Source organism: Rutidosis leptorrhynchoides, chromosome 2 (assembly GCF_046630445.1).
Source record: "Rutidosis leptorrhynchoides isolate AG116_Rl617_1_P2 chromosome 2, CSIRO_AGI_Rlap_v1, whole genome shotgun sequence".
NCBI classification, from domain to species: domain Eukaryota; kingdom Viridiplantae; phylum Streptophyta; class Magnoliopsida; order Asterales; family Asteraceae; genus Rutidosis; species Rutidosis leptorrhynchoides.
Window position 1 is genome coordinate 473,315,482 of NC_092334.1, and position 72,089 is coordinate 473,387,570.

The following is a 72,089-nucleotide window of genomic DNA, read 5'->3' on the forward strand; positions in this document are numbered from 1 at the left end:
GGGTCCCGAGTTTACTTGGGAATGAGAAGATCAGATGAAACAAAAGTACCCACATTTGTTTCCCGAGAATGCAAAATAGGTACAACTTTAAAATTTCGGGACGAAATTTATTTAACGGGTAGGTACTGTAACGACACGGATTTTTCCGATCGTTTTATACATATGAGACTAATATTTACATAAATTAAACATTACCAATATGATAAGCAATCCAAATTGTTGAGTCTCGTGTTTTTGAAAAGAGTTTTACACAACGTTTGACCGTCCAATTTGACCGATGATATCACGAACTATATAACATACGATAATTATACGATTGTGTACATATACGTATTTATACATATTTAACATGATCTAAGGATGGTTTAACATATCATTGTGTACTAATAACAATGAGTTATAAGTATACTTTGAGACTACTAACTTAAGTTTTCAAAACGGTAACTATACGTAACGTTCTTTGACATATATACCTATAATCTATAATGCTTATACAAGTATCGTATAAATAAGTATTTAATCAATTTTAAAGGGCTTAAATACATAAAACAATATAAGTATATTCACAAAAGATAGTTATATTTGAATTCTCGTTCCGTTTCCTCAAGATTTCTACACGTATACTTAGGGTATATGTACCCGTATTATACGCAGCTTCTAGATGTATTTACTATTGATAAATACCAATTATTAGACCTCAATTATCTGCTCTTAGCAGCCATTGTTAGTCAACAACATGTGAGATCAATTAGGAAGACTTATGAGCTAAAAAAACAAACTTAAGGATTTTTTTTTTCTATATAACAAGTAAATTCGTTTTTATGATTTCACCCCATTTTTCCATTCCATTTTCTCATACTTACACTCCAAATTTTCTCTTAAAATACTCCTAACATCATACTTGATCATATCCAAGCATTTTCACCATCTTTTAGCTTCATAATCAAGGTAAAACAATGTTTAAACTTTGATTCAATTCATGTAAGTTATTTATCTCAAATCAAGATATAAACTTACTTACAACCTTTGTTTCTTTTCATGATTTCACTTCTTAATCTTCCAAGTCATCAAGAACAAGTTCATATCTTGTTTATTCAGTAACTTTATTCATCATACTTGAGGTATAACCTTTGTTCATCATCTTGTTCAATTATAACTATCTTATTAAGAATATACAAATCATAACAACAAGAACATAGTTTGAATGATTTCAAACTTGTTTGCAAACTAAATAGATCCTTCTAACTTGACTTTTAAAACACTACAAGACCTGTAATATATCATAATGATATGCTAACTTAACAAGATACAACTTGATTTTACAAAGAACACCTTAAAACTGAATCTACATCGTTGGAGTGCAACCGGGGGCTGTTTTGGGTTGGATAATTAAAAACCATCTTAAACTTTGAATTGGAAGTTTATATTCTGAAAAAATTATATTTCTTATGAATATGTTAATATACAAAAATCTCATGGTGTAACTCAAAGTGTAAGTATTTTTGTAAAAATGATAATTTAGGTGTTGTTTTTACAACGAAAATGATCACTTTCATAAGATTCGCCAAAGTTTGACCTATAACCTGTGATTTCGAATGCAAACTAAGGTATTTACAGTTCATATTCATAAATAATCACTCGATCCAAGGAAGTGGCAAGTTGAACCAACAAAAACGGAGTTGTATTGAAGAAACTACGGCTAAAACAAAATTGGGTATCCAAAGCTAGTTTAGCTACGAAATTAATTGGAGTAAAACTAAACTAATCATGTCTTTGCTAATTAATATGATATTTTATATATATTTACTTATGATTTGATTTTATATATTTCAGGACCACCCGTAAACAACACGAGAAGATTAATCATAAGACCTCATGATTGTACGCAACACGTCATTTGACAACACGGTACTTTATGTACGCAACACGTCATTTGACAACACGGTACAATGGGTCGAGATTAATTCCGATCAATACGAATATGATGGGGTCTTTATTTATTTTATTGAATAACTAATTGTGGACTACTAACATCGGACTGCTAACTACGGACTATTAGATATTGAAAGTATTATAAGTATACATGTAACGATTATTTGAAAAGAAAACATGTTGATATATTATATATGGTTAGGTTCGTGATATCTATCGGAGACCAAGTCGTGTTAAATATCTTCAAGGCAAAAGTGAGTATATTGTCCCACTTTTAAACTCTAAATATTTCGGGATGAGAATACATGCATTTTATGATTTACGTTATGGACACAAGTGATAAAAATATATATTCTACGTTGAGTTGTACCACTGGCATACTTCCCTGTAACTTGGTAACTACTATTTATATGCGGTATTGTAAATGCGAATCCTGTTGATAGATCTATCGGGCCTGACAACCCCAACCGGACTGGACGACCAGTATTCAACGGTTGCACAGTACTTCGTTTCAGTGACTACACTTGGTACGGTGTAGTGAGATTTCATAATAAAGGGAATATGCGACATTGATTAAATGTTAAGTATGGTTATCAAGTACTCAACCACTTAGAATATTTTTATTAAAACGTTTATGTGTATGAAATCTTGTGGTCTATATTTATAACGTTGCTACCATTAACCTATATCTCACCAACTTTATGTTGATGTTTTAAGCATGTTTATTCTCAGGTGATAATTAAAAGCTTCCGCTGCATTATGCCTAATTTAAGCAAGATTTGGAGTATGCATATTTGTGTCAAAAATAAAACTGCATATCGGAAGATTTGTAATGTGAAATATGTTGGAAATCGTACTGTTATTATCAAATGTAAAGTTTGTAAGACTAAGATTATCGCTAAACGATAATCATTATTATGTTGTTTAAGTCTTTGGTTATAATAAAGATTATGGTTTGTATCATAAAAACGTATGCAGATTTTTAAAAATGTCACATATAGAGGTCAATACCTCGCAATGACACCAATGAATACGTGACGTTTATATTCGATATGAATGGGACGCTTCATTGGCATTTTTTTTTTCCCTTAATCACTTTGAACAGTGGGTTAAGAAAAGTTATAGCTAACAAGGTTCTGATTTTAGGGTCAAGTCCAACACGACGTTTATCCTCAACATCCCATCTAGAAGGGGTGAGAATAACCTCTCTGCCAGGAACAGCAGGAGTGTCAGCTGTAGCTGGTGCACTACCAATAGTCTCAGTAGGCACAAATGGACCATCTGTGGCAATACCAGGCATGAGTGGATCAATAGACTCAAGGTGAAGCATGAATCTTGCCTTCCAAGTTTCATACTCATCTTCATCAAATTTGGGTGGTCTATTGGATGAGCCATTTTCAAGGTAAGCTATATTAGAATATGCAGCTATGAGAGAATTCAGATCCAAGATATTAATTATCAATACTGAAGCTCTGATACCAGTTGTTGGTCCCTTGATAACAACAGGAGTATTGTAGAGGGGGGGTGAATACAATTTCTTTCAAAATAACTTAACAGTTAAACACAGTTAGTATTCAAGCATGCAAATAAATAGAGTCACAAGTAATTTTCAACAGTTATTCTTTATTGATTGAATCACAAAGAATCACAACTATCCTTGGCGGAATGATAGTTGGTTGATACAGATTACCTAGATTATAACTAAGAGGTAAACTAACAGCTATTACACATTTTGACTCTATAAAAATAAACCCACACCACTAGTTGTTACAATAGTGGATACAACAATTTATAGTAGTCCTATTAACCGTGTAATGGTTCTGTTGTCCACTGGTACATAGGATGTCTGTACTTGTGGGGACAACTACATCAGAGAGTGTCATAACCCGTCCTTAACCATAAGAACGTGTTAGATAACGTATGATTTCATTGCGAGGTATTGACCTCTATATGCGACATTTTTAAAAAGGAAAACTGCATATATTATACATTACAAACCAAACCATTATTTTTGTTACAAGCTTTAGACAATAAAAAGATGATTATCGTTTAACGATAATCTTTGACTTACAAACTTTACAAATGATAATAACAACACGATTTCTAGCATATTTTACAACACACGTCCTCGGATATGCAGTTTTATTTTTGACACAAATATGAGTACGCATGATCCTGCTTAGATTCAACATAATGCAGCGGAAGCTTTAATTATCACCTGAGAATAAACATGTTTAAAAACGTCAACATAAAGTTGGTGAGATATAGGTTTAGTGCGCAGCAATATATATATATAGACCACAAGATTTCGTATATAAACATTTCAATAAAAATATTCTAAGTGGTTGAGCACTTGGTAACCATACTTAACATTTTCACGTCGCATATTCCCTTTAATATGAAATCTTACTACACCGTACCAAGTGTAGTCACAAAACGAAGTACTGTGCAACCGTTGAATACTGGTCGTCCAGTCCGATTGGGGTTGTCAGGCCCGATAGATCTATCAACAGGATTCGCGTTTACAATACCGCTGTAAATATTAGTTACCAAGCTACAGGGAAGTATGCCAGTGGTACAACTCAACGTAGAACATATTTTTCAGTTACTTGTGTCCATATCGTAAAACATAAAATACATGTATTCTCATCCCGAAATATTTAGAGTTTAAAAGTGGGACTATATACTCACTCTTGTCTTGATGATATATATATTTTGACTCGGTCTTCCGGTTGATATCACGAACCTATCCATATATAATATATCAATATGTTTTCATTTTAAAACAAACGTTATATATATATATACTTGTTATACTTTTAATATTTTGAATATTTCCTTAGTCCGTAGTTAGCAGTTCGTTGTTAGTAATTCAATTTTAATGGTTCATTTTTAGATGTTTAATATACCCGCAATGAAATAAATAAAACCCCCAACGAAATAAATAAAACCCCATCGTATATGTATTGGTCGAGATTAATCTTGACCCATGGTACCGGTGTTGTCAAATGACGTGTTGCGTACATAAAGTACCGGTGTTGTCAAATGACGTGTTGCGTACAATCATGGGATCTTATGATTAATCTTCTCGTGTTGTTTACGGGTGATCCTGAACCATATAAAATTGAATTATAAGTACATATATATAAAATATCATGTTATCTTAGAAATATGTGATTTATATCATTTTTTCCAATTGATCCCGTAGTTGAAATGATCTAGGATAACCAATTTTGTTTCGGTCATAGTTTCTTCGTTACAAATCCGTTTTCGTTGATTCAAATTGCCATCTTCTTGGATCGAGTTCTTCTTTAAGACTATGAACTGTAAATACCTTGGTTTGTATTCAAAATCATACGGCATAAGTGAAACATTAGTGAAACATATGAAGTTAAACATTTTTGTTACAACAAAATCATTTAATGACCATTTTTCTAAAAATACTTATACTTTGAAAAACCAAGTTTTACCTTGTTAAATTAGTATATACATAAGTTATATTACAGGTCTTGAAGTATTTTAAAAGTTAAGTTAGAAGGATCTATTTAGTTTGCAAACAAGTTTGAAAACATTCAAACTATGTTCTTGTTGTTAAACTTTTGTACCACAAAATAAGATAGCTATATATATATGAATCGAATAAGGTTATGAACATAGATTCTACCTCAAGTTCCTTGGATGAAGTTGCTGTAAAAGAGGAGTAAGAAGCTAGAATCAAAAGGGTGATAGAAGTGGATGAAAGATTGGAAGTAAGTTGGTGTTCTTGGAAGGTTTTCTTGAAGTGTTTTTGTATGGTTTTCTTATGGTGTTTTAGTATGGTTTTTGAAGCTAGATCTTTATGGAACTTTGCTGGATTGTTATGGAGTTTAGAGAGTAAGAAAGAGTGTGTGTTTTTAGTTAAGAGATTGAAGTAAAAATGAATCAAAAATGATGATACATATATACTCCTAAAAATGTGATCTTTAAGGATAACATGACAAAATTCTAGTTTGTATTTTTGTAATTAGTCTTGCAATGATTCAAAAGTAATTACCTAGCTCTAAGGGCATGAATAATGGCTGGTTAGGTGGTGATTTTGATGTGTATTTACTATTAGTAAATATGTATAGGAGCTAGGTATGATACGAGTACAAATACTCTAAATATACGTATAGAAATTTTGTGAAAAATGAAATGAGGATTCAAATATAGCTATCTTTTGTGAATACACTTATATGGTTTTATGTATTTAAGTTCTTTAAAAGTAATTAAATACATTACTTATACAATATATGTATAACATTATAAGTCTTAAGTATATATGTCAAATAACGTTACGTATTGTTATCGTTTTGAAAACTTAAGTTAGTAGTTTCAAAATACACATATAACTTGTTGTTATTAATATAAAATGAGATATTAAAACATTTATTAATCATGTTAAATATGTATATATACATTTATATACACAAACGTATAATTATCATATATTGTATAGTTCGTGATATCATCGGTCAAACTAGACGGTCAAACGTTGTATAAAACTCTTTTCGGAAATATCAGTCTCGACAATTTGGATTGCTTATCATGTTGGCAAGGTTTAATTTATGTAAATATTAATCTTATAAGTATAGTATGATCGAAAAAGTGCGGGTCGTTACATTACCTCCCCGTTAAATAAATTTCGTCCCGAAATTTTAAAATTGTACCTATTTTGCGTCATCGAGAAACAAGTGTGGATACTTTTGCTTCATCTGATCCTCTCGTTCCCAAGTAAACTCGGGACCTCTTCTAGCATTCCAACGAACCTTAACAATCGGTATATTGCTCTGTTTGAGCTGTTTAACTTCACGGTCCATGATTTCAATTGGTTCTTCGACGAATTGTAGTTTCTCGTCGACATGGATTTCTTCAAGAGGAATGGTGAGGTCTTCCTTTGCAAGACACTTCTTAAGGTTTGAGACGTGAAAGGTATTATGTACTCAGGCGAGTTGTTGCGGTAACTCGAGTCGATAAGCTACCGGTCCAATGCGTTCGATGATCTTGAACGGGCCTACGTACCTTGGGTTTAGTTTACCCCTTTTGCCGAAACGTATCACACCTTTCCAAGGTGACACCTTTAGCATAACCATGTCCCCGACCTGAAACTCTAATGGTTTCCTTCGAACATCGGCGTAGCTCTTTTGGCGACTACGGGCTGTTTTCAATCTCTCCTTGATTTGTACTATCTTCTCGGTCGTTTCGTGTATGATATCGGGACCAGTTAAATGCCGATCTCCTACTTCATTCCAACAGATAGGAGATCTACACTTCCTTCCATACAATGCTTCGAATGGTGCAGCTCCAATGCTCGCATGATAACTATTATTATACGAGAATTCTGCTAACGGTAGATATTTATCCCATCCGTTTCCAAAATCGATCACACATGCCCTGAGCATGTCTTCGAGAGTCTGAATCGTTCTTTCACTCTGCCCATCGGTCTGCGGATGATATGCGGTACTCATATCCAAACGAGTTCCTAGTGCCTCCTGTAGTGATTGCCAAAACTTTGAGGTAAATCTACTATCACGATCGGATATAATGGAAATAGGTATTCCATGCCTTGAAACTATTTCCTTTATATACAATCGTAATAGTTTCTCCATTCTATCTGTTTCCTTTATAGGCAAGAAATGTGCAGACTTGGTGAGACGATCAACAATCACCCAAATGGTGTCGTATCCCCAGGCAGTCTTTGGTAACTTCGTGATGAAATCCATGGTAATACCGTCCCATTTCCATTCTGGAATTTCTGGTTGTTGAAGTAACCCTGACGGCTTCTGGTGTTCTGCTTTAACCTTGGAACAAGTTAAACATTCCCCAACATATGTTGCAACGTCTGTCTTCAAATTAGGCCACCAATAATGCGTCTTAAGATCTTGGTACATCTTTCCAACTCCAGGATGTATCGAATATCTTGTCTTATGTGCCTCGTTCAATATCAACTTCCTTAATCCACCCAACTTCGGTACCCAAATACGATTTGCAAAATATCGAATTCCATCTTCCCGCATAACGAGTTGCTTCTCATACTTCTTCATTATTTCATTTCCTATATTTTCTTTAGTAAGTGCTTCTCGTTGAACTTCTTTGATTTGTGAGTTGAGATTCATGCGAATTTTTATGTTCATCGCTCGTACTCGAATTGGTTCTCGTTCCTTTCTGCTTAGAGCGTCGGCCACCACGTTCGCTTTCCCGGGATGATAACGAATTTCACAATCATAGTCATTTATTAACTCAACCCACCTACGTTGCCTCATGTTCAGCTGTTTTTGATCGAAAATATGTTGAAGGCTTTTATGATCAGTAAACACAGTGAATTTAACCCCATACAAGTAATGTCTCCACATCTTCAATGCAAACACGACTGCTCCCAGTTCTAGATCATGCGTCGTATAATTCCGCTCGTGAATCTTCAATTGTCGGGATGCAAATGCAATTACTTTCTTTCGTTGCATAAGAACACAACCAAAACCTTGTCGCGAAGCGTCACAATATATTTCAAAATCATCGTTCCCTTCAGGTAACGATAAAATAGGCGCCGTAGTTAACTTCTTCTTCAATAATTGAAATGCGTTCTCCTGCTCCGAGGTCCATTCGTATTTCTTCCCTTTTTGCGTTAATGCTGTCAACGGCTTAGCTATTCGGGAAAAATCTTGAATAAACCTTCTATAATAACCGGCTAAACCCAAAAATTGGCGTATCTGCGTTGGTGTCTTAGGAGTCTCCCATTTTTCAATGGCTTCAATTTTTGCTGGATCAACCTGAATTCCTTTGCTACTAACAACGTGGCCAAGAAATTGTACTTCTTTCAACCAGAAAGCACACTTAGAAAATTTAGCATAAAGTTGTTCTTTTCTCAACAACTCCAGTATCAACCTTAAATGCTCTTCATGCTCTTGCTCACTCTTGGAATAGATAAGAATATCATCAATGAAAACGATAACAAACTTATCTAAATACGGACTACAAACTCGATTCATGAGGTCCATGAATACAGCTGGCGCATTCGTCAATCCAAACGGCATAACCAAAAATTCGTAATGACCATAACGTGTCCGAAAAGCAGTTTTCGGAATGTCCTCTTCTTTAACGCGTAGTTGATGATAGCCCGATCTTAAGTCGATTTTCGAATAAACACATGATCCTTGCAATTGATCAAATAAGTCATCAATTCTCGGTAGTGGATATCGATTCTTGATAGTTAACTTATTTAATTCACGATAGTCTATACACATCCTAAAAGATCCATCTTTCTTCTTAACAAACAAAATTGGAGCTCCCCACGGTGAAGTACTCGGTCGTATGAATCCACGGTCCAGTAATTCTTTTAACTGACTTTGAAGTTCTTTTAACTCGGACGGTGCAAGTCTATATGGAGCACGAGCCACTGGTGCAGCTCCTGGTACTAAATCTATTTGAAATTCTACCGATCTAAATGGAGGTAATCCCGGCAATTCTTCCGGAAAAACTTCAGGAAAATTTCTTGCCACAGGCACGTCGTTGATGCACTTTTCTTTCTTTTCGACTTTATTAACATGTGCTAAAATAGCGTAACATCCCTTTTCCAAACACTTCTTGGCTTTCAAACAGCTAATGAGTTTTAGCTTTGAATCACCCTTCTCTCCGTAAATCATCACCGGCATTTTATCCTTACCAGGAATACGAATTGCCTTCTTGGCACAAACAACTTCCGCTCCTACTTTGGACATCCAGTCCATGCCGACTATTACATCAAAACTTCCTAATTCTACGGGTATCAAATCAATCTTAAATGTTTCTCCGGCTAAATTTATCTTACAATCACGACAAATTTTATCGGCTTTAATTAGTTTACCATTAGCTAACTCAATCATGTACTTAGCATCTAGAGGTAATGATGAACAATTCAATTTAGTGTAAAAATTTATACACACGTAACTTCTATCGGCGCCAGTATCAAATAAAATAGATGCTGATAAGTTATTAATGGTAAACGTACCCGTAACAAGCTCCGGGTCTTCTCGTGCCTCTCTAGCATTAATAACAAACGCTCTTCCACGTGCAGGTTCGCCATTCTGATTCGGGCACTGACTCTTATAGTGACCTTGTTTTCCACAACCAAAACAAGTAATGGTAGCCAAAGCAGTTCTATTTGCGTTGGTGGCAGGAGTCTTGTTGCCATTTGTAACGAGAGCCTTACAATCTTCCGCAAGATGACCTTGTCGATTACACTTGGTGCATAACACACTACAGTAACCAAAGTGATGTTTGTGGCAACGGTTGCATAAAGGATTTTGTCCTTTATAACCAAAGCTTAAACCACTACCCGCACCTTGCGTGTTTTCTTGTTTCTTAAAAGATTGTTGTTGGTTACCTCGATCATAATTTCCATTCCACTTTCTTTTGTTACCTGATACCTTCACATCAGTATTGGATACTTTCTTATCCATGATGACCTGATCCATTAGCTCGTTTGCCATGGTTATAGCTTCATGAATTGTCTTAGGTTTCGATGCTGTAACATTTGCCTTGACCTTTTTGGGCAAACCAGCTTTGTACATTTCAATCTTCCGTTCTTCGGTTGGAACCAATTCAGGACATAGCAAAACTAATTCCATGAATCGCTGGTTGTAGTTGGTGATTTCAGTACCAACCACCTTCAAACTTCGTAACTCATCTTCTAACTTAATAACCTCATTCCTTGGACAATACTCGGTGATTATCATTGCTTTGAATTCTTCCCATGGAGTATCATAAGCTACATCTCCTCCTACCGCCTTCACATAATTCTTCCACCATGTGAGTGCACTATCTTGTAAAGTGCACGATGCAAACTTGGTCATGTCTTTTTCATCACAACCGCTGATTTTGAACACCGTCTCCATCTTTTCTATCCATCGGGTTAAACCGATAGGTCCTTCCGTTCCACTGAATGATGATGGCTTGCAAGCTTGGAACGTCTTGTAGGAGCATCCTACACGAGGATTTGGATTAACTGCAGCAGCTCTTGCAGCCTCAACCCATAACATTCTGTCGTTCACTCGCTGGTTGATGAGTTCCTCGAGTTCTTGTTCCGTCATTCGATTCAATCGCGCCATTTCCTAATGAAAGAAAATAATTATTCACATGGATTATTATAGATGTAGTGTGTATTTATAGTACATTATAGCTTATTAATAATATGAACTAGGTATTATTATAAAAGCCTTTTCTTCTTATTAGCGTTTTATAATTATATCTTGGGTAGTACCTACCCGTTAATGTTCATACTTAATAGCTTAGTACAGAATCAATTACTACAATCTAAATAATACTTAACCATGGAAAATTATTGCATTTCATACTTCAATATTTTACATATGCTTATCTTACATCGAACATTAAGCAAACCACACTATTAATATTATACAAAACATTATTCGGTTCCATGGTTTGACACAGCAGCGCATCGTTTGATCTATTTTCTAGGACGTTTAGACACAAAGATTTGCTTAACGCTTATCCTAACTGTCTGCCTATATTTTGGCTGTGGGACTGAAGAACTGGATGCCGGGACAGAACGAATAGGAATAGCGGGGATAGGGGTGGTAGTGTTGAGTGGAATTGGTGCCACATCATTCTCATTAAACTCGGAATTTGGATTTTCTAATTCATTAGCCTTTCGTTTCTTTCCTAGTTCGAACTCGTCTTTTGTAATTTCCTGTATTTCTTCCTCGGGTTCACTTTCCTCCTCGGGTTCACTTTCCTCCTCGGGTTCACTTTCCTCCTCGGGTTCACTTTCCGGGTTCTCTATAGTTGGTTCATCCGGAATTTGTGAGTCTTCCCCAAGGATATCATTTTCGTCATCGGACAGGTTAATGACTGGAACGCCATCTGAAGATTCTGATTCGGAGTCGTTGATTGTGATAACAATTTTTGAGCTCGACATCTATCACACAACAACTAACCCATTAGTACTTATATAATATTTACATATAAATTTTAACCAACAGTGATAAGCAATGGTTTTTTTTTTTTTTAATTCAGACCCGGTCAAAGTCCAGACTTACTAATGTATCCTAACGGCTTCTCGGTTAGACACACTAATGCAGACCTGGTTCGCTAAGACCAACGCTCTGATACCACATGTCATAACCCGTCCTTAACCATAAGAACGTGTTAGATAACGTATGATTTCATTGCGAGGTATTGACCTCTATATGCGACATTTTTAAAAAGGAAAACTGCATATATTATACATTACAAACCAAACCATTATTTTTGTTACAAGCTTTAGACAATAAAAAGATGATTATCGTTTAACGATAATCTTTGACTTACAAACTTTACAAATGATAATAACAACACGATTTCTAGCATATTTTACAACACACGTCCTCGGATATGCAGTTTTATTTTTGACACAAATATGAGTACGCATGATCCTGCTTAGATTCAACATAATGCAGCGGAAGCTTTAATTATCACCTGAGAATAAACATGTTTAAAAACGTCAACATAAAGTTGGTGAGATATAGGTTTAGTGCGCAGCAATATATATATATAGACCACAAGATTTCGTATATAAACATTTCAATAAAAATATTCTAAGTGGTTGAGCACTTGGTAACCATACTTAACATTTTCACGTCGCATATTCCCTTTAATATGAAATCTTACTACACCGTACCAAGTGTAGTCACAAAACGAAGTACTGTGCAACCGTTGAATACTGGTCGTCCAGTCCGATTGGGGTTGTCAGGCCCGATAGATCTATCAACAGGATTCGCGTTTACAATACCGCTGTAAATATTAGTTACCAAGCTACAGGGAAGTATGCCAGTGGTACAACTCAACGTAGAACATATTTTTCAGTTACTTGTGTCCATATCGTAAAACATAAAATACATGTATTCTCATCCCGAAATATTTAGAGTTTAAAAGTGGGACTATATACTCACTCTTGTCTTGATGATATATATATTTTGACTCGGTCTTCCGGTTGATATCACGAACCTATCCATATATAATATATCAATATGTTTTCATTTTAAAACAAACGTTATATATATATATACTTGTTATACTTTTAATATTTTGAATATTTCCTTAGTCCGTAGTTAGCAGTTCGTTGTTAGTAATTCAATTTTAATGGTTCATTTTTAGATGTTTAATATACCCGCAATGAAATAAATAAAACCCCCAACGAAATAAATAAAACCCCATCGTATATGTATTGGTCGAGATTAATCTTGACCCATGGTACCGGTGTTGTCAAATGACGTGTTGCGTACATAAAGTACCGGTGTTGTCAAATGACGTGTTGCGTACAATCATGGGATCTTATGATTAATCTTCTCGTGTTGTTTACGGGTGATCCTGAACCATATAAAATTGAATTATAAGTACATATATATAAAATATCATGTTATCTTAGAAATATGTGATTTATATCATTTTTTCCAATTGATCCCGTAGTTGAAATGATCTAGGATAACCAATTTTGTTTCGGTCATAGTTTCTTCGTTACAAATCCGTTTTCGTTGATTCAAATTGCCATCTTCTTGGATCGAGTTCTTCTTTAAGACTATGAACTGTAAATACCTTGGTTTGTATTCAAAATCATACGGCATAAGTGAAACATTAGTGAAACATATGAAGTTAAACATTTTTGTTACAACAAAATCATTTAATGACCATTTTTCTAAAAATACTTATACTTTGAAAAACCAAGTTTTACCTTGTTAAATTAGTATATACATAAGTTATATTACAGGTCTTGAAGTATTTTAAAAGTTAAGTTAGAAGGATCTATTTAGTTTGCAAACAAGTTTGAAAACATTCAAACTATGTTCTTGTTGTTAAACTTTTGTACCACAAAATAAGATAGCTATATATATATGAATCGAATAAGGTTATGAACATAGATTCTACCTCAAGTTCCTTGGATGAAGTTGCTGTAAAAGAGGAGTAAGAAGCTAGAATCAAAAGGGTGATAGAAGTGGATGAAAGATTGGAAGTAAGTTGGTGTTCTTGGAAGGTTTTCTTGAAGTGTTTTTGTATGGTTTTCTTATGGTGTTTTAGTATGGTTTTTGAAGCTAGATCTTTATGGAACTTTGCTGGATTGTTATGGAGTTTAGAGAGTAAGAAAGAGTGTGTGTTTTTAGTTAAGAGATTGAAGTAAAAATGAATCAAAAATGATGATACATATATACTCCTAAAAATGTGATCTTTAAGGATAACATGACAAAATTCTAGTTTGTATTTTTGTAATTAGTCTTGCAATGATTCAAAAGTAATTACCTAGCTCTAAGGGCATGAATAATGGCTGGTTAGGTGGTGATTTTGATGTGTATTTACTATTAGTAAATACGTATAGGAGCTAGGTATGATACGAGTACAAATACTCTAAATATACGTATAGAAATTTTGTGAAAAATGAAATGAGGATTCAAATATAGCTATCTTTTGTGAATACACTTATATGGTTTTATGTATTTAAGTTCTTTAAAAGTAATTAAATACATTACTTATACAATATATGTATAACATTATAAGTCTTAAGTATATATGTCAAATAACGTTACGTATTGTTATCGTTTTGAAAACTTAAGTTAGTAGTTTCAAAATACACATATAACTTGTTGTTATTAATATAAAATGAGATATTAAAACATTTATTAATCATGTTAAATATGTATATATACATTTATATACACAAACGTATAATTATCATATATTGTATAGTTCGTGATATCATCGGTCAAACTAGACGGTCAAACGTTGTATAAAACTCTTTTCGGAAATATCAGTCTCGACAATTTGGATTGCTTATCATGTTGGCAAGGTTTAATTTATGTAAATATTAATCTTATAAGTATAGTATGATCGAAAAAGTGCGGGTCGTTACAGAGAGCATGCTCTCCTCTTTCCTCTTTGGTAGCTATTGGCAGGAACACCCCAATTCGGTTTGGCACCACTATTTGATTATATAAATAGAATGTTGTGTTCCCTAGGTGTTGATAAAGTATAACCCATGTCTGCACATGCGTTAAACTTCTGCATTCCCACGTGGTCTTGTAAGGTCACTTGTCAGCCGCCGACACGTGTCCTTTTCTGTTCAACTTTGTCTTAGACTTCTGTTGAATAGTACCATTGATGTAGACCACTCGGGAAACTACTATGCTTATAATGGAGCATAGCTGTCCTGTTTAGTAAGCTGCATTCTAGCTGTGCTGGTTCTTCATTGCTGAGCCACTTCATGTTCTTGAATTGCTGAGTACACATCCTGTGCTGATTGAAGAACACTGTCTACCTTGTGCTGGTAGACTGAGCAGCAAACTAAACACTCGACATAGCAATATCTGCTGTCTATACATAAACAAACTTGTGCTGACTGCCCATAATATTTTAGTGTAAATAAATTACAGTTTTGTCATAATTAAATCCTTAATTATTTTGGAGACTCAACAAAAACATCTTAAACAACCTGCATAACCCCTTTTATCTTGGATGCATTTGATTGCAAGTAGATGCATTTATTGGTTACTTGCAACACTTCAAATAAGACCCATTTGTTTTACATGAGGAATTACATAAAGAGATAAGCATACTTAAGCATGTAAGTAATGCTTAATGATTAATCAAGTGGAGAGCATCTCTTTAGTTGAGACTTAATGACCATCATATTCATGTCTACATATATATTATATTTAAAAGGATGACTTGCAAAAAGGACATTTAGCAATACTTATGTGTTTAACCTTATTCGCAAGCTAACGTGCCATTAAGATGTCATTAGGTGAGATTAAGCGAGATTAGCATTCTAGAGGCCAAAACTCTTTTTGATATGAAGAGGAAAATTATTCTAAGTACGTTGAAAAAGGTTTCATGAATTATAGATTCCTTGAAGTGGTCAAACTTTATTTGGTCAACAAATTTGGATAGAACGAACTGCGATCGATCCACGGTCAGCCTTGGAGTCGACTGTGTACCTGGTTTCTCATAAACCAAAGTACAGTACTCCCACGGTCTGACCTGCAGTCGACCGTGGACCTAGCCGTGTACTTCCTGAGTTTCTCAAAGGACTCTTTTGACTCGTTTATTATGTGTATCGGTCGTTTGCTAGAGATCATGTAGGCTCGTGAACTTATGTTGTTCTATACGCTTTTAATGACTTGGTGTCATCATCAAAGCAAAGTGATCATCATTTGAATATTATCATTAGATCATTAACCAACAAATACAATTAAAGAATTATTAATATTAAATTACTCATTACATTAAAAATTTAAGTAAAACTTGAAGTTACTCACTTTTGATTTTTGTTTTAATTCATAGAATATAACATTAAATACGCCCTATTTTCTAAAGTATATTAGCAATTAATAAGAAATACATATACATATGATCCAAGAATTTCAATTAATTACAATACTGAAAGATGAATTACTCGTTGTGGAGCGCGAGGGAGGCATCCTTCTTGTTTATATAATAACCCGTAGAAACACGGGTTTGTTTAAACGAAATAGTTTAATGATATGTTTTAGGTATTAAGTGAATGCAAATGTTAAAGTCATTTAATTTATTGCCCCGTGAAACTACGGATTCCGACTAAGAAACTTGTCGTTGATTTTACAAACATAAATGTTGAAGTCATTTAGTTTATTGCCCCGTGGAACCACGGATTCCGACTAAGAGACTTGTCGTTGATTTTACAAACATAAAGTTCGCTCAAAGTTGAGTATTTATATTTATATTTTTAATAGTAATAATAATAATTAATAATAATAAATGCCTTTTAAATTTTTTTAGAAAATAAAATTACAATTTAGGAGAGATTAATATTTCTTTTCATAAAAGATTTCGTATTATTTTTTAATTAAACTAATATATAATTATGACATCATCATTATAAAAAGTAAATGATAATTAGCTTAATGATGACATCATCATTTTAAAGCTTTATATATATTATTATAGATGGAGTATTATTTACGTTAATGTTTTTTTGGATAGAGTTGATACTCGGTAAATCATATATATATATATATATATATATATATATATATATATATATATATATATATATATATATATATATATATATATATATATATATATATATATATATATATATATAGGCAGGATCAATGGGGAAGTAACCAATCGGGAGGAAGCAGGGGGAAGCAAAAAAAAAAATTTCGTTTTTTTTTGAAATTTTTTTTTCCGGAATCAAGATCACACGAAAATATAAATATTTAGAAAAGACACTTCGTGATGAATGTTATTATTTAGGCGGAAAAACGATCGACAAAAATAACATTCAAGATAATATTGTTCGTGAAGAATGTGAACGTTTTTTTTCATGTTTTGTGAAGTAAAATTTAGTCTGATTTAGAGTTTAGGGTTTAGGGTTTGGTGTTTTGGGTTTATTCCATAAACCCAAAACACCAAACCCTAAAACCTAAACCCTAAACCGTTCGTGTTAAAAACTCAATCTAAATCCTAATATCTAAAACCTCAAGATACGCTCGAAAAACACGATAATTGTTATATATTACTTCTTCAAGCGTTTTTCCGCCAAAATAAAAACATTTATCACAAAGTGTCTTTATTAAATATTCATATTTTTATCCAATCTATAATGCTCGTGAACAAAGTTTTTTCAAAAAACGAAGAAAAAAAAAATTGCTTCCCCCGATTGGTTACTTCCCCCTTGATCCTACCACTATATATATATATATATATATATATATATATATATATATATATATATATATATATATATATATATATATGAAATGTTAAGAGAAGCAAGAATCGACAACAGAGACATGCCTCAAAGCCGAAAAACCAACAATAAACCAACCGAAACAATAAGCCAACATGTGCTCACAACGGGACCTACAAAAAAATTACCCTTATAGAACCTTCCAATCAACTTTCATCTCCCTCACTTGCCTTGTATTCTTCCACTTGAGACATAAGCGTCAACCTCACCATGACATAAATCGAATCAAAAACCTAATGAGACTTCGCCTTCTTTTAAATAATCTATCTTTTCTCCTTCCATATAGCATACACAGACACACCAAATATCAGTTTGGCAATAATGACATGAGTTGTTTTCTTAGCAGCAACCGGGGCAAGGAACACAACTACATCCTTCCAGGAAAAACACGTCATAGTAGGGTTGATAAATCTTTCAGCACACTTCCAGACCTGAGAAGCAAAGGAGCATTCGACGCACACATCTCCATGAGAATCAACTTCACTCGATCGAAGGGGAGAAACTTGGGGTATCATAATTAAGCTCCCATGATTTAAGCTTGTCATGAATCTACAACCTTTTATCCTTTCACCCATAAGAAACCAACCATGAAGCCATGGAGGAATGTTTAGGAATGCAATGGGTAAACCAAACAATAGAATACAACTAGCCACTCTAATTTAACCGTAAAATCATGAAGGTCACCCACAACATTTCGCCATTTAATAACATCTGAAATATTCCGAAGAGTAGGAAATGCAACTACTAGAGAAGAGGGTACCTCGTCTCCCATGTATCCGGACACAATCAACCTCCTCCACCAACAATATTCCGAACAGTAGTACCGTGATCGAAACCAGCATTATGAATAGCATGATTAGATACAATATTTGTTAGGGGACCTGTATCACACCAACTATTATACTAAGCTGAAACATTTGATCCATCCCCAATCTGGTGAATAAATCTATCACGGACTTCACTCCTAATTGTAGGATCGTTTAGACAGATTTAAACAATCGTTTAAAGTTATAACGAGTGCGGAATCCTCGATGTATTGTTTTTAGTCTAAAACACTTTGATTATAGATCGATTTACCTTATGAATAGACTTGGAACGACTTGGAATCGATTAGGGTTTGATATAGAATGTTTAGGATCGTCTGGATACGGCTTAGAGTTGTTAGGGTTCGTAATCTTAACAATAAACCTGAAATCACGTATTCGTAGAGTCTGCAAATGTATCCGTACGGATGTGTCGTACATCCGTACGGATGTAACATATTCGTGCTATAGTACTCTATCTATACGGATGGGTCTTCCATTCGTACAGATGGACTCGGTCACTATAACTTATATTCCACGGCCATTTTCTTGGTTTATATGATTGACATTACGTTCTATAACCAATATGATCCTAAATGAACATGTGCCTTACGTTTATGCACCAACAAACTTCCCCTAGGAGCTTGTTCATTTAAAATAACCGTTCACAGTCATCTTACACAGAAATAAAAATATAAACATTCACAGCTTACACTTAACGGATTAAAAACTCAACATTTAAAGTTCGCCGTTCATCAACTCAACACGTAAATTATAACATGACAACACAGTAACATAAAAGTTAGACGTTTAGGATCGTCTGGATATAGCTTAGAGGTGTTAGGGTTCGTGACCTTAACAATGAACCCGAAATCACATATTTATAAAGTCTGTAGATGTATCCGTACGAATAGAGTATTGTAGCACGGATATGTTACATCTGTACGGATACATATGCAGACTCTATAAATACGTGATTTTGGGTTCATTGTTAAGGTTACAAACAGATTCAGATTTCCTTGGCCTTCCAAAACTATCACCGCTTCTTCAGTTCGGTCATCATAGTACCACCATTTGAACTCCTTTGCAAAGTTTTGACACATCTTCCTTACTGGAGCAAACTTCATTGTACGTGCCGGTGTGTACTTCGTGACTTTGATTCTGTTCCGTGTCTCTTTGTCTGTTCTATACTTGATTTTCGGGAACTGCGGTCTCAATAGTTTCCGACCATACTTTAACTCGTCTCGGATTCGCTTTTGCATCCAATCGCCCCAACCATCGTCATAACAATACGATAAGGGCAAATGGACGAGTTGCATCACCTCAAAATATGGTAACATTGTAAAATCTACCACATGCTTAAAATAGTCAACACCATATTCCCTACGAACATCAAAGTAGTTCAAATCTTTGTTGTTGGGCCTTGATGTCTTTATTTGTATTTTGTTTTGAGTCTTCATCTTTTTGATATTGATATTGATTCTTATACTTAGTAACGGGTTCGGAGAGTGCGGGGTGCATGCCCGTAAGGGTTGAATATATACTATCACAATATAGCGGGGGTCAAAGGGGATGCGCCCCCTTGCGGGGTCCAAGGGGTAGCGCCCATGGCGGGGTCCAAGGGGCAGCGCCCCGATACCTCATCCTAAAAGGCATTGTGCTCTCTACCGAAAAGGTGCCTCCAACTGGTTCTCCCGCCAAATGTTGTGACTGTTGATTAATAGTTATTCCCGCCAAATCGAAGGGTTGTATCCCTTTGTTTTTAACTACCAAGCATAACAGAATATCAATATGGATTTTGGCATTTGCTTTTCAATCACAACACATACATAAAACATAACATTCTCACTAATACTATAATTCGAATTGTTCTTTCCTGTAATTGAATTGATTTCTTGTCTTATCTCAATTAAGATTTCGTGCAACATGGGGCTTGTAGGGTCAAATTTTTTAATTAGGAAAGTGATTCACTATTCAAGAAACAATCTAGGATTACAATTTCATGCCCGTAACTAACAACCTCTATTACTACTTGTATGGATACTAAGAATTTCACATCTCTTGCTCAACAATTACTTTTCTAAAATGTTTACTATAATTTCATTTTGTTTTATATTGGTTTTCACTCAGGTGTAAGCATAAGCATGGGTGTACTTTGTCTCGTGATAATCACCTATGCATTATATAAACTGATAAAGAAGATAAAAGAAAGGATAAGAAGAAAAAAGTTTTTCAAACGCAATGGTGGTTTACTTCTTAAGCAACAAGAGGAAGCTGACCCGTCTTTAGTTGACAAAACCACACTTTTTACTTCACGTGAATTAGAAAAGGCCACTGACAACTTCAATGAGAACAGAATTCTCGGTCGAGGAGGCCAAGGTACAATGTATAAAGGAATGTTAGTAGATGGAAGGATTGTGGCGGTCAAGAAGTCAAAAGTAGTCGATGAAAGTCAATTAGAACAATTCATTAATTAAGTTGTCATTCTTTCACAAGTAATTCATAGAAATGTTGTCAAATTGTTAGGATGTTGCTTAGAGACAGATGTTCCTCTCCTAGTTTCCGAATTCATTTCAAATGGTACATTATACGAACGTCTTCACAACGAAGCTGAAGAATTCCCAATTTCTTTGAATATGAGATTACAAATTGCTACGGAGGTTGCAGGAGCACTCGCTTACCTTCACTCGGCAACTTCCTTTCCAATATTTCATAGGGACATCAAAACTACCAATATACTTTTAGATGATAAGAATAGGGCCAAAATTTCTGACTTTGGAACTTCAAGATTTGTCTCTATTGATCAAACTCATTTGACTACCTTAGTCAAAGGTATGTTTGGATACTAGATCCCGAGTATTTCCAATCTAGTCAGTTTACCGAGAAGAGTGATGTTTATAGTTTTGGAGTTGTTTTGGTTGAACTCTTGACCGGAGAAAAACCAATTTCCTTAACAAGATTCGGTGAACATAGAAGTTTGGCTACATACTTTATGTTGGCTATGGAAGAAGAGCGTGGTATGTCAATCTTTGATGCAATTGTGATTAAGGAGGGTACTAGGGATGAAATTCTCGCAATAGCTCACCTTGCATTGCGATGCTTGAATCTGAATGGAAAAACAGACCAACAATGAAGGAAGTAGCAACAGAGTTAGAAACCATACGAACATCGCACATTCCGTCTACGGCTCAAAATAATGTTGTACCCTTAATGTTCGAGGATGGGTTACCCATGATACCATATGGCGAATCAACGTCAACATTCTTAAGTTTCGACGATAACATTAGTCAGTGATGCAAACCGTGAGTCACTTTCCATTGTTTAATATCCGTATATGTCTTCATATAGTTGCAATAATTTGATGTAACTCAAATCCTTCAGGATACCGTATTTGGATAGACAAATGTATTGATATAAGGCACTTTGTAATCATTTTGTTGTAATATTTAATATATGCGTACTATAAAAAATTTGTTTCTAGGTAGCTAGATACTTCCCTATTTCTTATTCATCCATTTTTGTGGTTACGTGTTTGGTGAGTTTGTGTTGTTTTCAGTGTTGACGATACAAATCAAAGAAATATTGTTAGTGTACACAATACTAAAGCTCCTACTTCTGGTTTTTGGTCTTTGTACTCAGTGCTATCTCGTTGCGGCTCTTAACAGGGCAAGAATTTCGATATCGTCAATTCCCAATTCAGAAACAAGCTGTCGAGGTGTTTTACCGTCCATGTCAGCTGCTACTGAATTAGCTCCCCTACAACAAAAATCATCACATAAAGAAAATCACTAGGACTTTTTTTCTCTTTCAGGGCCCAATCAAATTACTTGACTTTATAGTATAACTTAAATAGCAGTGGAAACTTGGCTAATAAAAAGGGTTCTTTTGGTTTCTGTTTTATCTCAAATGCGTCTAAAATAGTTTATCTAGAACGTGTCCGGTCAAACATGTTAATGCAAAATCATCTAAATAGTTAAATTCACGAATATATATTGTTACTGTGATAATATTTTTTTTCGATCATTATCAACACATTAATTATCTCTCTCTAAAATCTTTATATGATTGTCTAAAAAGTTTTTGCAGGTCAACCTGGTATGGTGGGTCATGCTAGAAAAAAACTTGTATCGACCCAAACCCATTTTGCCACCTCTAACCTATAAGTGTCAGTAAACAAAATACCTGCTAAGAAGTAATTTTGCAATTTCAAGTCTTCCTCTAATTAAACTATGATGCAACGGTGTCTGACCCTTTGAATCAGATGAATTAATATTTGCACTATGCTGTAACAACAGTTCTACCATTGTACAATCAGCAGTTTGACAAGCAACGTGAAGTAGTGAACAGCCATTAAGAGATTCGTTAGTTAACGGGTCATCAACCTCTCTTACTGAGGCTAAAGATCTCGATGAGTCATCTGTAGAATAATCTTTTAAGTAGTCAAATTCATGGTCAACATTACTCTGGTCTTCAAATTGCATAATTTGAGCCACAGATGACGATGAGGTATATGATGCATGACCATGAGCAGCATTCACATCTGCTGAACAAATTGCAATTAGAAGGTAAACTGCTTTTTTGTCATTAGCACGGACATTTTCCCATAATTGTTGTTCGAGTAAAATAAGGTGACGTGGGTCCTTTACTTTTTGAATATAACGCCTTTCTGCATACTGCACCGAGATGAAACTTCACTATAAGGTTGGCTTGTTGGGTGTGATTTAGTCTTAACATGTAATAGTAAAACGGACTAATTGCATATAAAAGTAACCAACTTTAAACTTTGCACAAAATTTATATTTATATCTTTAATCATATACTCCCCCGTCCCGATTTAATAGTCTAGTATTTTATTTTGTGTAGTCCAAAATAAATAGTTCACTTCCAGATAAGAATAAGGATGTAAAGTTTTTTTATACCCTTAGCGTATGCATGTGACACATAAAATTGGTAAAACCGTAAAGTAAATAAAAAGTACAGTGTGATAATGAGATTCTTCGACTGTGTGTTTTTTGTCTGGTGACTATTCAATCGGGACCGAGGGAGTAATATCTTGATGACTTATAAAGCCTATAAATGTTAACATTTCTACATTTTGGAAAGATGCTAAATTTGTAGATTTAAAGTTAAAAGCTTTAAGAAAGTTGATACAACCCTTTTTATGATTTTTGAATATTATGTTACACAAAATGATAATGATAATTTTAAAAAGTTTATTACCTTTGCATGAATGAACTTCTCCTTTACAGATATATGATCATCACAACTTGGCTTCCCACATGACACTGCTGATTTATCAGACTCGACTGACCTACACTGTAATCTCAAGGTAAAAAAAATAATAACAATAAAAAAAACATTTTTTTTACAACTTAATATAAAAGTTCACAATAAATTAGATTATATTACCTTGTAGGTAAATCATCAAGCTGACAATTTTGTCTTGCAGTCAACAGTTTCTCCCATATTGAATTAGCAAATACATTCCCAAGTGACTGAAACAACGTAATAACAGACGGTTCCCAAACCTTAACATCAAGTTCTAACGATCGAACCTTCGAAATATGAACTCCAAGATTACGATGAACACCAGAACACTCGATGGAAACAAGTATACCAAGATTTAAAGAAGCCCAATCGGGTTCAGGTGATCCACAATCAGCACATATGTCATTACCAGCTACTTTTTTTAATGAGTCAACTGGTCTTTCACTTTTTACACCGTACGGTAAATGTTGTGAACTTCTACATTCACGCATCATATTTCTACAATTTTGGTCATTTTCAAAGAAATCTTCAGATGCTGTTGTATCTTGAACAAGTGATTTTTCTCCAAAATTAGTTTCACATGTAGGACTGCTACATAGATGCTGTGAAAAAGAACCGCGTTGATTCAACATCTTTGAAAACGATAAGAAACCAATAAACCAATTTAAAAGTTGTCACGTTGATTCAACATTATTCGCAAAATGTAAAACTTTTGGATTTTAGTGACATACCCTCTCGGGTGATTGGGAAGTTAATAAAGAAGCTATTACTCCATTTATTTTGTCGATCCAATCCATTTGTTCCAGCGAACTCTCTGCCTGCATTATCACATGACAATAATCTCAAACCAATAAACCAATTTAAAATACGTTTGAAAAAATGGATAGGTTGGACAACAAGTAAATACGGGTAACTTTTATGTGTGTCAAAACAGGTAGGGTACGGGTAACTTCTATGTGTGTCAAAACAGGTAGGGTCAGTTTAGGTCCAGCCATAACACTTATTGTCCATATTTTTTTGAATAACTAGTCCATTAAATATAATAAGTGATATTAGTTGTGTAATCACATAGTAATATCGTGAATAGAACGATGATGCAAGAGGTGTATTGAATAAAATAACCTTTGGGTTACTTTTGACATGTTTATCCCATTGACCCGTTTCCATTTAAGATCAAAAAAAAAAAAAAAAAAAAAAAAAAAAAAAATTCACTTGCTTGACCATTAGAGATTAAACATAACCAAAGTGATTCATTTTCAGTAGTGGTTGGGGCCGTGAACTCCTTGCAAGAGGTTGCATGTTCAAATCTTGGGGTGGCCAGGGAAGGTTTAGGAAATGGTCATGGACTGTTTCGAATAGACCACGTAGATCAGAGTTGAAAATACACGCCCTCTCGAGTAACCCGAACAGGAAAACTCATAAAATAGTACAAATGAAAATGATTCATTTTGAAGTAAATGGGTCGAAATTGCCACATCATTATAGTCAAAAGTCAAGAAACTCACCTGCAAAGTGTATATCTTTGTTGGGGAGATAATCCTGAAACAAAATCTGAGGTCTGACTGTTCAGCGTCAGCCTTTATTGTAGACGTAAGAAGGTTAACTGTATGACGTGCAACATCATGCACACCGCCATGATAATGCGAAGATAGCCACCGACTCAGTAAACCAGGGCCAGGTTCAGCGGGACCACTTTTCTGTTGGCCAGATCCCTGATATTAGGTAAAAAAAAAAGATTGAAAATCTGTAACGTACATGTAAGGCAGTCTTATTCGAAATGTGTAAATATAAGTGACTTACAGATGGCTTGCTCAATTGTTTGCGATAGTAATACAACATTCCTCGGTTATCAAGAACAAAGAATCTTCTCTTCCAGTCCCCTCTCAAATTCGTTGAACGTTTTGATAGATATCCTTGTTTGATGTTTTGAACCTAAACTATTGTAGCCTTAGACAATATAATGTAGTAAAATATACTTCCCAAATAACTGTCCTTTTTCAATTTTGACTTTAAATATTAAGTCAAAGTTGAAAAAAAAAAGACTTTAAGAAGTCAAAATGGGACCATTATTTTGGGATGGAGGGAATATTTTTTTTTTTTTTTTTTTTTTTTTGAAACAGCGGATGGAGGGAATAATTATTTCTTAGGTACCAAATTGAGTGGGTTTTAGAAGTTAAGTTGACACTATTGGTAAGGATTGAAACAGATTGGGTCAGGTTAGGTTAACCCGAATAACTCGTGCCAAATATGATCAAATATTTAAGAAAATATATTTACGGGGTTTTATTTATTAGAATACACTTTCGTTGACTTTAACCCGTTTGCATTTGACTCGTTAGAGATAAAATTAAACATAAAATACTAACAGAGTACCTTCCCTTCTGCAGCAGATTGCATAACCGCTTGTATCAATTTATGTGAACTTCTCGATGGTTGTTGCGTCAGTTCTCGATGACTAACGGAATGATTACACGGTAGTTTAATTCCGAAATCAATGTGCCTTTTGTACTCTTGGATTCTTTCATTTAACGCCTGCTGTTCGGAAAAATAGTTTTGTCTACATTTTTGTGCGCGTTCTAATACCTGGCGCATATAAGGCTCCATTTGATGTAATAATTCATATCCTTGTTTAAAATATAGAAGATGAGCGTCCATTGCCTCCCCCACTGATTCCAAAAACTCAAATCTCTTTTTCGCCTCCACGTTCGAAAGAGCACAAACCTGAATTTGAATTGTAAATAATAAAAAATAATAAGCCAATATGGGCAATATATATGGGTGAATTAAAAAAGGGTTCAAAATGTATCGAACTAAGGTTTGACATGCATTTTGTGTAACGAACTATTCAGGTTATTTTCACCATCAAAATTGATAAATCCACCACAATGCATTACATACTTGTATAGTACAAGTAACTAGTACTTAATTGTGGTGGATTTATCAATTTTGATGGTGAAAATATCATCTTAATGGTCACATTACCAGCGTGTCATTTATACGAAGTGTGATGTGTCGTCACGTCACTAAAATGCATCAAGTACTTCTAGCATTACGGTTCACTAGCTTAACAGTACTTCTAGCAAACGCACCTTCCTCACAAGTTCACCAAGGCCAAAATATTTAGCCTTACTACACATTTATATATCACTAACGAGATGTTTGGCGATACCAAGCCTTATACTCCTCTGTTCACTCCCAAAATTATCAACACAAAGGAGTTCCTTAAGAAAAATTACCCTATATGCCTCACTAACACACATATATACATACACATAGCTCATACAATCACGCCTATAGCACCGAGCATGCAATCATATAGACATCAAGTACTACCATGACAAGAAACACATCAAAGCATGCTACATCACAAAGTTGAGATAAAAGCAGTTGTATGGCTTGAAGTTGATCTGTTTGTGAAGCGGGCAAGAAATTATTAGGAGCTGTTGAATTGCGACTTTGTGTGCTAGTCGTGAATGCTTGAGCTGAAGGAATGTCGGGTACAGATTTCTTGATCATGTAGTCGTGGTCTGATAGTAGGCCATGAAGGTCTACAAAGGTAGGGGCTTTTCGCGGCCCAGAAGACTTGATTTTAAACCGTTATATTCCTCTCGTAGTCCTGATATAACTAGCATCACCAGATCTTTTTCTTTCATTTTTTCGCCTATGTTAGCGAGCGCAACATCGTATTCTTGAGTCCTAGTTAGGTATTCTGCGGTTGTTTCATCTGGCTTCATCTGTAGTCTGAGAAGCTAGATTTTCAAATTGTATTCTCGAGAGGAAGTGTGAGGAGCGTAGGCACGCTCAAGGGACACACTCACACGATCTTTGCCGACAGATAGGAGCATTCGGTGGAACCGGTGAACTACACTAACCATAGATCACGAGACGTTAGTCCTTGAACATGTTGAAATGATGCTTCGGATATGGTAGAAATGAGGAGCATTCGTAAATGAGCATCATTAGAGACCCAATTAATGTAATTGGGGTTTTGTGGTTGATACTGTGTTTCTTCATCTTTTTCTGGTGATTGGACCAAGGATGGGACATTTTTAGGTGGACAAGGGATTGTGCCATCAATATAGTCAAACAATTTGTTGGTGACAAAGAACGGTTGAACCATTGTTTTCCAGTAACCATAGTTCGTGGGAGATAAGGTGAAACCAAATTTGTGAGAGTTGTGTACGGCTTTCTCTGTTGTAGTAAAGGTAGCTAGTAGTGCCATTTTCAGAAATATAGAAAAAGATACAGTAGATATACAGTAACAATATATATATATATATATATATATATATATATATATATTTTTCGTATTTTTTTTTCGATTTTTTTTTTTTATTTTTTTCTTTTTTTGCTGAAAAGAAAATAAATAAAAATAAAATATATAATAATAGTAGTGGGGTTAGTCAAAAGGAGGTGGTGGGGAGAGAATAAAAAGCAAAGGCAGTTCACTTTTTTTTTTTTTTACACTGCTTCCATTTTACTCTCTTCAAAAAAAAAAAAAAAAAACTGAAACCAAAAAGAAGAAAAACCGGCGGTGAATAGTGGATCCGTCGGTGAATAGTGGCAGCCGGCGGTGGTGAATAGTGGCGGCCGGCAGTGAATAGTGACCAAAATATTTGAAATTTTCAGGGTTAGATCGGAATTTGATTCCGAAGTGAATGGTGTAGACGGTTTCTCCTAATTTTTCTTGGATCAGTATAGATCGAAACAGGAATTCGAAAAGTTTCGGCACCTGTGGTGGCGCGTGGCGGCGCGTGTATGATGGGTTTGGGCTGAAATTTGTTTGCGTGTGTTCGGAGATTAATTCCGCATCTAGTGTTAGTCTTGGTTGATTAGTGCTTTGAGTGACGGTGATTTTGTGGGTTGAGCGGATTTAGTTGTTATGACCTGAAAAACTTGTTTCTGATGTGAACGTTCTAACAACGCTGCATTCACAGAGCATACTTTAAGTTTTAAAGGTCAGTTTTTTTTTTTTTTTAATTGTTGCCAGAATAGTAGCTGCCGGTTTTGTGACCGGAATAGTGGCTTCCGGAATTGTTGCCAGACTTAGGCCTTTACAGCTCTGATACCATATTAAATGATATAATAGACGAAGAGAGATATTGAATTGAACTTGTATGTTCTATGTGTTTATTATCAGTACATAAGCCTCCATTATATAGGAGTAACAATTACATAATATATCCCTACACTATAGCAACAACATAGCCTTATACAATTATATTTGTCTAATATCAATCAAACGTTAAAACTCAACCATAACACATAAAGATATCCAAATCACCGGGTGGCCGCCCAAACATCATCTAGTGTCTAATCAAAGTCACTAGACGCCAAGTGGTCTAACTCATAGTCCACTTTAGTGGCCTAACTCATAGTCCACTCGCCATGTGGTCTAACTCATAGTCCATATCACCGTGTGGTCTAACTCATAGTCCACTTTAGTGGCCTAACTCATAGTCCACTCGCCATGTGGTCTAACTCATAGTCCACATCATCGTGTGGTCTAACTCATAGTCCACGGTTATACTCATAGTCAAATATTCGTCGGTTTGACTACGAGTTAAACATATAACCTATGCATTCATACATACAATTATTACACTCGCCTTGATACGCACACGTGACATGTAATCATGACCACCATCCTCCTAGCCGAGCAAGTAATCACCTATATAATACATAGGCATACAATACACATCAAAACATATACTCTATCAATTCTTGACTCATTACCACTACAAGTGGTAATGAGTGCCCAGATAACTTCCTAATATATTGACATTTACATCATGTGAAAATCTTAAACAAATAACTCTTTATTCAATTTTTAACCAATCCCACCACTTTGGACAGCCCCCTTTTACAGCATATTCGGACCTACTTAAACTCCTATTCAGTAATTAAAAACTTATTCATTGGATTGGATATTCAAATCCCTTTCCGAAAAGTGCTCACACGCCCCAAACGGAGCTACGGTTGATTAGATACGACCTTTACAAAATAATGATTTGTGCAGCTATTTATAGCTACGGGTTTTATATACTTTCCCCAATTTTCAAATCACAAGCATACCCAAAACACCAAATTACAAACCCTTAATTAACTACACTATTAAGGATTGATTTTTTTTTTTTACTAAAGTTCAATTCAATATCCAGCCTAAAACCCACCCTCAAGGGTTTACTTATTCAATACATAACCCGATAAACCCCAATCTTTGAGATATAAAGGTTTACCATCATTTACTACCCAAACCCTAACACAAAATCAAGAATTAAACATAAAATCCGGATTAGGGTTTACCTCAAGCATTAATAAGAACCCTAACAGCTGGAACAACAAGGAAGAGCTCCAAAAACGGGTTGGATCAACCTTTTCCTTCACCAATTAAGCTTCCTTCACTCTAAGGTTTTGTTTCCCTCAATTGGATAAATGTGAAATACAGAAATAGTTCTAGAAACAAGAACCGAGGATTCCAGATGTACTCAGCACCTTAGACCCGATCTAATAAATATTTACACAATAAGTCCCTCAAATTTACAAAGTTGTCAAAATAGTCCTAAAGTTTCAGCAGGCAATTTTATGGACATTACATACGCGGCTATGAATTATTGATGATTATTCTTTATACATTACGTTCGGCAAAGTATTATACGATTGAAAATTTACCATCATAGGTATCCATTATAAAGTTAACTTACATGTACGAATTCAAGTTCCATATCTCTATTAGTTTGTTGCCGGATGTTACGTTAAACTCTCATTTTTAAGCCCTACCCGTCTCAACGTTTTTGTAAAAAGAACATTTGAAGTTAGCTTCAACATAACCCACAGTGGAATGTTGAACTGAATTATTAAACATAAAAGTTGAAAAAAGGCCTAGATTATGAATGTGTCTATATGGGTTATGTCATATTTCACAATTAGTGTACATAAAAAAAAAGTAACTATCATAAAGAGCATGCCGAAAGGGTCAGAATGCGTTGAAAGCCACCTAAAGTCCCAAACTCTTTTTAAAACTAATACAACCTCCGAAATACCCCCGAAGTCTACTTAAAACTGATACAATCTCCTAAATACATCACTAAAATAGTCATTGTAGTAAGAAACATTGGTTTAGTTATAAAGGGTAGGGTCGCGCTTCGCTGCTTCTTACTCGGCTATTGATGGCTGCAAATCTTTCAATAACATGGAGTTGTCATCATGCATTGTTAGCATTGAAATGATTAGAATATTAGATAAACAGCTATAAAAACATAAGAATTTTAGTATAAATGGTTCCATCAGCAACATTTTATAAGATAACCTAAGAGTTTCTAGTATAACTCGTAATCACTCAAAGAAAAAAAAGTCGACCCAACCTTTGAACGCTAAAAAAAAGTATGTGAATCATGATGTGATCCAGGTGTTGATTTGGTTTGGTTGGCTTTCACCTAACATATATCTTTATACCTACGGAAACGCCTACAATAGTATAAAAGGGTAGAAAGTACATGATAGTTCCCTGCAAATTTTTATTAATTAGCTATGAAGTAAACAGCGGAATAAAAATTGAGTTACTACATATTTAATATTGAAGTGCATGTAAGTTGTACTGTTGAAGTGCATGTTTAGATGATAGAGTCCCAATGAAATCTTTATATTTCTAATCTTAACTTGCACAAGGATGTTTTCCAATATTTTTCCATTATTTACCTTCCCAAGTGCAAGATTCATCAAAATATAAACTCAGACACATTACCAAAAGTACCAAAGCAATAGAAAATAGTATTATAGCCAATAAGAAGCTTTCTAACCTCATCATCCTCCTTTTGGTAGTTAGAAAGAAGCATGGGAACCCTCTTAATCCTCAGAATTCGTCGATACACAACTGATGTTGAACCAAACACATACTAACAAAATCAGCTCTCATTTAATCATTTCATCAGATATTTTATATGCATGACCACATACTTATAACAGCCTTCCACATCTCTACTCGAGCAGAAGACACGCAATCAAAGTCAAGAGTGAGTTGCACGGGAACTAAAACACAAAGTTGGAAAGAAGTTGAAAACATGTGTTATCTAGCAAAATGAAATCGGGTAAGAATATTATGTATACTCATATTCCAATTGGTCTACATTTTTGGACCCAAAGAAACTATAAAAAAAAAAAAAAGAATATGAATTAGCATTAACTAATAATAATAAAAGAATCACATACCATTTCTGCCATAAACCCTAACAATAATTTACATGAAGCAATCACCATTATTTGTATCATCGAAAGCACTAATAGTGCAATAAACTCATCACTAATATAAATGACCACAAACCATATGTTCTCGCGAATAAACCACATCATACAGACCTCCATTTAAAAAATACCTTTGATCGAAGATTGTGGAGCAGAATTCACAAAGCCTGACACATGAAAAATGAAATTAACAAATAAAGGCCAAATCTTATATGTAATTTTTAAAAAATACATAAAAATATTATACCACAAAGTGACTTTACAACACGTTCAACAACAACTGAGAAATGTACAGAGGCATCTTGTAACTGACCATTCAAACAACCAATATTATCTACAAAACAAAATGTCAATTAATCCTTACAAGATAAACTTAAAACATGATCAAATCGGAACAAACAAAATAACAAAGTAATACATGTAACAATTGTTGAGAGCCTGAAGAAGATTCCAAATCGGAAAGTAAAGAAACTGAATTTCTTATAAGAGCAGGGTCATTGGTATTGCATAATGACTCAACATAAGATAAAGACCGAGACAAATTAGGGCGAGACAACACATGCCTTTTAGCCGTTTCTCTTACCAACTAAACTTACTTAAACGCAATTGGTTCACCTGTTGTTGCAGAGGTGTACTCAAGATTAGTGCCACCAACCCCAATTTCAGCTGGTCTTTTTGATGAATATTTTACAGCATTCTGAAAAAAATCAAATAAATACTTGTTACATCATTATAACATAAAAGATTATTACATACATAATAAAATTAGTATCGGTATAACAGCATTAAGAAAAAAAGTACTACAAAATTTGAGGCAATATTAATTCTTTTATTACCTTATGCTTACTGTTTGAATCACTACACTTACCATCATCTTTACTATCACTCAATAACGGAGGGCTCAATTGTTCCAACTGAATAAATCCAACACCATTTTCCATCTTCTCTTCAGACACCGCCTTTCGATCAGAAGCACGTATTAATCATCATAAAACAGCTCTTATCAACAATCTGTAATCGATGGTTCACCAAGAGACCAATATTGATCAGCTGCCACCTAAAACAGAACTCTGTGATGGGTCAATAACTGCAGTGCACATCTATGCATTTTCTAGCAATAGCAACCAAGTAGATCTGCATCCAACAATATATTTTGACTTGTAAGTCAATTTGCAAGATCTTAAGACACTTGGAATGTATTTTCTAACTTTAACGGCATATGCAACACTACCATCTTTACTGATATCAATGGTAAGATATATAATATAATGTTCCACATGAACTGTCAGTTAGGGTTTTCAAATTAAATAATTAAATAAATTCATCGAATAATAATAATAATACAATAAATAGAAAAACCTGAGGCAAGAGAAAGGGCATGGTATTGCATACGAGGGTTGCGACCAATATCACCCAATACTACAACTGCTGCTCGACGTTTATGTTAATTTACCGGAAAGTGGGGAACTTTTCCATAATTTACTCGTTATGGTCTTTTACGGTTACAAAGTTACTGCTACGCAGAAAATCAAAGAATAAATATCAGTTAAACATCATGATATACCACGGAAAGAACCATAAACACTACATACATATAATCTTAAGTGATAATTTAAGAGTAAAAAGATAATAAGAGGAGATGTACATTCTACAATGTGTTAGTGCATATTTTGTAATCCCTAGTTCCATGAACTTTAACGTTTTATTCGATCATGTTGTAACCTGTAATATTGTTAAACGTTGATTGTCGATGTGTTATTTTATATTTGTAAACGTTTAAATATAATTCGTAATATTACTCGACAGTCGGCCGACTGACATGGTCAGTCGACCGACTGTCATTCACTGTCGACCGACATAGGAACTGAGGTATTTAAGCCTAATTAATCTTCATTAATTTGGTTAACAACTCAGCACATCATACACACACGAAAAACACTTCTTGGTCGAGTCTCTCTCAATCTTCATGTCCAAATACCACAGAATGTCAGTCTAGGCTTCGTGTTTATCAAGATCTAGTCTTGGTTTGACTTGTACGAACCCGAAAACCCATAGATATTCGTTTAAGCTCTTTCTATTGTTATTCCGCCTCTAGATCGTGTTAGGTTGATTCTAAGATCCTCTCTCTCAGCGTCTACAAAGTGGTATCAGAGCTTTGGCTTGCTGAATCAATTGTTTTAAACGAGTTCTTGGTATATTTTTGGGTCAAAAAAAATTGGTTTTGGATTGAATTTTGTATACTTTTACGTTAAACCTTCGGTTTTGATTCTGGCTCTGAAAGAAAGTACAGTCGACCGACTTAGGAGACAATCGACCGATTTTCGTGTATTTCGACCGATTGTCATTAGTTCGACCGATTGTCTTTAAACCGACCGACATATTATAAACCGACCGACTTAAGTTGTAAACCGACCGACTTAAGTACTAAACCGACCGATTGAAGGAACATCGACCGATTGAAAAAGTACTACCATTTGCCTAAATGTAAACAGAACTTCGACCAAGTAATCATTGACAGTTGACCGACTGTAGTTGTTCATCGACCGACTGTAGTTGTTCATCGACCGACTGTATCTGTTCATCGACCGACTGTCACCAACAGTCGACCGACTTAGGATCAGATTCAACCTTAATCAAAATTTAAAATGTCTGATCAGGCAATGGCAATTACTTCCGGCGTTCAAAACATTTTACTATCTGATAGTGAATCAGGCAGTGCCAATCGTGCTCCTAAACTTGATAATACAAATGATTACATTAGATGGAGGGCTAGGTTCATGAATTACATTAGAGGCCTTGATCCTAGAATGTGGGATTTGATACAACATGAATATAAAGAGCCTTTAGGTACTGATGGTAATAGTAAAAAGTATGAAGATTATAGCGTGACAGAAAAAGAAACATATGCCTTAGAATGTAGATGTTATGCTCAATTGACCCAGGGTTTAGACGGTGATATTTATCATCAATATCAAATGCACTTAACTTCATATTCTCTTTGGAATGCTATTAAGATAGGTATCGAAGGAAATAAGGCGTATCGTGAAAAGAAAGCTAAAGTAATCAAAAGTGAATGGAAAAGGTTTGCTGCTCTAAGTCATGAAACGTTAGAAGAGACAATCATTCGCTATCGTCATCTTGTCTCTGAATTGGGTAACTTAGGTGTAGAAGTTACAGAATAGAAAGCTATCAAACAATTAACAGATGGTTTACCACACAAGTGGGATGCGTTTATTGAACAGATAGAAGACAGAGCTTCGTCTGCTGGTGAATCACTGACCCTAGATAAATTCACATCAAAATTGATGGTAAAGGACTTGGATATGGAAACCAATAAGAAACGTCTTGAGGGTCAACAGAGTCCTATAATTTACAAAGCTGGTACTTCTGGATTGAGCAATGTTCATGCTCCCTTACAAACAGCGTTTGTTTCTAATGAGAGTGCTGTAAATAGATCACAACCTGCTCAAAATGTGATGTTTCCAACCCAAGTAAATAAGCCTAGTAGTACAAATCAGTCTACCATTAGACAGGAGCCAAAAACTGTAGTTCTCAACACTGAGAATTTAAGAACTAGGCCCCTTTCAGTTGTAGAGGAAGATATGGCTTTAGTTGCTTTGGTAGTTAATTCTTATAATGAAATGGTTGGTGGTCAAATTGGTAATGCTCATTTAGAAGCAGAAGATTATGAGCAGATTGATGAGGATGAACTTGAAAAGATGGATATCCTCTGGGCTATGGGTAGTGTGATTAGACGAGCGAAGAAATTTCTGAAAAGGACAGGTCAACAGAGCTTAGGTGTTACTAGAGATACTAAGTTAGGTTTTGATATGTCAAAAGTGAGATGTTTTAATTGCAATGAGTTAGGACACTTCAAAAGAACATGTACCAGGCCACAGAAAACTGGTTTTCACAACCCATTTCACAATCAGTATAATAAGACAAAGGTTAATGTGCCAGTTGAAACAACGAGCGGTGATACTATCAGAAATGATAAAGCAAAAGGCTTAATTGCAACATATTCAGACGAAGGTTGTGATTGGACAGTATTTACTGATGATGAAAATCATGCTAACGTTGTTAGAATGCCTAAGACCGAAGAAGAAACTGAAAGTGAGAAACAAGAAAGAGAGAAAGATGGTTGTGTTGGTACTGCAAATGAATGCATGTGTTACATCTGCAAGATGGAAGCAAGAATTGAGCGAACTTATGCAATGATCAGATATGTTAGAAGAGGTGTTCTTAACAAGAGAGTGTATGAGAAGTTCAAATACGCAATGCACAATGATGGCGATGTATGGACGGATTACAGTAGTTCGTCTTCATCAAATGGAGAAACTATTGTAATAGATGATGTCAAGATTTCAGTTGAGTTGAATAATTCTGACTGTTCCAGTTCTAGTTCAGAATCTGAACCTGAATCAGAGACTGAAGAAAAACAGTATGCGTTCATGGCAAACACATCAAGTGACTCTAAGGTACAAACTGAATTTCCTTTGGTATGTAACGATTGTGCTGATCATAAGTTAGAAATTGCTAAACTTGAATCCATAGTTTCTAAACTGAATGATATCCCCTTAGGATGTATATACTGTCCCGAAGTAAAACAGGAACTTAGGATTGTTAAAGCAGCTTATCTTGAGGTAAAAGGCCTATACGAGACTAATTTAACTCAGTTTAACAATAAAAAGGAATTCAGGGAGACAATCAAAACTCTAGAAAATCAAGTTCGTGATTTAAGAGCTACAATTTCAGGTGACCAAAAGGCCATAATGATGTACTTAAATCAACTTGAATGTGCTAAGAGAGAAAAGGAAGAGTTTAAGATTAAGTATGAGTCAGAAAAGACTAGAAATGACACTTGGCAGCGAATGTCATATGTCATTGACTATACTGTCTATAACAAGAATGATGGTAAAAAGGGTTTAGGTTATAAAGAGTGTCCTCCTCCTCTTAGGAATGAGTACATTAATAAACCTTCTGATTCTTGCCTTAGTAAAATCCTAAGTGTTAAGCCTGTAGAGAATGAAAAATCAGACAGCACTAAGCCGATTGTTGAATACTTAGCTGAGGACAGTAAATCTGATTCAGAGTATGAAAAAGTTTCAGAGTTTGTGACACCAAAATCCAAACCAATTACTATCCTGAAAAATCCATTGAATGCTAGTAAGGCTAGTGAAAGCGGACAACGCACACCTAGAAAACAAGTAAACTCTAGGAACGCTAATGGAAAGAAAATATTTCAGACACCTGTCAAGTATCAGCAGGGACTCAACCTAGATAAAGAATATGTTCTTACACAAGCACCTGAAGAACTATTTAATAAAAGGAGCCCTAATACTAACAATGTGCCTAAATATGTGCATCCTAACCGTCGACCAGGATTGAAACATCATGTTGAGAAGCCTATGCCACCCATGAAACAGTCTTTTCCCAATAAGCATCTGAGTTCAAAAACACGTACAAAAGAAACTCAAAACTGTAATAAATGTGGGAAAAAGGGTCACTGTGCTGTTAACTGTCAACAGCGTTGGAAAACACCAAAAAGAAAATCTGACACTGAAAAGAAAACTACACACTATGCTTCTAGTTCCAGTTCCATAGGTACTTCAAGTAATAGTTCAAAAGGTTTTTATAAACCAAAGTCAAATTCTATTGCTAATTCATCCACAAGGGTACAGTCAGGTGTGAATAAAATTTTTCAAACGAATGACTATTATGAGAAATCTGTTGGTAAACGTACCGTTTGGAAGCCTAAAACCGAGACAAAGGTTGTTGACAAGTCCAATGATCCATCGGGATCAAAGGGTCAATGGATGGATGTGCAATTTATTGGTGTCGATGGGAAACCCACTGCCATTCGGGCATGGGTGTCCATCTCAAACTAACTTCTTTTCTTGTTGTGCAGGTCGCCTACGATCCTAGTAGAAATACCTGGATTGTTGATAGTGGGGCGTTCCGGCACATGACAGGAAATATGTCCTTACTTTCTATTGTCAAATACAAGCCAGTAAATTATATGAGAAAGGTTCCTGTGATGAAAATGCCGCAGAACTTTAGCCCACGTTTTCACTGGTGGTACTACGATGAACGCTCAGAGGAGGCAGTCATCGTTTTGGACAAATTGAAGGAAGATGAGACAGACTCGATACGGGTTTTAGATCCCGTTTGGTTGAGAAATTGCTGTGAAGCTGACATCTTCACATTGTACTACAATCGGATGCTGTACATGCCAGAAAATAGAGTTCAAGCACAACAGTACATTCGTGTTGCAAAGGTTTGCTATTTGAACAATATGGTTACAGATCCGTACAGAGATTGAAGCAGATCGAAGACTTATGAGGAACTAGGTCTTAGGGGGAGTTTGTTAGTGCATATTTTGTAATCCCTAGTTCCATGAACTTTAACGTTTTATTCGATCATGTTGTAACCTGTAATATTGTTAAACGTTGATTGTCGATGTGTTATTTTATATTTGTAAACGTTTAAATATAATTCGTAATATTACTCGACAGTCGGCCGACTGACATGGTCAGTCGACCGACTGTCATTCACTGTCGACCGACATAGGAACTGAGGTATTTAAGCCTAATTAATCTTCATTAATTTGGTTAACAACTCAGCACATCATACACACACGAAAAACACTTCTTGGTCGAGTCTCTCTCAATCTTCATGTCCAAATACCACAGAATGTCAGTCTAGGCTTCGTGTTTATCAAGATCTAGTCTTGGTTTGACTTGTACGAACCCGAAAACCCATAGATATTCGTTTAAGCTCTTTCTATTGTTATTCCGCCTCTAGATCGTGTTAGGTTGATTCTAAGATCCTCTCTCTCAGCGTCTACACAATGTATGACTGTAAAGAAGCAGAAGCTGAAGAACAATGAGCATGTAAACTATTGTATTGACCCGTATTTGTTTTTGACTTCGAACTCAACCAAACTTCATAAGAGAGTGCAAAAACTGTACATTTATTATCAACTATTAGCTTTTTTTGCAGTTGTCAATTATGTGTTATTTATGTTAGTTGCTAGTACCATACGTGCAATGTGATTAATTAAGATTACCAAAATGTAACAACATAAGTAACCTGGAGGCAACCAACTATATCAGTTAGGGCAATTTGAGAGAAAAAGCCAACTTTAAAGGTTCAGAAACTCAATCAATGATTGGTAAAGCAAATTAACTTAGCTACTCACGATGATAGGATCTCTCCCATTCAATTATAAATCACATCTATTTCACTTATAAATTTTCATGCCTAATGTGGCGTTCTATCTAATTTGGGTCTTATCTGGATTATAAGCAGAAGCCATAAGCCATCTTAATAATCTTATCCAGACACCCTCGCAAAATAGAAACAACTTTTAAATAACATCTTATCATAACGATAAGTTATGAAGGTATTACCTTACATAACCTTGGGATCTTTGCCGCAAGCAAAGTGCTAGGAGAGCATCAAAGTCGAGTGTTAAGTCAACATTTCCACCAACAGGAGGTACCTTTCGGTTAAATTTCATGCACGCTATCTACTACCACATACACAACATAATGCCGACGTGTATTTAACATAAGGTATGAAAGTATTTGTTCAGGCAAGTATACTACATTACAAAAAAAAAATGATACACACTAATAAAAAAAAGAGTAAACAAACGTAAATCAATATGGAGAGATTTTTATGTTGTGTTGATAGTAGTAGATGGGTAAATGTAACATTGTCAAATTTTAAAGTTGTGTTATAGTGAACATTAAATTTGAGTGATAAATTTTATAAAGTAGTTTTAAATTATGTGATAAAATATAATTGAAAGTTGAGTGTAAATTAAATATAAATATATTATTAATAATATAAGTATAAGTATATGTAGGTCAATTTATGTCTGGGTTTGATAAAAATTCATACCCTTAATTTTCGTCATTGTAATTGACTCCTATTGGATCAAATCACACGCTTGTAATAACATTTGAGCCATCAAGATATTGCCACATGTATTTGACGGTTCGTATCACATCGCCTGTAAGTCTTTTTTTTTTTTTTTTTTTTTTTTTGAACGTCGAAATTTTATAAGTACCATCTTCCTAACGAGAAACAAGGAAGGGGAGAATCAAAAAATACATCAAAGAGGCTTTAAAAGTCAATCATTCCATCTAACATTTTCTTTGCCTCTATGCGAGATCCAATTAAACGAATACAAACGAATTAAATCAAAAAGCTCATTTTTCTTCAAAATGGACGAAGCAAAAAAGCTTTAATGGTCCTCATGTGCAAATGATGTGGCGCTATTAAAAAAGATTTGTAGCAACCGTTAGTCATAATGATTGTCCATGCATGATTGCCAAATCATCGGGACTAATCTAATGAGAAAAAAAGAGTAAAGTACTTGATTAGCAGCTTGAAACAAAACAGGAGGACTGTCTGCTTAATGTAGTCAAAATTTTGTGATATACTCGTATCTATATAGTTTAATAAACCTAAAATGATGATGTTATCATTTAATTAATTACATTTTAATTTCATAAATGATGATGTCATTATTATTTTATATATTAATTCTATTAAATTCTACTTAATTAATTAAATATTCAAAAACATGATAATGCCATAAAAAACATACAAAATAAAAATAAATTTTACGATTATTATGGAAAGAAAATAAAACATCACCGTAACTGTATGTACAATATTTGAAACATTATGTACAATCTTATGGTAAAACATCTCATGGCCATATGTACAATATTTAAACATTATGTACAACCTTATGATTAAACACCCACATGAGCATATTTACAAACTTTAAACAAATTGTACAATCTTCTACAGATTACCCAATGAACACATTTACAAATTTTAAAGCATATTGTACAACTTTATATAATAATTGTATTTTAATTTTCTAAAAAAAATTCAAAAAACATTTATTATTACTAATAATTATTAATAAAAATATAAATATTCATCTTTGAGCAAACTTTATTATTATTATAATAATTATAATTATAATTATCATATTATCAATATTCAAATATGAAGTCTATTTACGAGATTAATAACGTTACATACGTATACGAAAATACATGTCTCTATATATTTGTAAAAACAACGACAAATTTCTTAGTCGAATCCATGGTTCCACATGTCATTAAAATAAATGACTGTAATATCTACATTCATTTAATACCTAAAGCATTTTATTAAATTGTTTCGTTTAAACAAATCCGTAATTTCACGGGTCATTTCACTAGTTAATTTTATTTTTTTGAAAAGCAAGCAAATATTATATTAAAAATAAAAAACTAGCCAGAAGCTAGCAGAAACAACGACACTGAACGACCACGAAACGCGACAACGACCCAAAAAACCTTACAACACGAAACATATGAACCCGAGAAACTACGAAAATTCAACTATAAGCCTCAACTACGATAGCACGAACGGAACATGAAAAACACGAATGAGTATAAGGCTTCGACCAAGAAACGAATCAATCCTTTTGGGATTCTGAATCCGAGGATGAAAAATCTTCATCGTCGTCATCGTCATCATCATCATCATCTTCATCATCTTCCTCCATATTCATTATCGAATCGAACGATCGGAGACCCCATTTAAATCTATTGCGATATCCCGAAGTTTTTACAAGCTTTTTATCTTGAATGTAATTTAAGAAATGATGCTTATTAAAGACCCTTGTATTCTTCTTATTTTTTTTATGACAAAAACGAACTACCAAACTTCGTGTCGAAGTATCCACGATCTGAGGTCCATTTTTATTTTCTAGACTTGTATCAGTTGATTTAGACTTTTTTGAATCCTCCTCTTTAGGATCATTTCACTAGTTAATTACTATACCCACCTATATACTCCATAAAATTCAGTCCATATGTGAAGTAGGAACTAGGAAGCTATACACACCACAAATGAAAATAAGTAGTCTTATCTTACCATCAAATAATTCCACACTATAACCAACCGTTCGATCTTGAAGAAAAATATCTCACAAAATATTAACACTAGATATTTTTTATAGACATGATGACATAAACTCACACCTTAACAGACCTATCACGAATACACAGTGTCGTAATATATTAAACTAAGCCGGAAAAATTCATTTTAATTTGTGTTTGATTTACATGCATGTATAGTAAGATGGAGGGCTAGTACATTAAGATGATGTCAAACATTAAATGAAATCAATTTACGAAAGGTTACATATATAATTTAACATGTATCAAATTAAGTTGACTTCAATTATAATCTTATGAACGATGAATTAGTTAATAAGTGTACGTTTTGAGTCGTTACATATATACACCGTGGAAATGAACCATACTTGAGAAACATTACCTATACAGAGACACTGGCGGACCTATGAAGGGGCAGGGTGAGGTGTCCGTCCCCAGTGAATTTGTAATTTTTAGTGCAAATTTTTTTGATTTTTCTATTTTGCTCCCGGTTGAATTTCTTTTTCCCTAAAACCTCCATATTTTGCCGCAAAACCTCCATATTTTGCTATAAGACCTTCGTATTTTGCTCAAAAACTCCAAATTTTGCTATAAAAAAACTCTATATTTTGTCCTAAAACCTCCCTGTTTTAACAAAAAAATCCCAACGTTTTAAATAAAAAAATTCGCACCCGGTAAAAAAAAATCTGGTTTTGCCACTGTACAAAGAGGCACAGAGCTATGAAGAAGACATATAATGGTGATGGTGTGATGATGTGATAGTGTGTGATGAGGTGTTTTTGTAGGGTATATATAGTGGTGACGTGTCAAATGTGATGGTGTGATTGTATGATGACGTGATGAGTTTGTAATGATATGGGGTGATGATTATGTGATGAAGTGTAGGTTCCATTATTTATTTTTTTCATTTTTTATTTGGGTTATTTATTTTATTATTAATTCACTTTTATATAAAACTAATCACATATATAAAATATTTAAATTAATAAAACACATTAAAATTAATAAAAATAACACGATTACAATTTATTAAAACTCCTAAATTATTTCTTATTAAAAGTCCTAAAAATTAAAAATTACACAGTTAAAACTATTAAAACTTAAAACATACGTAAATAATAAAATACTACGATTACTCCTCGTCGCTAGAAATCTCGAGATAATCTTTGTATCACTCCACCATCTTCTTCTTGAACTTTAAATCTGATTTCCTTTCACGTGGATCCTTAATTTCGTCAGTATTAAGTTGAAATAATTTGATGACTTCACATGTCGATCATGCTCGCTCTTCCTCGACGATAGCATCGATACCTTTGCTTCTTTTCTCCAAATCCGTCTCCTTTTGCAAATCCCATTTTGAAGTCAACTCTTTGAATCTTAGAGTTTGTACCCATGATGAAGTCGCGGCGTCAGACGAAGTGAATTTCTAGCAGCTTTCTTCGCACGGTCTCTTCCCATAAGACGTCGAATCGCATCATAATCAAATAGGTCCTGGAGGTTGTTCACCCGATCTTCACTGAGACTGAGACTGATTGTTTGGTTTTCGGCAACGAAATCGTCATCTTCTTATTCGATTACAACTTGTGAAGCTCTTCTTCTTCGCGCACTACTTCCACCAACCGGAGGTAATGTATACCACTTCGGCTTCTTCTTCAAGAATTCTCAAACCTCTCTGTAACCTCACTACTTTGAATACCTATCTTGATATCTTTGCACCGTTGTGTTATATATGTCTATCTCGCTTCTCCCGTTACGACGTGGATTATGTTCTTCATCATTATATAGGGTCGTGAAATCTTTGCACGCCTTATCCATATGCCGCCATTTGCCACTCAATTGATCGTCTCCTCGTAACCAACCAGAATCATTAACGTTGGACTTTTCATGAATTCTGAAATGTCCCGTTCTTATTGATTAAAAACGTTCCATATTAATTGATTTCGTTGCGAGGTTTTGACCTCTATATGAGACGTTTTTCAAAGACTGCATTCATTTTAAAACAAACCATAACCTTTATTTCATCAATAAAGGTTTAAAAAGCTTTACGTAGATTATCAAATAATGATAATCTATAATATCCTGTTTACACACGACCATTACATAATGGTTTACAATACAAATATGTTACAACGAAAAAAGTTTCTTGAATGCAGTTTTTACACAATATCATACAAGCATGGACTCCAAATCTCGTCCTTATTTAAGTATGCGACATCGGAAGCTCTTAATAATCACCTGAGAATAAACATGCTTAAAATGTCAACAAAAATGTTGGTGAGTTATAGGTTTAACCTATATATTATCAAATCATAATAATAGACCACAAGATTTCATATTTCAATACATATCCCATACATAGAGATAAAAATCATTCATATGGTGAACACCTGGTAACCGACATTAACAAGATGCATATATAAGAATATCCCCATCATTCCGGGATACCCTTCGGATATGATATAAATTTCGAAGTACTAAAGCATCCGGTACTTTGGATGGGGTTTGTTAGGCCCAATAGATCTATCTTTAGGATTCGCGTCAATTAGGGTGTCTGTTCCCTAATTCTTAGATTACCAGACTTAATAAAAAGGGGCATATTCGATTTCGATAATTCAACCATAGAATGTAGCTTCACGTACTTGTGTCTATTTTGTAAATCATTTATAAAACCTGCATGTATTCTCATCCCAAAAATATTAGATTTTAAAAGTGGGACTATAACTCACTTTCACAGATTTTTACTTCGTCGGGAAGTAAGACTTGGCCACTGGTCGATTCACGAACCTATAACAAATATGTACATATATATCAAAGTATGTTCAAAATATATTTACAACACTTTTAATACATTTTGATGTTTTAAGTTTATTAAGTCAGCTGTCCTCGTTAGTAACCTACAACTAGTTGTCCACAGTTAGATGTACAGAAATAAATCGATATATATTATCTTGAATCAATCCACGACCCAGTGTATACATATCTCAGTATTGATCACAACTCAAACTATATATATTTTGGAATCAACCTCAACCCTGTATAGCTAACTCCAACATTCACATATAGAGTGTCTATGGTTATTCCGAAATATATATAGATGTGTCGACATGATAGGTCGAAACATTGTATACGTGTCTATGGTATCTCAAGATTACATAATATACAATACAAGTTGATTAAGTTATGGTTGGAATAGATTTGTTACCAATTTTCACGTAGCTAAAATGAGAAAAATTATCCAATCTTGTTTTACCCATAACTTCTTCATTTTAAATCCGTTTTGAGTGAATCAAATTGCTATGGTTTCATATTGAACTCTATTTTATGAATCTAAACAGAAAAAGTATAGGTTTATAGTCGGAAATATAAGTTACAAGTCATTTTTATAAAGGTAGTCATTTCAGTCGAAAGAACGACGTCTAGATGACCGTTTTAGAAAACACACTTCCACTTTGAGTTTAACCATGATTTTTGGATATAGTTTCATGTTCATAAGAAAAATCATTTTCCTAGAAGAACAACTTTTAAATCAAAGTTTATCATAGTTTTTAATTAACTAACCCAAAACAGCCCGCGGTGTTACTACGACGGCGTATGTCCGGTTTTACAATGTTCTTCGTGTTTCTAGGTTTTAAATCATTAACTTAGCATATCATATAGATATAGAACATGTGTTTATTTGATTTTAAAAGTCAAGTTAGAAGGATTAACTTTTGTTTGCGAACAAGTTTAGAATAAACTAAACTATGTTCTAGTGATTACAAGTTTAAACCTTCGAATAAGATAGCTTTATATGTATGAATCGAATGATGTTATGAATATCATTACTACCTCAAGTTCCTTGGATAAACCTACTGAAAATGAGAAAAATGGATCTAGCTTCAAAGGATCCTTGGATGGCTTGAAAGTTCTTGAAGCAGAATCATGACACGAAAACAATTTCAAGTAAGATTTCCACTCGAAATAAGATTGTTATAGTTATAGAAATTGAATTAAAGTTTGAATATGATTATTACCTTGTATTATAAAGATAACCTACTGTAAATAACAAAGGTTTCTTGATCTTGGATGATTACTTGGAATGGATTTAGAAAACTTGGAAGTAAACTTGCAATCTTGGAAGTATTCTTGATTTTATGAAACTAGAACTTTTGGAATTTATGAAGAACACTTAGAACTTGAAGATAGAACTTGAGAGAGATCAATTAGATGAAGAAAATTGAAGAATTAAAGTGTTTGTAGGTGTTTTTGGTCGTTGGTGTATGGATTAGATATAAAGGATATGTAATTTTGTTTTCATGTAAATAAGTCATGAATGATTACTCATATTTTTGTAATTTTATGAGATATTTCATGCTAGCTGCCAAATTATGGTTCCCACATGTGTTAGGTGACTCACATGGGCTGCTAAGAGCTGATCATTGGAGTGTATATACCAATAGTACATACATCTAAAAGTTGTGTATTGTACGAGTACGAATACGGGTGCATACGAGTAGAATTGTTGATGAAACTAAACGAAGATGTAATTGTAAGCATTTTTGTTAAGTAGAAGTATTTTGATAAGTGTCTTGAAGTCTTTAAAAAGTGTATGAATACATATTAAAACACTACATGTATATACATTTTAACTGAGTCGTTAAGTCATCGTTAGTCGTTACATGTAAATGTTGATTTGAAACCTTTAAGTTAACGATCTTGTTAAATGTTGTTAACCCAATGTTTATAATAACAAATGAGATTTTAAATTATTATATTATCATGATATTATGATGTATGAATATCTCTTAATATGATATATATATACATTAAATGTCTTTACAACGATATTCGTTACATATATGTCTCGTTTCAAAATCATTAAGTTAGTAGTCTTGTTTTTACATATGTAGTTCATTGTTAATATAATTAATGATATGTTTACTTATCAAAATATCATGTTAACTATATATATATATATATATATATATCCATATATATGTCATCATATAGTTTTTACAAGTTTTAAAGTTCGTGAATCACCGGTCAACTTGGGTGATCAATTGTCTATATGAAACTTATTTCATTTAATCAAGTCTTAACAAGTTTGATTGCTTAACACATTGGAAACATTTAGTCATGTAAATATCAATCTCAGTTAATATATATAAATATGGAAAAGTTCGGGTCACTACAGTACCTACCCGTTAAATAAATTTCGTCCCAAAATCTTAAGCTGTTGAAGGTGTTGACGAATCTTCTGGAAATAGATGCGAGTATTTCTTCTTCATCTGATCTTCACACTCCCAGGTGAAATCGGGTCCTCACGAGCATTCCATCAAACCTTAACAGTCGGTATCTTGTTTTGCTTAAATCTCTTAACCTCACGATCCATTATTTCGACGGGTTCTTCAATGAATTGAAGTTTTTCATTGATTTGGATTTCGTCCAACGGAATAGTGAGATCTTCTTTAGTAAAACATTTCTTCAAATTCGAGATGTGGAAAGTGTTATGTACAGCCGCGAGTTATTGAGGTAGCTCCAGTTGGTAAGCTACTGGTCTGACACGATCTATAATCTTGAATGGTCCAATGTACATTGGATTTAGTTTCCCCCGTTTACCAAATCGAACAACGCCTTTCCAAGGTGAAACCTTAAGCATGATTATTTCTCCAATTTCAAACTCTATATCTTTTCTTTTACTGTCTGCGTAGCTCTTTTGTCGACTCTGGGCGGTTTTCAATCGTTGTTGAATTTGGATGATTTTCTCGGTAGTTTCTTGTATTATCTCCGGACCCGTAATCTGTCTATCCCCCACTTCACTCCAACAAATCGGAGACCTGCACTTTCTACCATAAAGTGCTTCAAACGGCGCCATCTCAATGCTTGAATGGTAGCTGTTGTTGTAGGAAAATTCTGCTAACGGTAGATGTCGATCCCAACTGTTTCCAAAATCAATAACACATGCTCGTAGCATGTCTTCAAGCGTTTGTATCGTCCTTTCACTCTGCCCATCAGTTTGTGGATGATAGGCAGTACTCATGTCTAGACGAGTTCCTAATGCTTGCTGTAATGTCTACCAGAATCTTGAAATAAATCTGCCATCCCTATCAGAGATAATAGAGATTGGTATTCCATGTCTGGAGACGACTTCCTTCAAATACAGTCGTGCTAACTTCTCCATCTTGTCATCTTCTCTTATTGGTAGGAAGTGTGCTGATTTGGTGAGACGATCAACTATTACCCAAATAGTATCAAAACCACTTGCAGTCCTTGGCAATTTAGTGATGAAATCCATGGTAATGTTTTCCCATTTTCATTCCGGGATTTCGGGCTGTTGAAGTAGACCTGATGGTTTCTGATGCTCAGCTTTGACCTTAGAACACGTCAAACTTTCTCCTACGTATTTAGCAACATCGGCTTTCATACCCGGCCACCAAAAATGTTTCTTGAGATCCTTGTACATCTTCCCCGTTCCAGGATGTATTGAGTATCTGGTTTTATGAGCTTCTCTAAGTACCATTTCTCTCATATCTCTAAATTTTGGTACCCAAATTCTTTCAGCCCTATACCCGGTTCCATCTTCCCGAATATTAAGATGCTTCTCCGATCCTTTGGGTATTTCATCCTTTAAATTTCCCTCTTTTAAAACTCCTTGTTGCGCCTCCTTTATTTGAGTAGTAAGGTTAGTGTGAATCATTATATTCATAGATTTTACTCGAATGGGTTCTCTGTCCTTCCTGCTCAAGGCGTCGGCTACCACATTTGCCTTCCCCGGGTGGTAACGAATTTCAAAGTCGTAATCATTCAACAATTCAATCCACCTACGCTGCCTCATATTCAGTTGTTTCTGATTAAATATGTGTTGAAGACTTTTGTGGTCGGTATATATAATACTTTTGACCCCATATAAGTAGTGCCTCCAAGTCTTTAATGCAAAAATAACCGCGCCTAATTCTAAATCATGCGTCGTATAATTTTGCTCGTGAATCTTCAATTGTCTAGACGCATAAGCAATCACCTTCGTCCGTTGCATTAATACACAACCGAGACCTTGCTTTGATGCGTCACAATAAATCACAAAATCATCATTCCCTTCAGGCAATGACAATATAGGTGTCGTAGTTAGCTTTTTCTTCAATAATTGAAACGCCTTCTCTTGTTCATCCTTCCATTCAAATTTCTTCCCTTTATGCGTTAATGCAGTCAAGGGTTTTGCTATTTTGGAGAAATCTTAGATGATTCTTCTGTAGTAACCAGCCAATCCTAAAAATTGGCGTATATGCTTTGGAGTTTTTGGGGTTTCCCACTTTTCAACGGTTTCGATCTTTTCCGGGTCCACCTGGATACCTTCTTTGTTCACTATGTGACCGAGGAATTGAACTTCTTCCAACCAAAATGCACACTTTGAAAACTTAGCGTACAGTTTTTCTTTCCTCAATACTTCTAGCACTTTTCTCAAATGTTCTTCGTGCTCTTGATCATTCTTTGAGTAAATAAGTATGTCATCGATGAAAACAATGACAAACTTTGTTTAAAGATTTCCCTGTGGAACGAACCGGACTTACTAAAAACTACACTACTGTACGATTAGGTACACTGCCTATAAGTGTTGTAGCAAGGTTTAAGTATATCCATTCTATAAATAAATAAATATCTTGTGTAAAATTGTATCGTATTTAATAGTATTTTCGCACCAAAAATAATACTATTTCGTACCCTCACGCTACATCATCAAGTATTTTTGGCGCCGCTGCCGGGGAAATCTCTTAAAAGCCGGAAGCGGAACGCTAATATAAAAAAAAAAAAATTTATTTTACTTTTATTAAAAGTCGCTTTTGTAAAAATACGTTTTAAAAATTCGAAAATATAAAAAGAAAAACAAAAATTTATATATTTTTAAGAGTTTGTTAAAAGTTTTATAAGTTTCTTTATTTTTATTTTAGTTTATAAAAATATAAGTTTTATTAACTATCTTTTATTTATAAAAAAAAACAGAAAACAGATAAAAAGAAAAAAAAAACGCGTTGAAATTATAAGCTGTCAGCTGAAATTTGAAACCCCGCGACTCGCGGAGTTTGATGCAATAAATACCGCGACTCGCGGAGCTTCTCTGACACGCGAACAGGAAGCCCTAATTCAGCATTAATTACGGTTTATTATTAATTATAATTATTATTTAACCCTAATTATTATTATTATTAGTTTTATTTTTACTTTTACTTTTTATTTAATTTATGTATTTAGTATTAATTAGTTTTAATTAAATTGTAAAATTAGTAGTTTTATTAAAAAAATAATATAAAAATAATATTTTTATAAAAATTGTACTTTTTACAACTTTTTGTATATTTTTATATTTTGTCCCTTTTTAATCATTGTAGCATAATATTTGTATTTTTCTCTCATAATTAATTTTAAATTTAGTTTTTGCCATAGTTATTTTTACTCCTAGATTTTTAGGCTTTGCCGTAGAATTCCTTAAGTGCTTTTTCTTTAGACTAAGATTTAGGTGCTTTAGAATTTTGCGACGCCTTTTTAAGTTTTAGCTTCTTTTTAAGTTATTTCCATTTGGGATTTAGTTTTTCCTGTAAGCTTTAATATTTTTAGACGACTTTTACTATGTACCAATTATCATTCCAATTAGTAATTTCAATTTGCGATTATAATTTTAAGTTAGTTGTAGTAATAAGGTTAGGTTAGTTAAGTATTTTTAAGTTTTGATAAGTTTCTTTTATTTTTCCGTCACCTTTTATTTTTCAACCATTTTTTCTTTTTCGACCTTTTGCGACGAACTCTTTTTCTCTCTTATTTCTCGCTATTCTAGTTTTAGGACATAGATTTTTTTTCTACTTCTTATCTAAATTTCTTAAAATTACGAAAATTTATTTTGAGTGGTTAAATTGATAGACATCAAAATTTTCTGGTTCGTAGTGATAGTTGGATTTGTACGTGGACCGGGTTATTGGAGCCAAACAGTCCTCAATTATATTGAGACCAAACGAATCCTGCCCCTCTGCTGCATCTTTTGGCTATTCGAAACGTGGGCAAAATCAGAAAAGTCTATTAATTGGATAACTTATTATAATTTTTTTTTCCTTTTAAAAACTAATAGGATATTCAGTGAATGCACCGAGCAAGACGTTCATCACCTTTTATACATTCACCACCTGTAACTAGATCAAGACATTTAGCAAATATAACCGCCGTTGATTTTTCTTTAGAATAGTCATCCAGTCGACCAAGTACTTCAGTTCAAATTTCCGATAATCCATTTTTTAAACCCGACATCACAATTGAGAATCCGGAAAATATTCAGGAACGGTTCATAGATCCTGAACCACTAAACTTTCCTCCGGAGCCACCAATCATTCAAACAGAGATTGTTGAGGAACGAACCATTAAATCAGAATCATCTAGTGATACCGATTCAACAAATTCAATTATGGAGAATCTGGAACCTTTAAGTATGGAAGACCGAATGAGAGCTAAACGCACTGGCCAAGGTCACGCAATTACTCATCCAGACATTAATGCGCCAGATTATGAAATCAAAGGACAAATTCTACACATGGTGACTAATCAATGCCAATTTAGTGGTGCGCCGAAGGAAGATCCAAATGAACATCTACGTACCTTTAATAGGATCTGCACACTATTTAAAATACGAGAAGTGGAGGATGAACAGATATATCTCATGTTATTTCTCTGGACTTTAAAGGGAGAAGCCAAAGATTGGTTGGAATCGTTACCTGAAGGGGCGATTGATACATGGGACGTTTTAGTTGACAAATTTCTTAAACAATTCTTTCCTGCATCTAAAGCCGTAAGACTTCAAGCAGAAATTGTTACGTTTACACAGAAACCAAATGAAACTCTATATGAGGCATGGACAAGATATGGAAAGTTGTTAAGAGGATGTCCGCAACATGGTTTAGACACCTGTCAAATAGTACAAATATTCTACCAAGGATGCGACATCACTACAAGAAAAGACATAGATATAGCAGCTGGTGGTTCTATTATGAAGAAAACCGAAACTGATGCTTACAAAATTATTGATAATACTGCTTCCCACTCACCTGAGTGGCACCAAGAAAAAGATATCGTTAGATCATCTAAAGCAGCTAGAGCCGATTCTAGCCATGACTTAGATTCCATTTCCGCAAAGATAGATGCTGTGGAGAGACGAATGGAAAAGATGACTAAGGATATTCACTCAATACGAATTAGTTGTGAGCAGTGTGGAGGACCACATTTGACAAAAGATTGTCTCAGTATTGAATTAACAATGGAACAAAGAGAGAATATTTCATACATAAACCAAAGGCCTGGAAATAATTATCAGAATAATTATCAACCGCCAAGACCAATTTACAATCAAAACCAGAATTATAACCGAAATATTCCATACAACAACCAACAAGGTCCTAGCAATCAACAAGTATCCAATAATACTTATAATCAGCAAAGACCTAATTTTCAAAACAAACCACCACAACAAACCGATGATAAAAAGCCGAATTTAGAAGATATGATGACGAAGCTAGTTGAAACTCAAACGCAGTTTTTCACATCTCAGAAACAAACAAATGAACAAAATGCTCAAGCATTTAGAAATCAACAAGCTTCTATTCAAAATCTGGAACAAGAAGTAAGTAACCTAGCAAGGTTAATAGGTGAAAGAAAACCGGGAAGTCTACCTAGTGATACAAATGCTAACCCCCGGAATGAAACAGCTAAAGCTATTACCACAAGAAGTGGTACAACACTTAAACCTCCTGAAATACCTGTAACTTCTGATGAAACTATTCCTACTCCACAAGAACCACAACCTGATCAAGATAAGGAAAAAGAACCGGTAGTTGAAAAAGTTAATGAAGATAACACAGTTAAGGATAAACCTTATGTTAAACCATACCAACCACCACTTCCTTATCCGAGTAAAATGAAGAAAGAAAAACTTGAAGCCGAGCAATCCAAATTTTTGGATATGTTTAAACAGATAAATGTAAATCTTCCTTTCATTGATGTGATTTCAGGAATGCCAAGATATGCTAAATTCTTGAAAGATCTAATCTCAAATAGAAAGAAAATGGAAGAACTCTCGGCTGTTACTATGAATGCTAATTGTTCAGCAGTGCTGTTGAATAAGATACCAGAAAAACTATCTGATCCAGGAAGTTTCACAATTCCATGTTTTCTGGGTAGTCTTAGTTCAATAGAAGCATTGGCAGACTTAGGTGCTAGTATAAATCTAATGCCGTATTCACTATACGCTAAACTAGACCTTGGAGAATTGAAACCAACCAGAATAAGCATACAACTAGCTGATAGATCAATAAAATATCCTAGAGGGATAATGGAGAACATGCTAGTTAAAGTTGGTAATTTAGTATTTCCAGTAGATTTTGTTGTTTTGGACATGGAAGAAGATTCTCAAGTTCCTCTCATATTAGGAAGACCATTCTTAAACACGGCTAAAGCAATGATAGACGTGTTCGGTAAGAAATTGACCCTAAGTATAGAGGATGAGAGTGTTACCTTTTCAGTTGATAGAGCAATGCAACAACCACAATCTGCAGATGATACATGTTATTATATTCAAACTATAGATGCACATGCAGAATTATTAGAAGAATTTCCAGAATTACAAGGAACAGGAGAATGTTCTTTAGGAGAAGGTAATGAACCAATTGATGAAGCTGAAATGTTAGCTACACTTATAGCTAATGGATATGAACCAACAACAGAAGAAATTCAAATGCTAAAAGAAGAAGACAGATATCGATATAAATCATCGATAGAAGAACCTCCGAAATTAGAGTTAAAGCCACTTCCAAACCATTTGGAATACGCTTATTTACATGGTGAATCTGAATTACCTGTAATAATATCGTCTTCTCTTACTGAAAATGAGAAATCACAACTCATTTCTGTGTTGAAAGCTCATAAACCAGCCATTGCATGGAAGATTCATGATATTAAAGGAATAAGTCCTTCGTATTGCACACATAAAATCCTTATGGAAGAAGGTCATAAAACGTATGTGCAACGCCAACGAAGACTAAATCCTAATATGCAAGATGTAGTTAAGAAAGAGATTATTAAACTGCTAGATGCAGGTTTGATATATCCAATTTCTGATAGTCCATGGGTAAGCCCAGTTCAATGCGTGCCTAAGAAGGGTGGCATGACTGTCATTACAAATGAGAAAAATGAGCTTATTCCTACTAGGACTGTAACAGGATGGCGTGTATGTATTGATTATAGAAAATTAAATGACGCCACCAGAAAAGATCACTTTCCCTTACCTTTTATTGATCAAATGTTGGAAAGATTAGCCGGAAATAGTTACTATTGCTTTCTAGATGGATTTTCCGGATATTTTCAAATTCCAATAGCACCCGAAGATCAAGAGAAAACCACATTCACGTGCCCTTATGGTACTTTTGCTTACAAAAGAATGCCATTTGGACTTTGTAACGCCCCTGCAACCTTTCAAAGGTGTATGATGGCGATTTTTCACGACATGATAGAAGAATGCATGGAAGTATTCATGGATGACTTTTCAGTCTCCGGTGATACATTTAAATCATGTCTAGTTAATCTGGAACGAATGCTAATTAGATGCGAAAAATCAAATCTAGTACTTAATTGGGAGAAATGCCATTTCATGGTTAAAGAAGGCATCGTTCTTGGACATAAAATTTCAAAAGAAGGAATTGAAGTGGATAGAGCTAAAGTAGATGTAATTGCTAAACTTCCACATCCCACCAATGTTAGAGGAGTTAGGAGTTTTCTAGGGCATGCCGGTTTTTACCGACGTTTTATAAAAGATTTTTCTAAAATTGCCACTCCTATGAATAAACTCCTAGAAAAGGATGCTCCATTCATCTTTTCAGATGAGTGTATCAAATCTTTTAATATTCTTAAAGAAAAACTCACTAATGCGCCGATCATGATAACACCAAATTGGAATCTACCATTTGAACTAATGTGCGATGCAAGTGATTTTGCAATGGGAGCCGTTTTAGGACAAAGGATTGAAAAACGATTTCAACCTATATATTATGCTAGTAAGACATTACAAGGAGCACAAACAAACTATACAACTACTGAAAAAGAACTCCTTGCTATTGTCTTTGCTTTTGACAAATTTCGATCATATCTCGTTCTAGCAAAAACGGTGGTCTATACCGACCATTCTGCTCTTAGATACCTATTTTCAAAACAAGATGCTAAACCAAGATTAATCCGTTGGATCTTACTCTTACAAGAGTTTGATATTGAAATCCGAGATAAAAGAGGAGCAGAAAATCTCACCGCTGATCATCTTTCTCGTCTTGAAAATCCTGAGTTAGAAGTTCTAAATGAATCGGCCATACAAGACAACTTTCCTGATGAATATCTATTGAAGATAGATTATAAAGAAATCCCATGGTTTGCAGACTATGCAAACTACTTAGTTTGTGGATTCCTTGAAAAAGGATTATCGTACCAAAGACGAAAGAAATTCTTCAGTGATATAAAACACTATTTTTGGGAAGATCCACATTTGTTTAAAAGTTGTCCCGATGGGATAATACGCCGATGTGTATTTGGAGATGAAGCTAGTAAAATATTAAACCATTGTCACACAGGACCAACAGGAGGGCATTATGGGCCTCAACTAACAGCAAGAAAAGTTTATGAAGCTGGATTCTATTGGCCTACAATTTACAAAGACGCACACCTTCTTTGCAAATCCTGTGATGCATGTCAAAGGGCCGGAAAAATAAGTCAACGTGATGAAATGCCACAAAATGTCATCCAAGTATGTGAAGTATTTGACATTTGGGGTATTGACTTTATGGGTCCATTTCCAAAATCTAATAATAATCTATATATACTCGTAGCCATTGATTATGTATCTAAATGGGTGGAAGCACAAGCTCTCCCAACTAACGATGCACGAGTAGTAGTCAACTTTTTAAAACGTCTTTTTGCAAGGTTTGGAACACCGAAAGCTTTAATAAGTGATCGGGGTACTCATTTCTGTAATAATCAACTTGAGAAAGTTCTTAAAAGATATGGAGTAACTCATAAAATCTCCACCGCATATCATCCACAAACAAGTGGACAAGTTGAAAATACCAACCGAGCTTTAAAACGTATTTTAGAGAAAACCGTAGGATCAAATCCGAAGGAATGGTCCATTAAATTGGAGGATGCACTCTGGGCTTTTAGAACAGCCTACAAAACTCCAATTGGAACCACACCTTTTAGACTTGTTTATGGAAAAGCATGTCATCTTCCAGTAGAAATTGAACACAAAGCATTTTGGGCTTTGAAAACATGTAATCTTGATTTACATGAAGCCGGACGTCTACGGTTAAGTCAACTAAACGAATTAGAAGAATTAAGACATGAAGCATATGAAAATTCGTTAATCTATAAAGAAAGAACGAAGAAATGGCATGATAAAAGAATCAGAAGTTCAAAAGAATTTAAAGAAGGAGACAGAGTTCTTCTTTTCAATTCACGATTCAAGCTATTTCCTGGAAAATTGAAATCAAGATGGTCTGGACCATTCATAGTCAAAAGAGTTTTCCCATACGGAACGATAGAATTAATAAATTCAAATGGGACGGAATTTAAAGTTAATGGTCACAGAGTTAAACATTACATACATGGTCCGATGGAAGTCGACAACGAAGTTAATCACAATTTCGACACCACAGCTAACTAAGTGTGGGGAGAACCAAGTCTTTAAAGGATAATATGTATTTCTGTTAGAGTTAGATTGTCTGTTTTCGTGTAGTTCTCGAAAATGGAACCCGAATGGTCTTTCCCTAGCAGACCCTAAAGAACTAGTCTTCTCCCCCCATTCTGAATTTTTATTTTTTTTAGGTTTTTACAAAATGAAGACTGCCTGTGAACTAAACCATGGTCTAATGCTACACGCTTTGATCACTAAACGTAATAATGACATACTCCCGAGTGAAATAGTATCAGTAATCAGAGAAAGAATGGACGGAGTTAGAAAAGAATCCAGATGCGAAGATAATAAGTTACAATTTGGTAAAGGAAAATCAAAATCCGCAGCGAAAAGAAGAGCACGACACCTAGAAAGATGTCACAAATGCGGAAAATGGTCACATGGAGGTAAATGTTCAAATAATCAAACCTATTCAAATACCGAATTTGTTACTTTATGCAGAGACGGACCGTTCATATGTTTAGAAGAAAAGACACTGAATGCTCGAGGTTACGCCTATGCAGCCATGGAAAACCAATTAAATCGCCTATCTTATGAATGGGATAGATCATATAACTAAGAAATCTATTTCACAGGTATGTCTGTACAGTTTTTATTTTTATTTTTAACCTTTTGATAATAAACGCTAATTTGTTCGCTAAAAAGTATTAAATTGGTATTGAATAAAATTAGGTTTGGCGACCGAAATTATTGATATCATTCAAAAATTTATTACATCACTGCGAAATTTAACGTTTATTCTTGAGGTATAAATATCTTTAATCAATCAACCCAAAATATTTCAAAAATTCGTCATGAGTTAAATTAGGTCTTGGAACCGAAATTACTTTACCGAAAAGAGGGGCGCATATTTTTGATAATATTTGATTGATTAAAGTGGGATAAAAAGACAAAAAGATTTTTAATTTTATTTTTACCATGTTTTTAAAATTAATATTTAAATCTTAAATTAATATTGTAAACTTTGTAAAAACAATATATTTAAAATTATAAATATTTGAAAAATTAATATAAGTTTGATATGAATTTATGAATTTTTAAATTAAGTTTGGTGTGAATTTTTAATTTTTAAAATATGAAATTTTAATTTTATGCATTTCAAATTTTAAGTTTGGTGTGATTATTTTTTTTTTTTATTAATTTTGAATTTTATATTTAAGTTATGTGAATTTAAAAACAAAAATTTACTTTATCTCATTAAGTTAAGAATATGATTTTTAAAATTCGTCGTAAGTTGAAGACTAGGTCTTTGAACCGAAATTGCTTTACCCGAGGGAGGGACGAGAACTTTTATTATCATTATTTTTAATCTTATTGATTTAAAGTATGCCAAAAACATTGAAAAAACCCAAAAATCTTAGCTTTTAAAACAATCGCTACAAAAAGACAAATTTTAAAATTTTGTCGAGGGACGGACTAGGACATCGATCCGAAACGACCTCGTCCTAAATAACAAGGGAAACAAAATTTTAAAATTAATTTCTTAATTGTTTTATAAGTTAAAGATTATAAAAAAAAAAAAAAAAAGGGTAAACTCCGCGACTCGCGGAGTTTGCAGTGCAAAACCTCCGCGACTCGCGGAGGGTCCAAAACCCAGAAAAAAAATAAAAGAGCTGCTCGATCAGTCACTCCCCCACACACAAACACACTGCATAAACACTCGAAACTGCACCCGAAAACCACCGAAAATCACCCCCAAAAATCTCAATTTTTAACCGTTAATCACCAAATTTTTTGCTAAAATCATGTTGAGAAGGATGATATCTAAGAACTACTCAAGAAAAACGGTAAATTTCTACACCTAAACACCATTTAATTCGAATTTTAGTGTTCTTGAGCTAATTTTTACCCAATTTGATTTTGATGCTTTTTAGTGTAATTAGACTTAAATTGTTTATGTATTATGCTTGTATAACCTAGATTGATGCTGTTTAACATGATTAGAAGCCTTAAACTTCAAATTTTGAATAATCTAGGGTTTGTGTTCTTGAGCAATTTGGGGCTTTTTGATATAAACAGGTTATGGCCGATTTTTGTCATGAATTGTTGCTAAATTGAGTAGTGTAACATGTCTAGGTAGTTAAATGATCCAAACTTTGAGCCTAAACATGATTTTGAGAATTAAAGTGGACTTTTTCAAGTCCAAAATTCATGAACTTGATTTTTGAAAGATAATGCCATTTGAGACTTGTTTATTTGCTAATAATGATTATTTTGACATGTTATTTGAGTTGAATGCTTATGAACTTGGCGAAAATTTTCGTATATGCTTATTTGAAAAAGTGTAGATTTGATAAAAATGTGAAAATAAGCTTAAGTTTGATATAAATTGATAATGTCATTGTAATTATTTTGATTGATGATTTTGCTGACACTAATGCATATTTGGATGCACAAAATTTGTGTTTGATGTGTTTTGCAGAATGAAAGGGGTGAATCTTCATCCCAAGCCCGCCATGCTCCTGCTGAGAACTTGGAACAACAGGAGGTAGATAACTACTACAAGCAGGATGTACCTCATCCAGTCATGACCTTTTCAGATATGCACTTGGAACAGTTGCACCCGAACCTGAGATTTGACAGACTTTGGATAGATTATCCAAAATATCAACGGGGTTTGCATACTCTTCATTCCAAGGTTGTTGAGGTACCGAGGGTCATAGAATGGGGACCCTTAGAAGCTGTAGAATTGGCCGGGCCAATTAGGGAATTACTTGTACAGAGGTATGGTAATTCTTCTTTTAATGACTGGATATGTTTATTCACCATACGCAGACCTGTATATAAAGTATGGTGTGAAGAGTTGTTATGTAGTATAGAGTTGAATGATCGGGTAGCTAGTTTAACCGATCGTTCTTTTATTAGATTTTTGTTAGGCGGTTCGATGCGCCACATGTCTTTACTGGACATGGCTCAGGCTTTACGTATATATACGCCTGAGGAATTAGCGTCTGCCGATTGTAGAGGATTGATACTAAACGGTAGAAAGATAGATGAGAATTTTGATACACACGGTGTGTGGAGTCAAATGACAAGCCATCACCGTTTCAAAGGGGGAAACTACTCTTATTTGGATATAGATAGAGCCGAATTAAGAGTAATACATAGGTTTTTAGCTAATTCGATTACACAAAGGGGTAAAAATAAAGAAAAGGTAAATGAACAAGATTTGTTTTACCATATGTGTATTCGAGACCCACACAGCGCTGTAAGTATACCATATTGTGTGGGTTATTATTTATCAGCTATGGTTCGGGGGATGCGTCCACATAGCATAATAGGAGGTGGTATTTTTATTACTTTGATTGGTGAATATCTCGGTGTGGATATAAGTCGGGGGGGATTATTAGTAGAAGAGCCGGAACCCCGCGACACTATAGGTTTAAATGTATACCATGGTGCGAAAGTTTTGAAGCGGCGAAATAACGCCGCAGTACGATACAATGGTAGACATCCACAGGTAGAGAGAAACCAGGAACAAGGTAATGTAGGAGGGGGGAATGAGATGCAAGAAATGCATAGGTTTATAGCTTCTCAGGAATACGAAAATGCTAGACAGAGAGCATTTGAAGATTGGCAAGTTCATCAGAACCAGATCATAGCGCATTGCCAACATATAGGTAGAAACTATATTCCTACACCGAAACCCGTCTTCCCTCCTTGGTCGATAGAGATGCAGCCACCATATCCTACGTATGACCCTGCCGAAGCATTCTATAGCACTTATGGTTATGCGTGGAACCCCTATTGGTACCAATATCATCCTTAGTTTACTTATTTTTTATTTTATTTTGTAATTTGTAATTATTGATACATTTAATACTTTTGTTAATATTGTAATCATTTTTATAATTGTCTAACTTTTATTCTTAGATTTTAATAATTTTTGAATGTGGGGTAATATACCAAACTTCAAAAATATGTATATATGTTTGCAGTTTATCTTATGTACACAACAGGGTAAAACAACGCATTTTCAAAGACTGGCATTAAGTTCAGCAAAAGCAACTAATTTTGACGACAAGATGCAAAATATATGTGAAATAACAACAAGACGGAATGAACAAATGATGTGCACCATTTATCATTCAGCAAACAAACGCCAATATATTTGGAAACTTTGGTAAAAATTTAATCATTTTCACACAAATCACCCTCAATAATTTAAATTGTTACTGATTTCTTGCAAATGAGGGCATTGCAAGATCTTAAGTGTGGGAAGGGGTTAAATTCTTTCGGATTTTAAAATTTTTTTTACTTTATACACTTGGTTACCATTAAAAATACTAGTAAAGCAGTAGTTGTATTAGAATCTAGTGCTCTCTGATAAAAAAGAACAGCCCTAGTCTTATATACTGACTACCCAATTCTAGTAAAAATTTTCAATTAAATGAATTCAAATCATGTTTATACATATTTATGAACGATAAAACTAGGTTTTAACACCGAAATTATTGTTACCTCGGAAAGGACATAAATTGAGAAACAAACTAAAATGTTAAAATTCATTTAAAATGGAATAGAGGACGATAAAAAGAAAAATAAAAAGCCAAGTGTGGGAAAATTTACCAAGTTATTTTAAACATATGCCACATATATCTGTAACCAATAACTGAAAATACTTTTGCTTTGAACTAAACTAAACTGTTTTACCCGATGAAAGAAAAGAAGAGATGGATCTACACGATGAATCAATTCCATCATTAAAAGGAAGTAAAGTCTTCCGAAAAAGACACGCGCTTCTTGATTTAGGTCATGAAGTTGTCGTCCAGACCAGCTGTAGGTTGACGAAAAATCTAGAAAAGTCATCACTAAAATCAGCAGGAAATCCACGGACCTCAGCATTAAACAGGGTCGCCAAGTGGTCAGATTTATCCTAACCATGAGAAGGATTTATCTCGTACAATGGGGGGGCACCGTGCAAATTAGCTTGATAAGACTAATGAATCAGATCCCCAGAAAGGATAATCTCCTTAAAGATCAAAAATCAGCTTTTAAGCCTGATATTACTCAATCCTTGAGATTGACCTTAAAGATTGAGAATTACAAACTCATGGAATTCAATGATATCTAAACTCGAGCTTAAACGAGAAAATATTTTGATCAAAATTACAAACCGATTTGTTTTCTGAAAACCCTATTTTCAATACGTTCATTACCATTGAACGTAAAATCCTAGGAATTCACCTGGAATTCATTAGGTCACCTGAACTAAATCGGGTGTCAACCGTAAGAACGGTGGTTGCATAGCATGGTCAAAGACAGGACCTTGTGCCAGACCGAAAAATTATAAGGGTGAGCTTTACTATTGCTCCTACCAAGGATAGTAATTGCGTCCGACACGTTATAGACCATAATCAAAAGCATGTCACGGGACATTGCCTTAACAGTTGCTTGTTCAACGCTTTCCTTTACAACCGGACGGTAGTTTACCGAAAGGTAATATACGGAACAAGTAAACTGGACGTGTTGCTTTCCAAATACAAGGTTAGCAAGTGGGTGACACAAAACCGCAAGTTTTGAGCTAAAATTTTCAAATCTGAAACCCACCAAACCCACAAATATTTTGCAAACACCGGTAAAGGGTTATTCCGGAAAACTTATCTAGGGTAAAAACTAGATTTCAAAAGATCAAATGTTTTCATAAAGATCTAATTTCCTTAATGGATCTAAATTTTTATAGTCATGTGGGACTGTAAACCATATCGTTACTACCATTGTTTATACCGCCGTATAGAAATCACTGATGTACAAAGTGTGAAGAATAAAGAAGTGATTCTAGTATTTCAAGACGATATTGCTTGAGGACAAGCAACGCTCAAGTGTGGGAATATTTGATAATGCTAAAAACGAACATATATTTCATAGCATTATTCCTCAAGAAAGACAAGCTTTTAGTTGCAATTGTTCTATTTACAAGAGATATTCGTTTAAATAATAAAAGGTGAAGACAGAAGACAGATTCGACGATTTGAAGACGCAAACAACCAAAAAGCTCAAAAGAACAAAAGACAATCAAAAAGGTTCCAATTATTGATAAGAAACGTCTCGAAATCACAAGAGTACAAGATTCAAAACGCAAAGTACAAGATATTAAATTGAACGCGAGGACGTTCGAAAATCCGGAACCGGGACCAGAGTCAACTCTTAACGCTCGACGCAACGGACTAAAAATTACAAGTTAACTATGTATATAAATATAATATAATATATAATTAATTATATTAATTATATATATATTATATATATATATTAAAAACCGTCGGCAGCAAGAAACTCCAAGGGTGTGAGCTGTAAATATATCTCCGCGACTCGCGGAGTTTTAAGGGCATTTTGCCGCGAGTCGCGGAGCCCCAATTTTCAACTCAGGCTATAAAGCCAACCGAATTCTGATCAAATTTCATATCTTTTTTTTTTCTTCCTCTTCATACGTAAATATATTTATATTTATAATTTATATTTTAATTTTAATTATAATTCTAATAATAAGGGTATGTTAGCGAATGTTGTAAGGGTGTAAGTCGAAATTCTGTCCGTGTAACGCTACGCTATTTTTAATCATTGTAAGTTATGTTCAACCTTTTTATATTAATGTCTCGTAGCTAAGTTATTATTATGCTTATTTAAAACGAAGTAATCATGATGTTGGGCTAATTACTAAAATTGGGTAATTGGGCTTTGTACCATAATTGGGGTTTGGATAAAAGAACGACATTTGTGGAAACTAGACTATGGGCTATTAATGGGCTTTATATTTGTTTAACTAAATGAAAGTTTGTTAATGTTAATATAAAGATTTACAATTGGGCGTCCCTATAAATTACCATATACACTCGATCGGACACGATGGGCGGGGTATTTATATGTACAAATAATCGTTCATTTAACCGGACACGGGAATGGATTAATAGCCACTAGAATAATTAAAACAGGGGTGAAATTACATTCAAGGGTAATTGGTGTAATTGTTAACAAAGTAGTAAAACCTTGGTTTACACGCAGTCGATAACCTGGTGTATTCATTAAACAAAGTATTAAAACCTTGTTACAATTCGAATCCCCAATTAGTTGGAATATTTATCTTCGGGTATAATAATAATTTGACAAGGACACTTGCAATTTATATTTATGACTGATGGACTGTTATGGACAAAAACCAGACGGACATATTAAATAATCCAGGACAAAGGACAATTAACCCATGGGCATAAAACTAAAATCAACACGTCAAACATCATGATTACGGAAGTTTAAATAAGCATAATTCTTTTATTTCATATTTAATTTCCTTTATTTTATATTTAATTGCACTTCTAATTATCGCACTTTTATTTATTGTTATTTAATCGCACTTTTAATTATCGTACTTTTTAATTATCGCAATTCTATTTTATCGCATTTTTATTATTCGCCATTTCATTATCGTTATTTACTTTACACTTTAATTTAAGTCTTGTATTTATTTTATATTTTACATTAGGTTTTAACTGCGACTAAAATCTTAAAATCGACAAACCGGTCATTAAACGGTAAAAAAACCCCCTTTATACTAATAATATTACTTATATATATATTTGTATTTTTATAAAAGTAAACTAATATAGCGTTGAGCTTTGTTTAAAGATTTCCCTGTGGAACGAACCGGACTTACTGAAAACTACACTACTGTACGATTAGGTACACTGCCTATAAGTGTTGTAGCAAGGTTTAAGTATATCCATTCTATAAATAAATAAATATCTTGTGTAAAATTGTATCGTATTTAATAGTGTTTTCCTAGTAAAATAATAACTATTTTATATACACCTCGCTCAACATCAAGCCCATAGTCTAATTTCCACAAGTGTCGTTCTTTTGTCCAAACCCCAATTATGGTACAAAGCCCAATTACCCAATTTTAGTAATTAGCCCAACATCATGATTACTTCGTTTTAAATAAGCATAATAATAACTTAGCTACGAGACATTAATATAAAAAGGTTGAACATAACTTACAATGATTAAAAATAGCGTAGCGTTACACGGACAGAATTTCGACTTACACCCTTACAATATTCGCTAACATACCCTTATTATTAGAATTATAATTAAAATTAAAATTAAAATATAAATTATATATATATATATCGTATAGATAGAGAGATGGATATATTTTTTTGTATTTTTTTCGATCAGAATTCGTTTGCTTTTATAGGAAGTTTCTAAAATTGGGGCTCCGCGACTCGCGGCCCTTTTGGCCTTCAAACTCCGCGAGTCGCGGAGATTGAAATTACAGCTCACATCTTTTGGAGTCTTTCTTGCCGACGGATTTTATATATAAATATAAAATATAAATAATTAATATAATTATTTATATATTATATTATATTCTTGTGCATAGTAGACTTGTAATTTTTAGTCCGTTGCGTCGAGCGTTAAGAGTTGACTCTGGTCCCGGCTCCGGATTTTCGAACGTCCTTGCGTACAATTTTATATTTTGTACTTTGCGTTTTGAATCTTGTACTCTTGTAATTTCGAGACGTTTCTTATCAATAATTGGAACCTTTTTGATTGTCTTTTGTACTTTTGAGCTTTTTGGTCGTTTGCGTCTTCAATTCGTCGAATCTGTCTTTTGTCTTCACCTTTTATTATTTAAACGAATATCACTTGTAAATAGAACAATTGCAACTAAAAGCTTGTCTTTCTTGAGGAATAATGCTATGAAATATATGTTCGTTTTTAGCATTATCATTAATGTTCTAAGAAAGAAATTGTAATGGCATGATCTTGATTTGTCAAATTACCAGAATATCTGGAAAAGACCGAATCATCAAGAAAAATATTTTCTTGATATGTTTAGAGGTTAAATGGAATGAATGTAACATGGTTCATGATGAGGGTATGATCTGTGAACCTTTATCACGTTCTATTAGAAACTCAGCATGACTTGCTGTAATATAATCACGTTGATCAAGTGTCATTATATTATACTAACTCATGCTTCAGCTCCCAACACCACTTCTAAAATATTCATATTTTAAACTTGAAAGTTTCAGAATTTAGAAACTAAAATAGTTTCTTTTATGATGTAACACATATATCGCAAGGAGAAAATTGATTTCCGATAAGAATGATTATGGAATTATCTCCAGAAATATGGAGGATATTTATAATGAAAGATACGATGATATCTTATAATTTCTTATATCAGAGGATGATGAAGAATATTGTACGCAAGGGTTTAGATTCGGAAGCAAGGTATTCGTTAATGGTTTCAGCAGATACTGAATCATTTGGATTCTTTGAAGGCAGGTTTCGTCCTTGTGATTTATCCACAGCCTCTTTCATACTTTGCTCAATCCGTTTTCCAGTTCCAAACTTTCTCTTTTTCTGAGCTTTGCCAGCACACTATCCTTTATCATCAAACTTTTTACTGTTAAGGCCGTTTACAGTTTTTGCTGCTTCATCAGCATTTTTCCAAAATTTGGAGAACTAGTTTCGCAGTTTGGGTGTTTTTCAGAAATTTCACATTCGAAGTAAATAAGTCTAGGAGATATATATAACTGTTGGCGTATAATTGCTGCGAAATTCGGAATACTGATTGCTAATTCCCGGTAGTTGTAATGGCAATTACCGTTACAAGATGTGGATGAGTACATGATAGGGTTTCAATGAACAATTATAATGGTTTTTTGAAGAGACTTTAAGTCACAGATTAATGAATTTGCTGGTACCTTTACTGTTAATGTGGTGCAACATGAAAGGTTCCCCAATAACAAAAACGTATATGCCAAAGTTACAAGTCTGAAAGGTCGTCGTTGACTGGTTGAACGGTTGATAATACTGGATACTTTTGAAAAGGAATTGCAAGGTTATTTTTGGTAAAAACAATGCTAAAGGATCTTGCACAGATTTAAAGTCAAAGTATAGCTTTGAAAGATGTAGAGATCTAAGAATGATGTCACCGGTTCAGAGTTATGACTTGAATTCTGATCCTTCAATATCAGAATATATAATTGAATTTGTATGAAAACGATTGTATATCGTTGTGAGCATTGTTAATAATTTTTGAATCAAAGTTGAAGAATGTACAGTGTAACATATTAATTGCGAACTTATATATTTCCCGGGTATTACCTACCCGTTAAAGATTTCACAATTAATACTTTGTACAAAAGAATTTTTATTACCGTTTTTATGAAAATATGTGTATGTATATTTTCTTCAGATGTAACACATATTTAATGAGTTAATATCATATTAAGCTCATTTAATTTTCGGCTTGACTTAGAAATGATTATTCTCTAAAACATTAAAGATTACATAATCTTTGCGGAGTATTTCGCTAATGTAATCGATACTTCATTATTTATTCTTATTCCTCGGTGAAGGATGTTGATGCTCGTGGAATTTTTGTGAACCTTACAAGGCACAGATGATGTTTTCTGGAAAGTTTCGAGTACATCGAAAATGAAATTGTAAAATCAATTATGTAATTGAATAATACACTTGGTTTATTATGAAATGAAATTCATTAAGTTGAAACAGAGATTGTAGTTAACAATGGTTAAGTTGTTAAGGAAGGATGTACATCATTGCATATTAGTAATATGAACTAACCGAGTAGTACCTACCAGTTAAGATTCACACGTAATAGCTTAGTACAAAAAGATTTATTTTGATTTCAAAATTCATATATATTAAATATACATAAAATTTCTTCAGGGGAAATGAGTTAATACTTCATCGGTTATTGTTGCTAGTATTTCTTGGTAACTACGATGCGTATGATGTTGATGTTCAAGGTACATATTGTGATGTTGAGGTTGCGGTACGGATGTTATTGGTGGTGGTAATGGTACTGTTGGTGTTGTTGTCGGTGGTACTGTTGATGCCGGTGATTCTGCTGGTGCTTGTAACCTTTGCACCATATTCTCCAAAGCCACTATACGAGCGCGAAGCTCGTTGACTTCTTCTACTACACCGGGATGATTGGCGGTTCGGACGAGCGGATTGATAAGATCCAGAATTTGAGAGAGTATATGATCATGACGAGATATTCTGGAAATGAGAGAGAAATTGGTATTACGAACAGGTTCGCCGGTAAGTGCTTCAGGTTCTTCGCCAAGAGGGCAATGTGGTGGATGGAAGGGATCACATTCTTCTTGTCTCCAATGATTAAGTAAGCTACGAACCCATCCCCAATTCATCCAGAATATGTGATGGCTGATTGGTTGATCCATTCCGGTTACACTGTCTTCGGAATTTAGGTGAATCTCCATATCGGAATAGCTGTCGGAGTTTAAGGAATTTGAACTAGATGCGGGATCCATCTTGTATAATTAGGGAATTGATTTTTGATATGAATTAGATTATAGAACTTAGATTGATATTCTTCAATACATAATTTACATATGTATATATAATACCAAAATCCCATAAATTACGGAGAAATTTTCGGAAGATGTCAGGAAAAGTTTACAGTAACAGATACGCTAAGATATGAATATTTGTCTATACACTATTTATGCAATAAATGCAGGAAAATGTGTCTAGACTTAAGAATTATAAGCATGTAATTTCTGAAATGAAATGATAAGCAAAACTCTGTAAAAACATATACGATCATAGTCCAGACTCACTAATGCATCCTAACAATTTCCAGTTAAACACACTAATGCAAATTCTGGTTCCCTATGACCTCAAGCTCTGATACCAACTGTGACGACCCGTCCAAATCCCTTTGGACGAACACGTCGTTCATCGATTTCATTACGAGGTATTTGACCTCTATATGATACGTTTTGTAAACATTGCATTCTTTTGAAAAGGCACACCATAAATGAATAATTAAATCAAAGGTTTTCGACATCTGATGATTTCTACATATAGACAATCACCATAAATAATAGTTTACAACAGTACTTCCGTTGACAATGCAATCAAAATAAGATACATGGTGATGATTTGGTGAATGCAACGTTTTCTTGAAAAATATGCCTTGTAAGACTCCATGCACATAGCTTGTCTAACATATAAGCAAACAGCGGAAGACTTCTAGAAACCTGAGAATAAACATATTTAAAAGTGTCAACACAAAGGTTGGTGAGTTCATAGTTTTAATGTTGCGCATAATCTGTATATAAAGGTGAATCACAAGTTTTCAGTTGTTTCATCCAGAAACGTTTATCAAAATATTCTACAAAATTGAGCACTCTGGTAACTAAACTTAACGTATATATAATTTATACCCTTTGTATAATCATCTTAATAATATACGCAAACCAACGTGTACGCTTCTCAAATAGCATACGTCCGTTAAAAGGCTAGTGCTCTAGCTCGGACGGGGATATCAAGCCCTATGGATTCATATACTACTACTCGCGCCCACCAGTTCTTATAACCGGCAGTTACTAGTTACCAAAGCTAAGGGATTTTCGGTTCAAACTCAGTATAGAATTTAGTATGTACTTGTGTCCATTGTTTAAAATAAAGTGCATGTATTCTCAGCCCAAAAATATATATTGCAAAAGCATTTAAAAATGGAGCAAATGAAACTCACCTTAGCAGCACATAAGGTCATTCACCGTAATGTGACCAAACTCGGAATGCAAAATAACCGTAGATCTTAACCTAGAGAACATATGTTGGTCAATATATGTCTAACAAGCTAGGTCGGGTCATAGTGTATCACAATCCTAATGCTCAAGATCGACATACAAAACTTATCCAAAGTCATTTCAAAAAGTCAATTTTGACAATAGTTCAACAAAACGAGACGTACCTTATATAAGGATTCATTTACTCGGTTGGTAATATTCAAAAATCTAATTTATCAATATTACAAACAAGTTGTTTAAATATTAATTGCAGATTCAAAAGCAATTCCAATTAACGTCGATTATAATTCAGTTGACCATATCTTTTGATTCGTTTATCGAAATTACGCTATTTCTAAATGAAAAGTTATTGATTTTTCGCCAGCTTTCCAAAAACATGTATATCATATACCTTTTACCAGTAATATATGTATTTAATTCGTGATTCATTATAAACTGTTTAACGATGAAATTTAGCATATAATCATGCATAAACATATATACTCGAGCACTAGACATGGATACTTTATTAATATATAAAAGATAAGATATGAATACTTACGTATCAATATTGTGATTCAATATTGCAGGAAAGTACGTATACGTAACAGAGATGATAAACACTAGGTTTGACTTGCAAAATAATACCCACGAACATTACCCATAACCTCCATAGCTATAACCCATGGTTTCATTAGTTCTATTGTCAAACCCCGTCCAAGTCCCCCTGGACGGAATCATCAATATCTGGTTCCATTGCGATGATCGACTCCAAGTAATATCTTTAGTATGAGCTAATGCACAGCGGAAGACTTAATTCGTACCTGAGAATAAACATGCTTTAAAACGTCAACATAAAGTTGGTGAGATATATAGGTTTGATGCTAGCAGCGTTATAACTATGGACCACAAGATTTCATGTTTATACATAATACACTCCTCGTGTATGAAAAGTCGTTGAGCACTTGGTAACCATACTTAACATTTAAATCATAGCAGCATATTCTTAAATAAACCCTACACCGTACCAAGTGTAGTAACGAAACGAAGTACTGTGCAACCGTTTAAAACTGGTCGTCCAGCCCGGTTGGGGTTGTCAGGCCCGATAGATCTATCAACAGGATTCGCGTTTACGCTCCTCACGTAAATATTAGCTACCAAGTATAAAGAAATATGCCATGGTACAACTCAACGTAGAATTTATTTTTGATCACTTGTGTCCATAACGTAAATCATTTATAAAAACAGCGCATGTATTCTCAGCCCAAAAATATTTAGAGTGTAAAAGGGACTATATACTCACCTAATGTATTTTGTAGTAAAAATACATATAACATCATTGAACACGTATAAGATTGGCCTTCGATTCACGAACCTATATCACGTATATATGTTAACACATAATTGAAGTAAACTAATTTCACCTATTAATTATGTAATACTTATATAATAATTGTTAATGTCTATTTAATATTTCATGTAATATTACGTATCAATATTTTTAGATGTATTTAGAAATGTTGTTAATAATAACAATAATAATAAAAAAATAATAATAATAATGAAAATTTTAATAATAATAGTAATTTTTATAGTAATACTAATAATAATTCAAGTTCAAATTCTAATTTTAATTCTAATAATAATAAGGATAATAATAATAATTAATAATAATAATAACACTTTTAAATTTTAATTTTAAAAAAATAAGTTTAATAATAATGATAATTTTAATATTAGTCTTTATGGTAATACAAATAATTATAAAATTATAATATAACTACATTTATTGATTATTATTTAGATAACAATAATAAAAATAATACTAATAATATCAATTTATACCTTGTATCATTAAAAGATTGAAACTGCCCAAGACGGGACTCGAACCCTTGACCCCTCGCTCACCCGAAACCCTTCTTAACCATGTCTTGCTGAAATATGTTCGACGTTTATTTTAATTAATGAATTTGTGTTACGGTTTCATTTCCTTTTTCCTCCCAACATCAACATCACTATTTTATGGTATGAATGACTCTTGTCATCATAATCCCGCATATCACGCACCATTATATCATATCATCTTAAATATAATATGTGGCCCATCTAGTCAAACATGGAGGCATCCCACTTGATATAATATGTGACAATAATTTGAAAATGCGTTGTATAATTTATGCTCATCATATCCCTCCAACTTACTTTCTTTCTTTCTTTCTTTTTTTTTTTTTTTTTATTATCATCTTATCCATCGATGGTTGAAACAGAAACAATCATAATAGCATTAGTGGGAGAGTGATGATCGTTTCGATGATGGCGGTTGTGGTGGTACCTCGATGAAGAAGAGAAGTTGAAGGTGGCGAATGGGTGATGGGAATATGGTTGCAAACAGGAATAATAAGGTGGCGATGGTGATAAGTTAAGGTGGTGATTGATGATGTTTTATGGTGGTCTTAAAATGGTGAGGTGATGGAAAGTGGTAACAGGTCGTGAGGGCTAAGGTGGTGGTCATGGTGATTGATTAAAAGAGGAGACGAGGTGGTGATTTAGATGGGTTTGAGAGGATGGTGAAAGTGTTCGACGATGGATAGTGACGTTCGGTTCTGATCAAAAGGAGAGGGTGTTACATAAACTGGCGGTGGTGGTTTGCCATTGTGGTTTCGGTGGGATGAAGGTGATCTTAAGGTGGTTTGTCAGGGTGGTCGACACATAACTACTAGACGGTTTAATAGTAGCAACGGTTTCATGTGTCTCGATGGGGTGGGTTGTGGTGGTTCGAGT

The 72,089-nt window shown here is 34.1% G+C and overlaps 1 protein-coding gene and 1 pseudogene across 1 annotated transcript; one reads left to right on the top strand and one right to left on the bottom strand.

Moving 5' to 3' along the window:
- Positions 1 to 20,436: 20,436 nt before the first annotated feature.
- On the top strand, positions 20,437 to 21,804 carry LOC139889397 (wall-associated receptor kinase-like 2; annotated as a pseudogene).
- Positions 21,805 to 22,151: 347 nt separating this feature from the next.
- On the bottom strand, positions 22,152 to 28,000 carry LOC139889398 (ADP-ribosylation factor GTPase-activating protein AGD1-like). Its single transcript, XM_071872353.1, has 10 exons — positions 27,651 to 28,000; positions 26,931 to 27,069; positions 26,152 to 26,499; positions 25,579 to 25,710; positions 25,284 to 25,490; positions 24,510 to 24,596; positions 23,920 to 24,410; positions 23,731 to 23,821; positions 22,693 to 23,183; positions 22,152 to 22,266 (listed from the first exon to the last, which is right to left on the bottom strand). The coding sequence occupies exons 1-10, from the start codon at positions 27,998 to 28,000 to the stop codon at positions 22,152 to 22,154; spliced, it is 2,451 nt and encodes an 816-aa protein (XP_071728454.1).
- Positions 28,001 to 72,089: the final 44,089 nt, after the last annotated feature.

Coding starts and splice junctions, on each gene's coding strand:
- LOC139889398 (XM_071872353.1), bottom strand. CDS start 28,000: ATGGCACTACTAGCTACCTTTACTACAACAGAGAAAGCCGTACACAAC. Junction 24,411..24,509: donor CTTCCCAATCACCCGAGAGG/GTATGTCACTAA, acceptor TCGTTTTCAAAG/ATGTTGAATCAACGCGGTTC. Junction 23,184..23,730: donor AGAAGTTCATTCATGCAAAG/GTAATAAACTTT, acceptor ATCTCGGTGCAG/TATGCAGAAAGGCGTTATAT.